This window comes from Gekko japonicus, unplaced genomic scaffold, assembly GCF_001447785.1.
Source record: "Gekko japonicus isolate JY-2015 unplaced genomic scaffold, Gekko_japonicus_V1.1 scaffold532, whole genome shotgun sequence".
Lineage (NCBI taxonomy): Eukaryota > Metazoa > Chordata > Lepidosauria > Squamata > Gekkonidae > Gekko > Gekko japonicus.
This window is the reverse complement of record NW_015164198.1, coordinates 742966-815054: the sequence shown is the minus strand read 5'-3', so window position 1 is coordinate 815054 and position 72089 is coordinate 742966.

Sequence of the window (72089 nt, the reverse complement as noted above, 5' to 3'; positions counted from 1 at the left end):
ATAATATATTAATAGCAAAAGTTGTCAAGTGCCACCTGTTTTTGTCCCTGCTTCTTAAAAGGTAGACAAGGGAAAATGAACCCTGTAGACAATGTTATCACCATGCTCAAAAGTTTTCAGAAGTGAAACTTCTTGTTAGGAATGGAGGCTGCTCTTGATCAGACTCAATTAGGCTTAGCAATTTAATTTTCATTTGAGAACATAGGCTGCTCTCCATTACTTGATGTCAAGCAGCAACCTTGGTTGAAGTTAATTACCTCGGCATCATGACTGGGCCTGCAAACACCTTGCCTATGAATAGCTGACAGTTCCATTATAATGTGGCCCGCCCACAGAGGTGTCAAATTGGAGCTGTTTCTTCATAGTATACTTTTTTTTTTTGGATTACCAAGTTCAGCAACGTGGATGCTTCACTTTTACCTGGCACTCGTTCTAGCTGTATCTGAAGAAGGGAGCAATGACTCACAAAAGCTCACTCCCTGCCACACATTTTGTTAGTCTTTAAGGTGCTACTGGACTGTTACTCTTTTCTACTGCTACAGACAGACTGACATGGCTACCCATCTTGACCTAGCATTCATGTTCTTCATTTTATTTCTCATCACTTGGTTGCTTAAAACATAAATATATATAATGTGTAAATATATATAATGTGGGTATATACAACATTGCAACAGATAGATCTGCTTTTTAGATGGCAAAAAAAATCTCTAAGGCCCCGGGCACACGGGCCGGATATCGCGGGGGGGAGGCGTGGCTAATTGCCCTGGCGCAGTTTGATCCGCGATTACGCGATCAGATGCACTGGCGGCACAGCACGGGTCCTTCCCTTGGTGCCAGAGGGTAAACGAGGAACCGGAGGGGAATGCCGCACGCCAGCGCGATCACACCACGGGCGTCTGGAGGCAGCCCATAGCAAACGTTTACTAGTACCTTGGAGGTACTAGTTTTTAAATGCGCATTGTCGGCGGTATGCCACGGGTGCGCTCCACTTCCCAGATGTTGGGGTGTGACCGTGCCCAGATAATCCACCCACCTTCCGTGCTTCTCCCGTGGCAACTTTGCTGTGTGACCGGGGCCTAAGATGTGAAAAAAAAAACCAGTTTTGGGTATTTTTCACTCATCATGAAGTAAATAGGATATTATGATATGAACATTAAATTATTTGGGCTGGATTGATTAGGTGCCATAATATGCCATACTTGCAGGTCATATATTTCAACCATCCATGAACAAGTTCTAAAACGAATGTGTGTTTTGGGTAGCATTTAGAAACAGGGAATAGATTTTCCAGTTTCTAAAAGAGAAGCTAGCCCAAGTACCCATGGTAATTTCAGTGGAAAAATTCTATTTACACATAAAAGGGATAGTAGAATATTCCCATCATGCCACGGGTGCTGGTACCCCCTTTCCTGATATCTGTTTTAATACGCTACCGTAATAAGGGGCAAATCATATGAAACACTGAGAAATCTGAGTATAGCGCTCCAAAACGTATTTTTAATAAAAATAGTAGGCATGCGGAAACCCTGTTGTGGTCAGGACTGTGACACAGCCCCCCTTCACACCACTCATTTTCCCAACCTGAAAAAGCCCCACATAGGGAGGCCAGGTCTCTTGGCTGGCCCCCCATTCTCTGCCAACACTTAATAGGCTGGGAGGGAAATGAAGGGGGCTCTTTGGCAGCATACCATTGCATGATGTCACTTCCAGGGCAAACCTGGCCATGATGTGATCGCCCCAGGATGACACATTAGCATCCACAGAAAACTCTCTGGTTTAACCATAGTCTTTGGGGTGAATTCTAGAGCATCACCCCAGCACAATGACATCACTTCCTTTTTTGCAGGAAGTGAGATTGCATGTCTATGCTACCTTGTATTTAAAAAAAAAATTCTTCCAAAACTTTAAAAAGTCATTGGTATATTTGAAAACAAACCCGGATATCGCTCTTTACCTCATTGATGTGTCATCTTAACTTAATAGTTTTCCAAACTCATGTTAAAACTCTTTCCTTGGTATTGTAAGGCTCTGTCATGTACTGGGAACTTCAGTTCCTCTGATATTTATTAAGTTTGTGATGAATTCAGCGCCTGCTTTTTAGAGTATGACCCTAATCCATCTGTGCAGAGAGCCTTCTTCGAAAAACAGTAATTGTGCCATTCTGGAGTAATTGAAGGGAAGTTAATCCACCTTTGCTTCCTCTCCTCAAGAAGAGTTTGGCACAATTACTGCTTTCTGAAGAGAGCTCAATATATGGCCTAGTAGTTTGATTGGGTCAGGCAACTGTGAGTGCAGCAGTTGCTTTGGTTCTCGTCTAGGTAGAAATGCGTGCGGAAGCTTGCTTCTGTGTGCTCATGACCTCTAGGTAGTGGTTGCCTTTAAGATATGGCAATAAGTACAATAAGAGGATCACAGTGAACTTGTAATTTTTCTAATTGTCCCAATCAACCTTTCTCAGTCCCTCTTACATCTGACATATATCCACTATATGCTAAAATCATCTGGCTCTTGCTTCTTCTTTTTTAAACAATATGAACTAAATACAAAGCATACAAATCAGCCATCTCTTCTAAAGGTTCTGAACTGAATCTTCTGGGAGAAAGGCAGATGTTGGATGTTTTAGCATTCTTGTTTTGCACATTGATGTAATATGCTTGGTGAGAATATGTGTATACAGACATACAGACATCTAAGCAGTGGAGTGCAAAAGTTATTTAATTATTGACAGGCACAAATTCAGTTGATAGTTGTAGTGGGGAAGCTTGAAACCACCTACAGGTTCAAGAAATATGACAGGAGCTCAATACTAAGCCCCAAATGCTGGTTTATCACCATTATAATAGACTGTTCCTATGTTCTCTCTCTCTCTCTCTCTCTCTCTCTCTCTCTCTCTCTCACACACACACACACACACACACACACACACACACACACACACACCACTAAAAGAAAAGAAATGGCAAACAAGATTAAGGAGCTGAGAGCATAGCAACTGCGCTGGCATCTTAGGCACCACCAATCTTACCCATCAATTTTGGTATGCTGACAAAACCCCCATGTCAACCTTAGGTGGAAGCAGCCAGTCAACACATAGAAATGCTAGGAGACCTCAGTTCCCCCACCCCCTTTTGCACGGTATATTACTTAACTTCTGGTCAGCTGCATGGGAGACGATTGCTGGCGATTGTTAAGGAAGAAGAAGTTGTTGAGCCAATAAGCAGTGGCTATGTATGGAGGAGGGTACATTTACAGCATACTGAGGTAGGTGGATATACTGTCTTGTGTAGTTGCACTATCCTTACATCCCTCTTTAGAGGTGTGAAGGATCCAGTTTGGTGATTATGTCCTAACATGGAGCACCTCTAAGGGTTCTGAGCAGATTAGTTGTAGCTATACCTGAGCAAACTTCAGAGGACAGCGGAAGACAGGAGGGCCTGGCGGGATCTAGTCCATGGGGTCGCGAAGAGTCGGACTCGACTGTGCGACTGAACAACAGCAAAAATACCCTGAAACAATGCTTCTTCCTCTCTGAGACTGTTTGCGCTAAGTGCTTCCTTTTTTAAAAAATTCAAGCTGCCCTTTCTCTAAAGTTGCTGTTATCACCAACATCCCCCATATAGTGTGTGTGCGCGCGCATGCACACACACACGGTACGTGCACTAAAGATGCACAAGATGGCTTTAACTTCTTCCTTATTATTTTGTTATGATCATAGATCAGTAACAACATAATCAGCAGTCAGCAACACATCAAAAATATGCACAAACAGTAAAATAATAAACTTTAATAAACTAAATTCCATGTTATATGCAGAGTTATTTAAAATGATTTAACCAGTTGCTTCCTAATTAAGCAAGCCGAATTAAAAAGAAATGTGGCCACCTTAAAGGTGATTTCGTTGGAGTAATCTGAAAGGAGAAGGGACATAAAACTTGTCAGATCTACCTGGGAAATTGTACAGAATTGGGTTAACATATAAGGAACGGGTGTCCTTATGAAATGAACAATACAATAGCACATGTTTAACTGTTTAATCACATTTGATTGGCAAGGGCAAACATGTTGAGAAGGGGGGGGGTGCATGAATATCTCCCTGCTAGAAGAGCTGAATGTAAGATGTTAAGCGGGCCAAGGTGAAGGCTCTTTAATATTCAAGGAATTTTAAAGAATAACAATATTCTGTTGGGATAATTTTTTTGCTCTGGTTGCCTGCTGCCAGATAGGCTATCAACTTTGAGGGATGTATCCCAAATGCATTGTTTAATTCTTTCTTATGTTACTGGGGTTTTTTAACTCAAAGGTCTTGAACAGTTCGAGATCCAGCCTTCTTATGGGCAATCACTGCAGCTAAATTATTAGCGACTGCTAAGGTAGTTTTCTGATCCTTATCTACAAGGGAAAACTAGATGATCTTTTGAGCTGATAAATTAACATAACCTATTAAGAGGGAGGAGAGTAATTAGTTGTTTATTAGGGGTTTTTTGCTCCCCAAATTCCCGAATGCCACAGAGCTATGGGAGTAAACCCATAAAAATGTAACTTCTCCTTAACAGCTGTCATCCATCCTGAACAGACATTTTCTGTAAGAGTTGGTGAAGTTCATCCATGCCAGTTGAAATTTTGCTTAAGCCAAAAGTATATTGCTAGGAACCAGCTGCGTGCTTCAAGCAGTGGCATCCACAACTCTACTCTGAGAAGGGCATTGGGCATGCAACATGGAATACCAAATGTGGGTCTGAAAAATTTAGACTGAATTGCTTTCAGGGAATGAAAATCGTCATAGAGACATATCTGTGAGCCATACATGAGTTAAGGGGTCACCTTGCCCAGAATGACTTTAATTACACATAGCCTGTGTGAGCCCTCTTTTAGAAAAAAAGAATCTCAAGTAACAGTTTTTTTGGTCTTCTCAGTGACAACTGGCAACTACCCTGGCCATGCTGGCCGGAGATGAGGCATTTCATTTGCCTTACTTCCGGAGCTGGGTGGCTCGCCCTAGATCATTATGGCGAGGGAAGGGTCTTTTGACCCCTAGCCTCGCCATGACGCATTCTGATATCCCTTACAGTTTTGTTGCCGTTACGCTTTGTTGTAGTTAATAAAGTGGCCCGTTAGTACCCAATATTGTTGTCTGTCTCGTTATTCCGGCTAGGGGGGCAATAGGCTATTTACATAACATTACTTTCTCATTGGTCAGCTCCAGAGTCCTGGTGCGCTATTGTTCTTGAGCTCCAAGCTCAGCCAGTCTCTGGTACCCAGTCCTGGAATATTCCAGCCCTAATATATAACATCCCTAGCAGGATGGGAAACTATGCACAAATGGGTGTGGTGCATGCTGCAGCACCCCCTTAATCTAACATTTGCACTGTGCACACAGAACCCATGTTAAAATCTCCCCAAGTCTGGTTCCAAAAAGCGTAGTGGAGGCTGGATTCAGTCGTTTTGCTCCTGTACCAAACAGCTGATGAGTAGGATGTTAGCATTTAAAAGACATGGACACATATGCAGTTCCAGCCTCTCAAATATGGCCTGCATATTTACATTTAGAAAGTGAAGAATCATTCAAGGCAGTTAGTAACATGGAAGAGACAGAATCTAACAGTGACTTCAGTGGACTTAGAACAGGCTGCTTAGGATTGTACATTGTTGTGCTATAGCAATCATTTATTTATGTATTTTATTGGACTTATAGCCCTCCCTCCCCTGCACAGGAGAGCTCAGGGCGGGTAACAACACTGTTAAAATAATACCATAAATTAATTAGTAATCCTTAATTTGATTTTCCTGTATGGTCAAGGAAGCTCAGCAGATGATCCTGCCCTAGGGTTGGGGCTGTGGCTCAGTGGAAGAGAATGTGCTTTGCATGCTGTAGGTCTCATCAACAATCCCTGGTGACAATAAGCAGAACCCGGATACATGTATTTATTATCAAACGGTTAAAAGCATTTAGGGGCCCAATTGTAGTTTCATTACAGAGTAAAAGTGTACAATGTACACAAATAGGAATTTTGCATTATCCATTTGAACCCCTAGCTATGTGTGATTTGTGTGCTTTATCATATAGGACTACATTTTTGATGGCCATCACTTTACCTTGTAGAATGGGGGAACCGTGTGCCCTTCGAATGTAACCCACAATCCACGTAGTTTCATAAGGATAAGATGGTCCTTCACCCTAGACTGATTTCTCCTACCAAAGGGTGTTTCTCCGTTCCACCTTTCTCAGGACATAATATTCCCAGTATTTTTTCCAGGCTCTGCTTCTCAAACAGAACAGACATTGCATGCATGCACTAGAGAATTCCGCTTTCAAAAGGACCAGAAATTTATTTGTATGTCTCTCTGGACCAAATAAGGGATGAGCTGAGCCTTCCCTGACTTTATCTCACTGGGTCATGTCTTCTGGCAGACTGGCAGACTCTATACCTGGTTCCACATACTTTCCCAGTTAAGGCTCGGTCCACCAGGGCACAGGCCTCCTTGGCTGCTCCTTGGCTGCATTTCTTGGCATGGTCTCTCTGGGTGTCATCTGCAGGGCTGCCACCTGGTTGGCTCCGACTTTAGAGAAGCGCTACTCGATCAATGTGGATTCCAGGAATGAAGCAGCTAAGGGAAAAGAGGTGTCACAGCTCCCTTTTTTGCTGATCAGCCCACACTCACCTCCTTGGTAAGTGAGCTTGCTATTCTCCCATGTGGGACTGCTCAGAAGCCATAGAGATGAAGCTTGTTGCACTTACCTGTAACTGTGGTTCAAGTGATCGTGTGTGCAGGCAAACATCCCTCCCTCCTTTCCCTGCTGTGGGCTTCTCGTTCTGAAGAACTATCTTCTCCATGCTGGCAAAGGGAGGACTGAGGGATGGGCACTTTTTCTACCTCCATCATGTGTCACTTTGGGCATAAAACACCAGCACAAGATGGTGGGGGGGAGCACTTCAAGTGCTTGGAAATTTCTAGAAAGCTTAAGATTCTTCATTAACACCTCTGGCCTGTGCATGTCTGTTCCCATTTGTTCCTGTACAGAAGACCACTCAATGAACAACAGTTATATGTAAGTACAGACCTGTTTTAGTAAGTTGACCTTATATATATAATTATATAAGGTCATATAATTATATTAAGGTTATATAATTATATTATATGTGTGTGTGTGTGTGTGTTTTTCCTCCACAGCAAGTATCACCTTTCTATCTGAGCCCCTCCTCACATATGATGACTGATGTTTGTCAGATGGTCTTCATGGGAATTATTTCTGTTTGGCTCGGTATGGCAGATGCTTGCTTTTCCTGTTTCTCAGGAATATAAGCCTTAATGCTTCTGTGAACAACACATTACAATCCCTCCGCAGTCACAGTTTTCACACTTCTTTCCACTCCTGAATATGCAAGCACACACACGTAATTCATTGGAGGGAGAGTGGGGGGGGAAGTATGCATTTTAACTGAACCGAGGTTGCTTGACACATTTTTCACAGGCTTGACAATAACCAAGCAGCTCAAATTATGACATATGAATGTGTTATTACTATAAAGCCTCAATCTGAAAGTTATGACTGAAGCACAAGGCTTCCTAACTGTGTGTGTGGTTTTTTTGTAGTGCAGAATTAGCTGGTGGAATTGGAGGGCTGAACATTTCTCTTGCCCATAGTGTCTTCCCTCTACCCCACCTGTTAAGTAGTGGGTTGCCGCACGGATGAACGACAGACAACGACGTAGTGCATAGCATGCTTTATTGGTACACAACAAAGACAAGAAGTAACGGCCAGCAGGCCAACTATATACACTCCAGGGACACACCCCTGGACCCCATTGGTGGGTTTGAATTTCCCGCCACGGTGCCCATTAGTCTCAGACTCAAGCTCTAGGTGTTCGCTGGCCCCTGGTGGCGGCCAGCATACACAACACCACCCCATCCCTCCATGGATAATGTTTCATTCTGCCTCACCACCCTGCCAATCTCCAAAACTGACAGTGGGCCTTTCTGGGTAATACATATAGATCTGGGGGAAATGTGCAGATTAAAGTCCACCTCCACCTGCTAATTGTCTCCTGTAATTTCCCTCCCCATATTCCCATTATCTCAGCAAACATGGGGTTGAGAGAATGTGTTTGCAGAGATAATGTCTGGTTTGGTCCTAAATATACATCACAAACACAGCTGTGACACAGTGGATTAAAGAGGTCGCAGAAATGGCACTTATTTGTTATTTTATGTTTCAGCATTACTGAGACTGCATAGGATCGGGCTGCATGCCAAAATAACAGTTTAATTTGTGTATAATGCAAATGAACTGTTATTTTGGAATGCAGCCCCATATAATGCAAATTAAACAGTGATTGGCATGTGGCTTGATCCTCTGCAGAACTGGGAATACCTAAACCCATTGAAATCAGTTCTGTATAGGAACCTGACTATTAAAGTTTGTTTTTCCATTGGATTATATGAGACACTGTTCTGCTGTTATACAAACAAAAATAGATGGTGGGTAGCAAAAAGAAAATATATTTAATAACTGAAGTGTCATGAAGGTAGAAATCCATTGAAAAGGTGAGAAAGGAGGAGAAAATACGGAATGGAAGTGCAGAAAGGGTGAATAAGTATTTGAAAGGAGCCACACGGAGAAGAGTTAAGGTAAGGCAAAGTTTTGTAAGACTGTCAAATGTGATTAAATAGGAAAGAGACCAGGATGCTAGAAAGTTCCACAGGAGACTGAGTCTTTCTTTCAGAGAATGTACTCATCAGCCTGCACAATTAGGATTGTATGTACCAGCAGAATAAATTACACAGACAAGATGACTCAAGAAAGAGAGGAAACCAGGCCCTGTATCTCTTCCACCCCGCCCTCTGATTCTTTCGTCTACATATATCAAGAGCACAACCTTACCACCATTAAATACTTTAAGCTCCTATTCACTTCATAGTAAAGTTAAGAAATACTTAACATTTACTGTGAAGAAATCCATTAGATCTGCTTGTACATGTTCCTGGAGCACCTGCACTACCCACATCTTTGAATCGGGGTGGGGCAGTGGGTAAAAGGCTCTCTGCATATGGAATTAATCCACAGAATCCTAATCAAATGTGGAAAGAACTGCAGCCAACTCTGTCCATGGCCCTAATATATGCAGAAGCAAGTTTCTCAGTGCATCAGTAGCTAGATGCAGAATTACAGATGGTCTGCATGGAATTCCTTAGTGTGATCTAACAGTTGAACGTAGATTCCTAAATTCATCTATTTGGTGAAGAAACTGGAAAGCAGTGCCTTCTCTTCTCTCCTTGTCACCAGAGAGCTGATGGCCAAGACTGCTTTTTCAGTGGCATCCTAAGCAGAGTTATACCCTTCTAAACCAGTTGAAGTCAATGGACTTAGGACGGTGTAACTCTGTTTAGGACTGGACTGTTATTCAGCTATGCACCTGCTATAATGTGGGCACACATGAAGTTGCCTTACACTGAGTCAGAACATTAGTCTATTGAGGTTGGTGTTGTCTGCTCTGACTGGCTATGGGTATCAGGAAGAGGAAGTACTTTCATGGCACCTCCTACGTGATTCTCTTGACTGAGATAGAATTTAGGACCTTCCACCAGCAACGCAGATGTTCTACCACCGAACCATAGTCCCACTCCTAATTCTGCATGCTGTTGGATCACAACTGTTGGCTACTTGATAGAGGATTTCCCACACAAACCCAATTATGGTAGGTCTATACACAGTGCCAGATGTTAGCCCAGACACATCATATTGGGCTATTTCTGGACTATGTTATATTAATACAGCTTGATGGAGAGGGCTAATAAAGAGACTGTATAATAAAGAGGTCACATTGAGGGCGCCCAAAGGAAACAATGCCAGCTGAAGATGTTGATCCGCTGACCCATATCGCTTCAGAGGTGCTCCTGTGTGTCTCTCGCTTATCATGTGTACGCAAACACATGTTTTACAGCAAACACAGAAAACTCATTAGTTAGCCCAGACTCCAGGTCTCCAGATGAGAGACTAACCAAAACCTCACCCCTCCGCCAGACGGCAAAGACTTTCCATTCCACATGGGGAATCCTGCCTGGGTCACCGATGAGTCAGCCATTGACCCCGGACTCACCTCTTCCCCCTCCCAGGTACCAACGGTCAAGGTAGCCAATAGAATTGAAATTCACCACGCTAGCCAATCCCAGATCGCAGGGCAGGGCCACCAGGTGTAAGCCGCCTGAGCCCTCCCTCTTGCTCGTCCCAGCAGCCTTAAAACTTAGAGCACAGGGCGACTTAGGTACCCCTTCTCCTATGACCCCTGTCTGTCTGCTTTGTCCCTTATGCCCAGCTTGCTGTACTCAAACCCTTGCCTTGCTTTATGCTCTAGTCTGCAGCTAGAGTGCTACACGTGTCTTCAGCTGGTCTGATTACACGCTCTCTTCCCATTTATATTTTTATCCCCTACCTAATACCTCCCACTGGAAGATTTAGGAGCTGCGTATCGCCTGAGGTAAATATATCCCACCAACGATATCCTGCTAATGCGAAAGTCCTATTCTAAATCTCTCTGTTTTTACTTAGTTCTTGTGTGTATGTATGTAATTGTGTGCATTGAGTAATACTTAGTAAACTAAAGAGAATTTTATTTCTGTCTCTGTCTCTTCATTGGGAACGTATTGTGGCAGCCCACCCTCTGTATAAACTAACCTGAACCCCGATCATAAACTGTTCCAATTGTCTCTCTTAAAGAGCAATTCGGCTAACACAGAGTTGGCACTCCCCTGCTGAAATTCCTAGCCTCCGTAACACTGTTATTCCCCTCCCCCAATTAGATGAAATAGGAAGATTCCACAGTTTAATGCTACATCTATTTTCTAGATTGAGGTCACAGCTGAGCTAAGAAACTTAACGGCCTTAGGTAAGGGTCACCCTAACCAGTTGAGCTATGAAGTTGCAATTTTGAGATCCTTGAAAGGAAGACGGGAATACAGACATTACGCAATGGCGTGACAGGCGGGATCACCCATGGACCACTCTGGGAGGCCGAGGACATGGCAGGTGAGGAAGTACAGGGGTTAAACCAGTGAGCTGGATTTGGCCTGATAGTCACAACATTGGACACATCTGGCTGTTGGCCATGGCAGTAGTCCTTAGTGGAGAGGGTGTGCCATTAGGCTGGTGAGGGCAGCACAGGAGAGGGGGTAAGGGGCCACTCTCCTGGTGTCCAGGGTGAGTGTAATTACTGGAGCAGGATCTAAAGGCAGTTGTGAAGAGGACTCAGGGGGAGATGGAGGCAAAAATGCCAGGCACAGGACAGTGAAGAAGCACAAGGTGGGCGAGGCAGGGAGTGAAGTAACTCCCCTGCACGGAAGCAAATGGACTGCTCTCCTTCTGGCTGCTAAAGTAAATGTTTGGACCTTGCTCTGAGTCTCTGCTGTGTACCTGCAGAATATGGAACCCCGGCCCCTATCCAGCCCCCTGAGGGCACCCATCGTTCCTCCTCCCAGCTCTGGGATGGACACAGGACCTGAGACTGCAAATAGGTTGTCACAAAGACCTTTGCTACCTACTTTTACAAGTAGGAAGGTTTGGATGAGACTGAAATCTAATCTAAGGAATGTTCCATCCTAGCACTATCCTTTGGTTTCAGCTATATCCTAAGCATGTGACAAAAGATCCTTGACTACGGAACCCACAATGAGTGGGAATCATTCCATAGTGTTTGGGCCAATTCACCCAAGTTTTTGTTTGCGTTTATTACACACATGCCTTGTTAGAAAATCCACTTCTGCTCCTTTTGAGTCACTAATTTCAGGACAATTTGCATGGGAGAAAGTGTGATGCCACTGAAGGCAGATTTCATTGTTCAGCTCTTGTGTCTCCCTGATGGATTCTGAATGGTAGGAGGACAAAGCACATTCCTTGTACACAACAGAACGGAATCTATATAAAAGGTGTGTGGAAGAGCCCAGGATACCTTGTTATTCTATTCTTGACAACCAAGTAGGATGTATGCTATCTATCACTGAAAGGCAGCACAAAGGAAGCTATTTATTTCCAAATAAGCCCCACCGTAATTGGAACAGAAACCCAGCTTCACATCAGTGGATATTTCTTAAAAAGAAAAACCAATATTCCAACAGCATGGTGTTCTATTGTAAATAAGATATTTGTACTTATATACACACACATACCAATCTCATCTGCTGGTAAAAGTTCAATTTTATTTTCTTCCTGCATCTGCAAATTAATCTAGCCCATCTGAGTTTTACGGTTTATGGATAGCTGTTTAAGTGGAAAATGCCTTTGATTCCAGAATGACCTCTCTGGATTATGTCAGCCTGCTTGTAAGCACTAGATGAAGTAAGAAACCCTTATAGTTCAGGCCTCAGTTCCCTGGCTGGCTGAAGATTGATTTGTATATGTAGGTTTGATGTTCCTTTTTCCTATTGTTTTCCTATTGTTTTCTCTCCAAAATGAATTAAAAAAAAACTATTGGTATCAACTATTGATGGGCATGAACCACATTTTTGCAGTTCATTTTGGGAAGTTGGTTCGTGAACTGAACCAGTTCATATGGGTTCATGACCCCTGATTTCTGCTCCCCACTGCTTTTAGTGGGGAGCAGAAAGCAGGGTTTAAATAGCTCCTAGCCATTTAAACCACTGCTTTCTGATCTCTGTGGCTGAAGAAGAAGAAGATATTGGATTTATACCCCGCCCTTCACTACCAAGCAGGGGTTTAAATGGGTCTAAGCCTGGGCCTGGCTTTCCTTTAAACAGCTGATCAAGTGGAGCACTTTGGCCTTCTTGGGCAGCTAGCCCTCGTCTTGGAACTGGTTAAGCCTCTGCTTTCTGCTCCCGTGGCTTTTCATGAAGTGCCATGGACTGCATCAAAATTCATGAAAGTTTGTGGCAGTTCTTCAGTTCATGAGCATTGATAAATTAGGGAATCCTAGACAGTAATCCTAGACATCACTGAGTCATAAGCAGCCTAAGATCTGCTGAAGAAGCATGAGACCAGCTGAATACAGATCAAACTTCCATGGAGCACTGGAACATGTTTGCACAAGAGCTGAGATGGAAGTAATGTAGTTCTCTGCCAGCGACTGGAACTGGGTAAACAATCCAGTCCGTAAAGAGAGGAACAGAGCCAAGGAACAGCCATGATTGTAGTAAGGTTTGTCAGCAAGCAATAATTTGGAGAATCAGAATTAGAAAGGACCCAAGCACAAGCCAGCTAATGGGTAGAATCTTGCCAACTATACACGCCTGAGCAAGCAGAAACACAAGAAAGTAATTGCAAGCAGTTCTTGGCTTAAGTCTACTTGACTACTCCCTGTCTTTCATTTCCGCTTCTGCAAGACACAGTGCAAGGTATAATTCAGCAATCCAGTGATCTCCTTTGATCAGATCACCTCCAGGTTGAACTGTATCAAATAATCTTTTGATTTTGTACAGAGTGAGATTGCTAGGACATTTTTTAAAATCATCAACAAATCAGTGCTCGAAATAGCTGCAGTGCAAACAGCAGTGCATTAAGTAAAACTTCTCTTCTACTATCATATGACTATCACATAATGGGATCCAACCCATTATGTTCCAGAAAGAAGCAGTGGGGACCTGCAAGCATCTGTGCCATTGGTGGCCTTCAACCTCAACATTCATCAGGCTAGAGTTGGTGCATATTTACAATTTACTGGCTTGCCTTGATCACAAGTCATCACAGTCTGGTAAAATCAGCTGTATTTCAACCATATGGGCTCCTTCAGTGCATGTGTAGTAGTCTGCATTCATTGGTCAGCAGCATTCAGTGTGTTGGTGCATACGAGAAGCTCACTGGACAACTCACAGTTGGCAGTGTGATCATGTACAAAAGTATTTTCAATACAATTTAGAAAACTCAGTAAGCACTAATATGCTTTTTGGGAATCAGGTGTGCAAAATGGATGAATCTAGAATGCTGAAGAAAGAAGCACTTTCCCCTTCACACATGTACCATGTCAAAGACAATGAAACAAAATATCTCTTGTATACATTGATTTTTTTGCCCCTGTCAGTTGGATTGGGCAGATGGGAGAGGGCAGCAGTATTTATATGCTTACATAAAATATTTGCATGACAATTCAGAACTATCTAAGTCCCAAATTAAAAAAAAATGAGGGTGTGTGCTGCTTCCATTTTGTGATGAAACTGCCATTTTGTGCAAGAGGTTTCATGCACAGTTGTGGTATATAGGCATACCTGTATGAGATGAGTTCAGCCATCGGTCACTTACAATTTGCCTTTCAATCAGCTGCAGAAGAATAGTAAAGACCCAATTTTGGACTAAATGTGATCCATGGGGTTGGATGTACACGAGTATGCACTCATGTATTAAGATGTGGGCCTCAGGAAAAGAAAATTGGCTGGTGCCCTGAGATGGCTTTGAGAATTCCACATGTACAGGAGAATGAGACGGCAAAAAGCTGAGGTGGTAGAACAGACTGTACCATTTCAGACTGCAGGGGAGGTATTACATTTTTTACATTTTTCTGTGATGGGAAACTTAAGATAGCATGCAAAGGGCTCCACTTAGAACCTTTCTTTCTCTCTGATGGGCAGCTTTTTAAAAATTTGTGGGAAATTCTTACATGATGGAACATTTTCTTTCTTTCTTTTTTAAAGTGGTTCTCCCCACCTGCAGTGTGAAGTGGTATAGCTCATTCTACCACATCATTCTGCGGATTGCGTAGACAGGTCTATGTCTTCAGAGAGCCACTGTTTATATTGTGATGTAAGTATATTTCCCCCATATTTTAATTTGAAATCAGTCACACCCCTAAAATCTCTTTGGAGTTAAGCTGCCTGAGTGCAGGATTGTACCCTTTATTTGTAATTTTTTTGCACTTAAATTTGAGTCAGAAGGAAAGGATGTGCCCAGCTGAACACACATGGAGCTGCCTTATACTGAATCAGAACCTTGGTCTATCAAGGTCAGTATTGTCTACTCAGACTGGCAGCAGCTCTCCAGGGTCTCAGGCTGAGGTCTTTCTCATCAACTACTGCTTGGTCCTTCTTAACTGGAGATGCCGGGGATTGAACCTGGGGCCTTCTGCATACCAAGCAGCTGCTTTACCACTGAGCCATGGCCCCTCCCCATGACTGGCTAGGTAGTGAAAATTTTCACTGCACCCAGGCTGGGTGGAATTCTTTTTCTTTCCCCCCAAAGCTTACTCATTCAGGTGACTGTCTGCACTGAATGTTGATTATTAGTATTTATTAATAAGGCATTCTCAAAGCATCTCTGGCTAGATATGCTCTCCTTCATTCCAGTACATGTGATCAAAGTTGCAGCCTTAACGTCTGAAAGATATTAAAAAAAAAAAAAAGATTGTGGAAAAACATAAAAACTATTATGGAACTTTTCGCAGACATTCTATCTGGAAAAGTTCATCTCCTTTGACTGAAGAGAAGCAAATTGAGTTTGAAAATTATCCCTTGATGCTAAACAAGAAGGTGACTGTGAGCCTAAAATATAAACATAATAGAGTCACTGCAGATGACTTTTAAAATGAGCAGGTAGTTCCATTTGCTTGTTTATCTCCTGGGTTGCATTTCCCCTCCCGTTTTGTTGAGCTAAGGACTGGTTCACACAAGCAGTTAACAAAACACATCTTGGCTTCCAAATCGAGAATGCTTTTTTAATTGGTATATGAGGGAAATGTAATATACTGTTTCAGACTTTCTCTCTCAGAATGTAAAGTATAAAGTCATCTACCATAGATTTTTGCATGCTTTGTCAATTAAGAAATAAGTTGACGGTATTCCAACTCAGTCCTTTCAGGTCTGCATGGGGGTCGTGGATGGAGCCTTCACATAAGAGTTACTGACACTGTGAGTGTAGCAAAGATGGTTTATTGAGGTCAGGAAGCCGCATTTGATATTTCCCTGGAAAGAAAGAAAAGCCTAAGCAAGATGACTCAGAAATAACTTGTACCAAGCTATTCTTCTGAGTAAACTTGCTTAGGATAACAGTGCAAATCAATGCATAAAGATTAAGATTAATTGGGGCCTTATTTTTTTTTAAAGCTACCTTTTTTAAGCTGGTGACTACCTTTGGTGGCTACTGGAATGGAGCCTGGCCTTATCCCAGCTAAAGACGTATGGTAGCTGAAAAGTACTGGGTTCGCCGCATGGAGGACTCAGACGACAACATGCGTTTGCACACGTTTATTGTACTTAACACAAGACTAACTAAAACGGCCCTGCAAGGCCAACTATATACACACCCACCCAGCACAGTCCTAGTCCATTGGAGGGTTTGAATTTCCCGCCAAAGTGGCTATTGGTTGGGGCTGGGGGGAACTAGGATCCTATGATCCTATTGTCCAGGGGAGCCAAGCTCCCGTCTTTGCTACGGACCCCTAGTGGCTGTCCGCATACATAACAGTAGTGCTGCCTATAATTTCTGCCATGCTAGTAGCTTTCTGTTAGTTCCTGTTAGTTCTCATTCAGTAAGAACTCAGATCAGCTAGAAATAACATGCAGGGCACTTCTGTATGGTGTGTTTGTGGGTGGGTGCATCTCTGCCTGAAATCCTGTGTTGGCAGCAGGCAACTGAATACTGCATTGTCTGCTCTGACTGCAGATGGATGGCGACTTTCCATGACCCAACCCAGCCTCCTGGCTTGTCACTGTTAGCTTTCTCATTGTAAGTATGGCACACAGCTATGGAGGCATTGTCCAAGTCCAGGTTGATAAAGCCCCTAATGCCAGACATAAAATATTGTCTTTAGGTATTGGTTCCAGAACTCTTGATGAATGAGATCCTTCCATGAAAACAGGAGCACTGTTAGTGTTGTCTTACTAGTGTCTCCCTGTTCTCTCTTTCTTTTAAGAAAAAGGTATCCAAGCATTCAAGCAAGTATCAAAGCATCGGTGTTATGACTGTACAGTTCCTCACTTGTATGATGGATAGAAACACATTGGCAAAGGGCTTAGAACAGTTCTCCGACTCAAGGTCCCCTCTGCCTGCCTGTTTTTTTTGCAAAATTGTTGTTGCTCCCATATTTCACTGCCAGTGAAGAATGGAATCAAATGCAATAATGATTCATTGGTAAGGGTTTTCTTTCTGAGTCTTGACACAATGAATTCACTAACCTCCAAATAGCATTCAGAATCAAATGGCTTTCTCTGACTGCAAAGTTTCAGGCTGACAGCTCACCACCAAGAAATGACAAAAGGCAGAGGGACTTGCCGAATGAGGCCCCTAGAGACCAGATAAGTGTCGGGATAGGAATCAATATGTAAAAAGAGAGAACAAGTCAAAGAGAAGGGGGGGAGGGCCTCATTTGGGATGTGGGTTTTAAAAAACATACTTTCCTTTGTCCCTGAGATTTGGCTGGTAGTTTCAGATGTCCCAGAACACAGTCCTTCTTGTCAAAAGAATACATATATGGAAAACCTATGGCAGGGGTCCCAAAATGTTATGCCAGTGGATGCCATGGCACCCTCACACCTTTTCTGACACCTGCCTCCTACGCCAGCCAATTTGTGGCAGTCATTTTGTTGCTACACCCACCATGCCTTGTCAAAATTCAAAACAAGTTTGGGGACCCCTGGCCTCAGCCTGAAGCCATACAATGTGATTCTTCCCCATAATCTTATGGTATTAGTTTGTGACTTTGGTAATTCGTTATGCTACTTTCTGTGAAGCTTTAAAGCTGTTGGTGCTCCATGGTTGATGCCTTATCTGTATATTATTAATTAACTGACTCTGAATCAGTGTCTGGCTGTGACTGCCACCACAGTAGATTTGTATGCTCGCTTTCCACCAGAGGTCATTTCGGGGGGGGGGATCGCGGGGGATCGCAGTTCCCCCGGGTGAGGTATGTGGGGGCGGGGCACATGACGAAGCCCCGCCCCTTGCGGGGCTTCCTTGCACTCCTGCCGGCTTTGCAGGTCCACCACCGGGCCCCTCATGGGGCTCGGCAGTGGAGCTGCAAGGCCGCCAGCAGCGGCCGGGACCGTTGGGGGCGGGGTGTGTGGCCTTATGACACACTTCCAGTGATGTCAGGGGGTGTGGCATATGCTAATGAGGTATGCTAATGAGTTCCCCTAGCTCTTTTTCTACGAAACGACCCCTGCTTTCCACCCAGTCAGAGTGACAATTCTGAGCAAGTTAGACCCGTGACCTGACTTGGTAATATGTTCATACATTGATGTCTTGTAACTTAGGTTCGATAAATTCTTGGAGGATATTAATTATGGCTATTAATTATGGAAGCCCATTGATTTCAGTAACAGTAACCATAAGTGTGACCACCTTTGGGTCAGCCATGTTGTCACTCTTTTATTTCCTCCTATGATTACATGCTATGCAGTTTGTTAGGGGGGAAAGCATAATGGGACACCGCTGTCATACAGTTTACTTCATTGATCTTGGAGATTGCATCCTTCAGACCAGAGTATGACAGGAACTTCTGAGATAAAGTAAATACACGAGATATAAGAATAACAAGACAGCTATATTTTTTATTTCAATTTATACTTTCTTATGTATCCATTGATGCCATCCAGTCTGTGCCCTGAAGCAATAGAAAAGAGCAAGAGTTTCTAATAGAAAAGAGCAAGAGTCCAGTAGCACCTTAAAGACTAACAAAATTTGTGGCAGGGTATGAGCCTTCATGAGTCACTGCTCACTTCTTCTGATACAGCTAGAATGAAGAAATGAGCAGTGACTCGTGAAAGTTCCTTCCCTGCCACAAATATTGTTAGTCTTTAAGTTGGTACTGGAATCTTGCTCTTTTCTACTGCTACAGACATGGCTACCCATCTTAAATTTCTAAGGTATAGAAAGAACAGAAGAGGTGGAATGATTAAGGTGATTGGGAAAATCTGGGAGAACTGAAGGTAGCCTTTACCTGGAAGTTAGGAGAGCTAGAGGAAGGCCTCTGTCCTTGAACAAAACAAACAAGTGTTCACAGGGACAGCTCAACATATTTTGTTGCATCAAGGCCCTCCTCTCATGCTCCCCTTTGGTCTCTCTAAGGTGGGGTCATTTTGACATTGAACTGGCTCTAACTGTTGGTCTGCTGAATATTCTGGAAAATATTGACGCACACTCTGAAGGAAGATCTGAACTAAGTGGCCAGCTCTAGAGACCCGTAGCTTTCCCATCTTCCTCACATCTTTGTCTTGAAGGAAATATCTCCACTCCATTTTCCCACTCTTATTTGCCTTTGAGTCTGCACTTGGAAATGAACACAGACATTTGACTAAACATGTATAGAACAAGGTTGTATACCCCTGTTTCAGTTCGCTTCAGAACTGACTTTGCTTAAGAATTGGTAATAGTGATCTAGTCAGGTCTGGTCAGTTCCTGGATGAGAGTGATCCTGGGAACTTTATTTCTATGGTACTTTCTGTGGTGGAAATGAGGTAGAAAACATATAATAAATGCATTATTTTGAAATTCAGCTTTGTCTATGAAAATTTAACTTCCTTCATGTTCACCCTTCGGTTCTTCACAAATGAAGAACAGGAACATCAGGAAAAAAATCTGTCTGGGTGCCTATTGAAGACAAGTCAAGGTAAGAAAGGTCATTAAGATTCCAATGGACTGATAACACTTTCCAATCTGGTTCCCTTGTAGAGTTTGTCACTAGCCATGTCTAAAGAAATGCATGGAGGAACAGGTATCACGGGCCCTGCAATTAGTGGACTTAACTGATTTGGGATCCTGAGGTCCATTGCATGCAGAGGTATCCCTGATCTGGGCTGGAATGTGTTCTGATTAGGGATGGGCATGAACTGGCTCATGAACCTAAATTCATGAGGAACTGAGCCCAGTTTGTGGTTCACAAACCAAGGTTCGTGCCATCCCACTGTCATGACCGTCCCATGGCCCTACTAGGTGGCTTTGGGAGGTTCATGCAGTTCATGTTGGCAGACACACTGGTGCCGGCAGCGGGGCTTGGAAAAGGCATTTAAAGAAGCCGCGGTGATGGTGTGACTCAGCAAGTGAACTCAGAAGGTGTTTCAATGCCTTCTGAGTTCACTTGCACATCCCGCTGCAGCTGTGGTGGCATGGCTTGCAAAAGCCATTTAAAAGGAACCCTTTAAATTGCTTTTGCAAGTTTGGACCGCACTCACATGCCATGTGACTTGTAAAAGCCATTTAAAGAGAAAATGTTCCCTTTAAATGGCTTTTACAAGCTGCACCACATCATGAACCATGAACTAGTTTGTTCAATGAGAAGGTTCATCGAGGTTCGTGAGACCCCCACGAACCACAAACCTTCACAAACTTCAATTTTTCCAGTTCGTGCCCATCCCTAGTCCTGATTTAGCTCCAGATTGTTGAACAGTCAAATGTTCAGGGCAATGAATAATAATAAATATAGGTTCGTATGTAGACTGGCCTTGGGCTTCTGTAGACTCTGGCAACGGGTAAAGGGAAAATATTTCATCTCCTGTCATTGGTAACAATCCAGCCAAGCAGTCACAGCTCCAGCTTTTGCTTTTGTTCTCTTGTTTGCTTGGAAACGTTTCAAAAGCATGTCATGGGATGCTGATGCCAATCTGTACCAGGATTTCATCCAGCAGTCTAAATCGGCCTCCGTGGCAGGCTCTGCAGGCGACAGGGTTGGCAGTGTGAGGCCTGGCTTTGGCTCTGCCACTTAATTAACTGTTGATGGACCATCTGGGCTACTCTGTCTTTCTGTATGCCGTTTGCTTCGATTCACCTTGGGGGCTACGTAATGGAGGAGTATTTGCACATTCGTGAATAAGGGCTCTGTCGCTCAGCACAAACGATATAAAAGGAATGACTGTTTGAATATCTTTAACCACGGCTTTTATTTTTGTCCCATTGTAATTCTATTAAAAACTTTACGTTACCGTGAAAGCAAAATGAAGTCTAGCTTTCCCACAAATCTGCTGTCTATGATGCAAGGGATCCATGTCTCTGTATTACATTTCTGAATGTTATACTAATGTACATTGTTGTATGAGTGGCAAGTAACAACAGTTTTGAGGCTGGCACGGCACAGCAGAGGGAGAAAGCTCTTACAGCCTTCTAGTTGGCAAAAAGGAAGCAGGAGTACATGAAGGAGCACTCATAGGTGGGGAAAGAGGAGTGGTATGAGGGAAGGTAAGTTTCCCTGTGGGACATACCCTTTTACCTCCTGCCACCTTCTTTCTAAAGGTGGAATAAATGTCTCCCACCTTGAATAGACAATGTGTTCTCAGATTCTCTTGTCTCTTTCTCCCCCTCTCTGGAGGAGAGGGGACGGAAAGGAACAATCGTAACAATCCCACCACAGGACTTCAATGTGTGAAGGAAGATTTCCCACAAAGGAAAAGAAGCTGTTCTAGTTCTCTAGTTTCAAGTGGGGTTGTTTTCAGAGAGGAACTGCTGTGTCGAGAGAGTCACAAATACATCACTCTTTCCTCAACATTTCTTTGTCATGTGTGCATGCATGCGTACACCATATCACACGCTTGATAAAGATCAAATTCAGAATAATCTGGCATTTTGGTCCTGTTGGTGATACTGCAGGCCTCTGAATGTTCCTAATTGCTGCACCTAAAAGAATCCTGGAACCCATCACAAACAGACCTCTCTTTGTCTTGTTATGTAGCTGGGAAGAGGCAGCCCTCCTCACTGGTGAGCAAGATTTGGCAGAATGAGGAACAATTACATGACTAGATCATGGTGCGGGGGGGTAAGCTGACCCGTAGCTACAGTGGGCATCTTGGGGCTAGGCCCCTCAACTTACTGGTGAGGCCCCACAACTTCCCATCCAGCCCAGGGCCCCCAAGTGGCAGTGGATGTGGGGAAGGAGCCAAATATTCCTGTGCAACTGTTTGACACAAAGGGCTGGCTGCATCACAAACAGTCCTCTCTATTTCCTCCAGAAAATCTATTTCCCCCAGAAAGTACTTGTTACTGGTGGGCTCCCAAGCAATTGGGATCCCTTGTGGGGCTCCTCTGCCCGACTTTCTTGTATGTCTGCCCTCCCCCCCCCACAGCCTCTCAGACTAGCAAGGGCAAAAAGGTAAATTAATTAACTTCAGCGTAAGTTAACTGACTTTAATTAAATTACCTTTAATTCAATTAGCTGATGCCCCCTAAGAAATTTAAATGCACCCCAACTTAAAAATTCCTGGCTATGGGCCTGGGGGTAAGTGATAATGCTGTTGGCTTGACTTGGAATATTGGTGATTTGGGGGAGGGGTCTTTTAATTTGTCAGTCAAAGTTGCAACTGCTGAACATGCTAGACTTCCAGATGAACGTCAGCAAATAAAAATAGACATTAATACTTGTAGCAATTGTTAGGGAAATTTTGGCCTCCCTATCATCAATATATCTAATTCCCAACATGGCCCACCTGTGGATACTTAACTCTAGAGAATGGGGCTGTGGACAGACAAGACAGATCTTTCTACAAACTCCAGGTTTGCAGAAAAAACTGGAATCTTAAAAAGAATACAGTGGGGGGTTAAAACCCCTGAAAATAATATAAAGGAATACTGGTAATTTTAAGAAATGGATGTCCTCAGTGGCCAGTGCTAAGAAACTGCAACACTATTGCCAGAAACTGACTGGAAAACGCAGGGGGCAGTAGTCCAGACCCCTTCCCTGGGCTCTTTTGGCCTTTGAGGAGAGGATGAATTGGTTCCACGCCTGGCAACAACCACCAAGCGACTTGCTACTATGCAGCTTACATGACTCACCCAGTCCTGGTTGCTTACTGTTTTTCAACAGCAGCACCCCCCCTTCCCAAAATCCAGTGTGGTGTAGTGGTTAGAGCCAGGGCAAGACGTGTATGCTCCATTTCTGCATTAGAGATTCCTCCATCTCTGACCCTTCCCTCATATTTGAAACTTCTTACAATCCCTAGCTTGCCAGACTGAATGTCCTGCCGAATGCAGAAGTGAGAGGATACTTTGCTAAAATTCCATTTTCAGAGTGTTTTTGTGGTTGTGTATCTGGTGCATTAGAGACAGTAGACCATCTTTTGCTATTTTGAGATCAATGGACTGTTCCCAGAGCTCTTTGGATTATCTCTATTTTGTCTAAATATCAGCTTGCATTTGAGTTCTTGGTGATATCTCTGTTGTTAGTAGATCTTCATCCAGAAATAACTTGATCTGTTGCAAAATATTTGACAATAGTGATCTCCTTAAAATGCTAAAATGTGTATTTTCTTCCTGACCTTCTGAGTAGTTGTATAGGTCCACTATTATATCTTATCTCCCAATGTCTTTTAGACTTTTTATGAGATATCTACATTTTAGCGTTTTGGTATTTTACCTTGTGTTCTGTTCTATTTTGTTAGGTTATGTCGGCATTGTCTGTTTTGCTCTGCTGTGTGGTATTGGTTTTATGCTTAAGACCTTTGGTCATATGAGCTTAATAATAACAATAGAAAGGTGGTTCGAGTTTCGTTCTAGGACCTGGGAGGCTTAGGTTTGAATCCCCACTCTGCCATGGAAGCTCACTGGGTGACTTTGAGCCAGTCACACATTCTCAGCCTAACGTACCTCACAGGGTTGTTGTGAGGATAAAATGAAGAAGAGGAGAATGATGCAGGCTTCTTTGGGTCCTCTTGTGGAGAAAGGCAAAGTATAAATGAAGTAAATCAATATATATATGAAGATGGGGGGAGATAAAAGGGAGTTTGGTTGGTGGGTGTGAAGCAGGGAAGAGTGAGGTTAGGGGGCTACAAGGTGAAGGGAAATGAAAATTGTGTGGGGAAGAGACATAGGGGAAGGAGGGAAAAGTGGCGATAGGGGGTTGCATGGAGGAAGGAAACAGGAAATTGTATGGGGAAAGGATACGGGGAAAGGGAAGTACCCCCTTCAAATCTTTGCAGGTTTCTACTGTATAACTGAGCCCAGCTCAGCAACCACCATGCAACTGGGCCAAAGGTTTCCTGGAGAGAGACTGCTAAGGGAAAGGAATGAGGGAAAGCTGAAGTTGGGGAAGATAAAGGTATGTGGGCTGGTGAGTGGGGAGGAGAAGAGAAAGCAGAAAAGGGGGAGAGGCTATAGGGACTTCCAGGGAAGGAAAAGAAGAAATAGTGGGGGAGGAAAAAAGAGATGCCCCTGCAAGTCCTTAAGGGTTCCCCACTTGTCCTTTTGTAATTTTTGAACAGTCAGCAGGCATATTAGATATTGCCACGGCTATTTTTGGGCAGGAACACACAGGAATGGAGTTTTGGCTGGCTCCCAAGTTGGCCACGCCCAGCAGGAACTCATTAGCATAATAGGCCACACCCAACAGCAGAAACTCATTAGGATTGGCTACATTAGGGGGGTGTGGCCTAACATGCAAAGGAGTTCCTGCTACAAAAAAGGCCCTGGGTTTTGACAACAAACAAGGTAAACAGAATAAGAAGCAAAAGGTGGGTGTGGCTGGATGATCACACTTCTGGTAACATGGGGTGTGTGGCCTAATATGCTAATGAGCTGTGCTGTCAGGGTTGTGCCCTAATATGCTAATGGGTTTCTGCTGTTGGATGTGGCCTGTTATGCTAATGAGTTCCTGCTGGGCTTTTTCTACAAAAAAAGCCCTGGATATTGCCATCTATAGTTCAGAGCTTTGTGGCTAAAAAACAACTCTACTCCTAATTCACAGCTCTTTCCCCTTAATAGTCCTTTGTTCTGTGCCTTATCTCCTTGACCAAACACAGTAGTTCTTTAGAAGAATGTAAATCTCTATGGGTAATTTTCCTTCATGACCCTTCAAAATAACCCTGTCCTTAGATTTTGCTAATTTATCATTATGCTACATTCAGTCCCATCAACAAGTATACAGATGGGGGGCAGGTTGTTCTGCTGTAGAATTCTGCCAATTTCACACACTTGGAATTTGACCACTAACGTGTTTTTTACCTCTATACATACCTGGAGAGGGAAGCTGTCTCATGCGGCATTAAGAAAGGGGGAACATCCAGCATTCAAAAAACAAAGGCAAAAAAGGGATAAGCATTGGAATGTCACCATTATGATCAGGGTTATTTTGGGGCAGGAACGGAGTTCCGTCTGGCTCCAGAGTTGGCCACGCCCACTACAGCCAAAACCTCTGCATGCATAGCTACAGAGGGGAGGCCTGGAGAGCAAACCCCCCAGTGACTCTGAGGGAGGCAGGCCAGGGGGGACCTGGAAGGATTGGGGAGGCATTTAAATGCCTCCCTGTGCCTTCCCCAGCCTGTCCAAGGGCTGGCTTCCCTGAGCTCCCTGCACCCACGGGGCGCCCAGGCAAGCCAAGGGAAGGAAGTTTAAACTGCCTCCCCTCTCCCCTCCAAGGGCTGGCTTGCCCAGGCTCCCTGCAGCCGCAGGGCGCCCAGACAAGCCAAGGGAAGGCAGTTAAAACTGCCTTGCCTTCTCTTCACGGGGGGGGGGGCTTTCCTGGGCTCCCCGCAGCCACGGGGTGCCCAGGCAAGCCAAGGTAAGGCATGGGTGTGTGGCCTAATATGCTAATGGGTTTGTGCTGTTGGGTGTGGCCTATTATGCTAATGAGTTCCTGCTGGGCTTTTTCCACACACACACCCCGATTATGGTTAAGATGTAGCTTCACTAGTATTTGCCAATTTTGTTCTGTGAATTTCCCGTTATGACTGAACCAAGTAACTTGCTTTGCTACATTCTCAGTTGAGTCTATTTGTAAGGGGCAGGAGCTCATACTTTTGCTACCAGTACATGAGTCTTGAGCATTAGAGATGTTCTTAACATTAGAGGGCTTAGGTGGCCTACTTCAGGCAGTGTATTCTAGAGTTCAGTTAAAGAACAGCAAAGAGTAAATTATATCTGTTGTTGTTTTGCTTTTTCTTAGCTTGGCGATTGTCATTCGGATTTTCTTCATGAGACACCATTGCATCTTGGGAGTCTCATAAATCAGGCCAAATCCACAAAAACAGTGACTTAGAATCAAGGCTGTTTCTAATTGAAGTGCATGGTCGCATGGGGAACTGTTTATGTGAAGTGGCTTCACAAAGAGTTTGGATGATCAGCCGAGCCCAGGAGGTAACTATCTCATGGCTGACATCAGCCAAACCTTGTGGGAAGCTGCTTCATAAATCGATTCCCACAAGATGAAGTGCCTACATAGCTGAATTTTAATTAGCCATCCATATGGATCAATGCTAGTGTGAACCGGGGGGAAAGTCTGGGAAGCTCTGGAAAACTTTGAAATAGTTGATTTTTCCTGGAAAGAATTATGTAACTGTTTGAGCTTATGAATCTTTTGTAAGCTGTAAACTCACAAGGCCTCAAAGCAGTGTCATTCTAATTATATACCTTCAAGGATTCTTTCTGAGTCAACTAATCTGCCCTTTGCAAAGGATTCTGGATAGGTTCTAGGTAGGCTTGCCAGTCCTCCAGTTGGGATGGAGGAATTCCCTGCCCCCAGTTCCTCTCGTCTGTTACTGCTCCAAACTAGTGGCATTAAACTTGTCATTACATCACTGCAGGGAAAACCTGGAAGTGACTGAGGGTAGCTCTAGGAGTTGCTGATGATTCCTAGAACTACCTTGTGTCATTTTGGGGTTTTCTGGGCATAGCCTGGCAACCCTTATTCTAAGAGGCACATGCAGTTCTGGCAGAATAATGACCATGTCTTAGGCCTCATGATCTCCACATATGTACTGGCAGCAGACCCAAGAACCCACCAAGCACTCCGCTGGGACAATGTCTTTCAGGAATCCTTGTCCACCTTTACAACTCATCTCATCAAGGAAAGCTCTGCATAAACATTCCCTGGTCTGAAAATCACTGATGTGCACAATATATTTCTACTTTGACCATACCATTTAGCTATTTGGAAAATGACATATGAAGCATTGTTTTCAGACAGCCACCATTGTTTATAGTAATTCTTTGAAGTAATTTCATTTGCCAGGTGTGTAAAGTAACAATTATACTCTGCACCAGAAAGGAATCTTGTATCACCATAGACGTTTGAGGCCATTTTCTGACCTTTTTTTTTTTTTTTTAGTATTAAACTCTGAAAGAATGTTTGGTGTCGGTCTCATAGAGTAATTGGCTGACTTTCAGATGCTTTATTTTAATGGAAAGTTAACTCACTGAAAAATAAAGGACTCATCTCAGCAGAAAATTCTACTTGAATGAACAAATTCATTTCCAATGCATATTGTATTAGCTTACAACAGAATTCATATACTAAACACTTTCAAAAATATAAATGAAGAAAAGGTTAGGCAATGCAAATTAAGATTAAAATTGAAACTTCCATATTCTCCAGAGCTTAGAAACAGAGCATATTAATAAGAGCATAATTATATTTTAAAACATAGAATTATTGCAACTAAAATAAAAGCGTATAAATGGGATATGTAACAGGGATCCATGGGATACACTTGCAACGCAAAAAATTTTTTAGTATTGTCTCAAAAATGGGTCTTTGCTGACAATCCACCAATGAGCAGCATGGCTTCAGCAGTGCTCATGGTTGCTCAGTGTGCTACCAGGAACTGTGAATGCTCAGTCTTCAGGACCCTTATTGGGGCCAAAGGAAATGGGGTGTGCAAATTAACTTCTATGACTAACAAACAAAATGACCACTTTGGAAAGACATGATAGAAATATTAGGATCCTGGTCAAATCTTTTCTAGTCTGCCAAGCAGTGAATTCTGTGTGCTTCACTCTATGTCTTCCAAAGCAGGCCACCAACTTGAACAAAGCATTCTCTGGGTCTGGATTCCATTGTGGCTGCCACTCATGACCCAAGTCTGGCCACAGCAGCATGTGCATGTGCATGTTAGTATGAGGAACAGAGGAAAGTATTAACATGATTCATTGTTTTCTAATCAGGACAAAGGCACATGTAGCCCTAGCCAGTGCTGTGGCTGATATGTTTGGATCAGGACTTAGCCCTAATCAAGAATGCTCAAATGATATTTATCAAATTGACAGTCATTTTCAACAAAACCATTGTTACTTTTGTCATTCAGTTCTGTTGAATTTGATTTCTCCATAGTAAAATGTAAAAAGGTCAGAATTCATCAATATTTGGACTGGGGATTTCATTGAATGTTAAAGTCAATCAAGGTCAGGAAACATCAGCTAAATGTAGCCAGTGTATAGCTAATGCACTAAATCTGGCATTGACACCCTGGATTTGCTTCACATTTCGAAAGCAGCATGGTTGCATGATCACAAGTAGGGATGATATACAGATTCGAATATCTGGATCCCTTCACATCTTAAAATGGAAAGAAACAAACAAATCAGGAAGTGCAAAGTGTGAAAATATCGGTCATAGTGCTGTCATCTCTTGGAGTGAAGTGTATTTCTATTACCAATTAAGAATATTCACCAAGAATTGGTTCCTCCCAGTTCACTGACACATTTCATCTTGTGCAACAATAAATCTATTAGTCTGTAAGTTGCCACAAAACTCTTGGGTGCTTGCAATGTTGCTTTGGGGTCTTTGTCCAGAGAGATCATTTAGAGTGAAGTGATATTACTTGTCTGCAAAATTTGTGTCACACCCTTATTTTTTTGCAGTCATTGAAAGCCTGCAAAAACTGTGGTTGCCAGCCTCCGGGTGGGGCCCAGAGTTACAACTGATCTCCAAGATTCAGAGGTCAGTTTCCCTGGAGAAAAGAACTGCTTTGGAGGGTATTCTGTAGTAGGGGTGTCAAACATAAGGCCTGGGGGCCGGAACTGGCCTGTGTAGGGCTCTTATCTGGCCCACAAGCAACATGTCTGTATGGAAATATAAGGTAGTCTCCCTTTTATGGTATCCCTTGGGGGGAAGTCTTGTATATAATTAAATACATTTATTGGGGCTTTTGTGGGTTCCCCGGTGAATCAGCTGCTTTTGTTTGTATTTTGAATCTATATATCTAATAGCCAAGTTGCCCCCGGAGTGCGGATCGCTAAATCAGCGCTCCGGGGGCACTTGAGGGGGAGGGGGAGGTTTGTGCACACGTGGGCCAGTCCCCACGTGTGCACAAAAATGCTGAAAGTAGAAAAAATTTTCGGGGGGGATGTTTAAATCCCCCCGAAAGTGCAAGAGCATTCCGTGCACATGCGCACGGAACACTCTGTAGCTGACCTCGCCGCCGCCGCGCCGCCTCCTCCTCGGAGCCAGGCGGGCGGGGGGAGGACCAGCCTCACCGCCGCCAAGCCCGGCAAAGGGGGGGAAGGACCGGCCTCGCCGCCGCCGCCTCCTCCTCGGGGAGATCAAGCGGGGGGGATGGAGGAGATGGAGCTCTTCTCCCCCCCCCCGCGAGTATCGCGGGTCCCTGTCTTGTAAAAAATAATATTGATAATTAGGTTTGTCTGTGTCCTTTATAAAGTTTATATCCCTGGTACCTGTCATTACATTTTATGGCACACATTGTTCAGTCTAACAAAGTGACATTTATGTCAGATCCGGCCCTCATAAGAGATGAGTTCGACACCCCTGTTTGATAGCATTATAACCCACTGAGGTCTCTTGCCTCCCCAAAGCCTGTCCTCCCCAGGTTCCTCCCCCAAGTTTCCAGACATTTCCCAACCAGGATTTGGCAAACACTGTGAACACCTGTTGAACATAATTCAACTTGGTGTGTCGCCAGCTGTGCAGACCTGCAATATTCAAATAAACTTCTAGTTATTGAACAGTTATTGCTTTTTCATGCTGACCTTGACTCTGTCTCTGTTCATCATTGCATTTGCCATGTGCTTATGGTGAACAGAGTGCTTACAAAGTATAGATTTAACTGTATTTCTAAATATGTACAAGTCTTCCTGGCAAGCCATTACTCAAGGAAATTGCATATTTACTGGCATCAAACACAATATATTCAAAGTGAGCATAAATATTATATGAAAGGAGACGGTTACAATGGAATACTTAAAGTGAACTTGGGGAATGTAGTGTTTGGGGTAACAATGAGCATAACTTTTAGTGTGTTAATCTTAACCAAGATGGCAGTGTCTTGGGGGAATTTATAACAGCAGTGTGGGAGCTGCCTTCTTATGCTACCTGGGTAATGGGAGAAGACCCATGGCAAATGGGAAAACCATATGGATAGATACTCCTCACACTAGTTTGAGCTTAACAACTACTGAGTATGGAATGATCCAATACTAACATCATATCTCACCTGACATTTTACAAACATGGGGACATTTTCTCCTTGGCCCTTTTGCAGCCAAATATGAATGCAATTGCATTGTCTGAACAATCAGCCATTAGGTTCATAATCCATGTGACATCATTGTTTTGAAGCTTGTTTCTTGGAATCATTTCAAGCCAAACTGGAATCATTTTGTGTTGTTCACAAACTTGGCCATCTCACTGTTCACCACGGACTCTTGGTCATTTAAATAGCACAAGCCCCCAAAATTAATTGTGAGTGAAGGACTTTGCCAAGGGCTTTTTGGAAGTCTTATTATATTGTGTCTTCTTGATCACTCTGTCTATATGTTATTTTTAACCTCAAAGGACTTGAAAAGTTGCTGATTTTTTCTCGGCTAGGCTTGGTCAGATAGATAGATAGACAGACAGACAGACAGACAGACTTACATCCCACCATTCTACAAGGTTGCCATGTGGGTTACAGCATAAGGATGAGAAATGTCAGACAACAAAAACTAAATCCTAATATTTGCAATAATAAAATGTATAACAGAAATAAACCAACAGGGGAAAAACAGCAATTGGAACTAAGGCAACTCATCAGAAAGTTTATAAACAGCGGTCACAATAATGATAACTGAGCATATTTTGAAAAACTGCACTGAAACCAAAGCTGATCAAACGGCACAATAAAATCCTGGCATTAAAAACTGTTCACTTAGGGGGGAGGGGGTTGCCTTTGCAAAAATTCTTCAGATAATTATAATATTTACTGACTTCCAGCAGACCATCCGTGTAGGGGTCAACTGGGTCTGCAGAGGAAGGGAGTTCCAGAGTTTGGGCGATTCTTTTATTATGGTGCTTACCAACCTTATGTAGCCAGCACATGGAAAAGGCTGAAGATCTCAAGCTTCAGGAGAATCATGTGTCTACATGTGTGTCCCTCTAATACCCTGTTTCAAGGACATCTAGGGTTTTAAAGGCCAACACTGGAACTTTGAACTGGGTCTGGAAAAGAAACCGAATCAGTGTAATTGCTCCAGTATAGGGGAGCTATTGTTCTTTCAATGAATCCTGATGGATATTTTCCATGACAGTTGAAATTTCTGAACCATTTTCAAAGGCCACTTTATTCCTTCAAGAGGTGCTCTTTGTGTCTGGTCTTCAGATGGTTATAGAATCATAGAGTTGAAAGGGACCTCCAGGGTCATCTGGTCCAACCCTGTGCACAATGCAGGAAATTCACAACTACCTCCCCCCACCCCCAGTGACCTCTGCTCCATGCCCAAAAGATGGCAACCCCCCTTCCAGGATCCTTGGCCAAAATGGCCTGGATAAAATTGTTTCCTGACCACAAAGTGGTGATCAGCATTTCCCTGTGTCTCTAAGAAAGGGCCACAAGAACTGAGCACTCCTGCAATCATCCCTGCCCTCCCTCTCAGGAACTGCCTAAATTCACAGAATCAGCATTGCTGTCAGATGGCCATCTAAAACCTCCAAAGAAGGAGAGACTACCACCTCCCAAGGAAGCCTGTTCCACTGAGGAACTGCTCAGTCAGGAAGTTCTTCCTAATGTTTAGCCGAAAACTCTTTTGATTTAATTTCAACCTGTTGGTTCTGGTCCAACCTTCTGGTGTAACAGAAAACAACTCCACACCATCCTCTATATGGCAGCCCTTTAAGTACCTGAAGATGGTTATCACATCACCTCTCAGTTGTCTCGTCTCCAGGCTAAACATACCCAGCTCCTTCAACCTTTACTCATAAGACTTGGTCTCCAAGCTATGCAAGAATCTCTACAGTATGACTCTGAGAGCTACTGGCAGCAGAAGATCTATGTTTTTTATTCGCTTTCTTACATTATTTGCCAGTCTAATACTGATTACATCTTGAATGTGAGCACCCTAGCATGGTGGAATTAAAAAGTTTTAAAATAAATACATGTCAGAGAAACTCAAAAAGCTGCTGTCATGAGCTTGCCTGTAAGTGGGTGGCTCTGCAGTGTGGCTGGCACACACAAATATGAACACATGGAGGCCAGGTGTGATGCCATCTTACCAGTGCCAGGGCGGAAACTGGTTCAGATGGCCCATACTGGCCTTGAAAAGTCCAGAGAGATAGCCAAAGAGGGAAGGAAGTGTGTGGGCAGACCCAGTGTGAAGCTTCTTGGATCACTGGAGCAGGTGGGAAGACTTCCCTTATGCCAGCAAGGAGCCATGTTGGATTCAGGAGCCTGGACTGGAGCGAGAGGCCTGACACTTGCCAAAGAGGGCTGGAATGGCAGGGTGGACCACTGATAGTCCGGTGTGACCAAGGGAAGCCTTCCGCTTGGACTGTGATTTGGCTGGCACCCTGATAATTATTTTCCTCCCGTATAGACTTTAACAGCAAGAGATGAGGATGTCAGAAATAATGTTGATAATGTTGATGCCTGTACACTTCACAATATTCTCTTTAGATAATGGAAAGCTGTATTTACTGATGGGCTGGCTATAGAAGCTTTGAGTTTTGAGGTGCTAACAATGGAGAGAACTCCTTCAGCCAGCTTCATTAAAAAGTTTTATTGAGCTGCTCAGGGAAACAGCAGGAAACAAAGAATACAGCACTGGTCCCCCCCCCCCTAAAATAAATATTACAAACTCATCTCCACACATTTGCAGGAGAAAACAAAAAGAAAGTTAACCTTTGATATAATTTACAAAACTGTGGCACAGCTGGAAACAGCTTTTTAAAAGCCTTTCCAGTAAACAGAAATGCTTTAGAGCAGGGAGAGAGATAAATTTTCTTTTAAAGAAACTGATTAGAACACACAGTATGAAATAAGACATGCAAAAAAATTAAAGACGACATCATGAAACAATAGTGTGCTAAGCCAGTAGGTTGAAGAGGAAATTAAGAGTAAGCACATAAAGTAGATTTTTAGAAGAGGAAAATCAAACCCCATAAATATTAATATTTAGGAATATTGATCTGGAATTAAATGCCTTCCCCCTCGCTGTAGATACTCAAGAGTTCCATTAATTTTCTTCTGGAAGCTATTAAACTATTTATTACATTTATAACTTATACCTTTTTGAGGAAGAAACTTTTTTATCCTCACAACAACCCTGTGAGATAGGATGGGCCAAGAGATGGTGATTGGCCCAGGGTCACTCAGTAATCTCTGCTGAATTTAAACACAGACCCAGCAATGTGCCCACTGAACCACATCAGCTTTCACTTTTGGCCCATTGTATGACATCAAAAGAACGTGAACTTTGAACCAATTTACGTATTAGTTTGAGAATGTTTGATACCATTTTTTAATTTGCGAGAGTTACCCATTTATTTGAGCAACCTATTGAAAGAATTGCGGCATGAGCTGTAAGAGTTACCAACTTTATCTCAATTCCTTTCAAATGGCATCTTCCAAAATCATTGTGAGCAGTGTCAGCTATTTAATATCTGTACGTTTATGTTTCTCCCTCTACAAAAGCCCAACTAAGAATTGTCTGATGTCAGAAAAATGATATTACTGTACTTAGTTCTAAAATATAATGAGGGATCCAGCCAGGTTTTCTGGTGGTGAAAAAGAGAGAAGGTGGTTCCCTTTACCACCCAAAAGGCTGAGAATTATGGGACTTTGGTACATGAAAGCCATGTTGGGACTATAGTGAGAAGAGGAATTGGGAGAGACTGAGTGAAAGAGCTGACGTGAACAGAGAGAGAAGCAGACTGGTAGGAGCTGTGTTGAAAGCACATTGGACTTAAACCCTATGCCTTCTTTCCACTTGTCCATTGCTTAGGTCATCCTCTATTGAGAAGCACTTTCCTTTCACACTAGACAGTCATGGACTCCTTGAAAGATACTGGACTTGCATCAACAGAAGTGCATACCACCAGAAGAATGTGCACTCCATAGTGGAGGACCACATCCACAGTGGACAAGAAGTGGACAATGGAGAAAAAAATCTAAGCCTCAGAATTAGGGATGGGCATGAACCAGGAAAATGTAGTTTCGTTTGTGGTTCATTCCATGCCTGGTTCAAAAACCATGAACTTTTAGGCATCAAATGAACCGATTTGGTTCATGACCCAGTAGAATTCACCCCCCATACTAGAGACACCAAACTCACTGGGGATCTCTGGCTGACTTTCCTCTACCTGCCCCCCAAGTTTGGTGAGATTTGGATTTATGAGATCTGAGTTACGCTGCCCCCCCCCCCAGAGGGTGCCCCTAGGAAAGTGCTTTCTGGGGAAATGACAGGTGCTGGTTCAGGCGATTCATTTTTTCTCTGTTTCTGGGTTTCTCTGCTGCTGTTGTCAGCCCCCCCCCCTTGCCAGCATTCCTTTGTGTTCCCATTTTCTTGCACAGAGCTTGCAAAATCCCCCCCCCCGGATTTCTTGTGACACTGTGCTTTGAGATCAGTCAGTCCTTTTTAAGCTTGCATGGCCACACTGGTACTGGATTCTGCTGGGCATCCTGTACACTGAACTGGTAGTACTGGGCTTGAAAAAAATGTCTCCCCCCTTCAGTTTATACTGCAGGGATTCTGTGGTTTGACATTAGTTCTCGTTTGCTTGCATTGCTGCAGTTACAGGATTCTATGGAACAGCTCAAGAACAAGCTAGTGACATGAAACTCACAGGGAAACTTCTGCCCCCTCCCCCCGCTTTGAAGTGTAATAAACACCTTGATTGAGTGGAGACAGTCTGTCTGGAAATATATCCATTCATGAACTGCAACAAACCTCCATGAACAGCTTCAACATTCATGGAAAGTTCATGCCCATTGACCTGTCACAAACTTGACATTGCAAAGCACGAACTGGCCAAAATTCATCACAAACTTTAGTTTGTGAACCAGTTCATGCCCATCCCTACTCAGGATCTTTCTCTTTCTCTGGGAATATAGTGGAATGTAGCATATCTGTTGCCCTACAGGAGTGCTCAAAGTAGCTTCAATTTTTTTTAAAAAAACACAAATCCTAAAATCATAATATAATAACCTGAGCCTGCTACAGCGGGGAGGGCGGGATAAAAATGTAATAAAATTAAATAAATATAACAAAAAAGAACACCTCTACTGTTGCATGCCTATCTTTCTGTAAGATATTTCAGCCTTGGTGAAATGTTACACAGCTTTGTAGAAATTAGGTTCTGCCAGATGTGGTCTAGATGTTAAGCAAGTTGTTGTAACTCTGGATGGAGAAGGAACCTCTTTATTAACATTTCTTTAAAACCAAGCTCTCTCATGCTCGGTCTTCTGAATGCAATACTGGAGTGAACCTATTTCAAACAACCGTTACCATGCAGAACATTGTCTTCATAAGATACAGTCATAGCCCCAAGTGATCTTGACTTTATGTGCCTGAGAAGTGTTGCCCCATGGTCTTTAAAACCTCTACTGAATGTAGCCTTCTGTTTTCAGCTAATTGCATTCAGGTGTCTGCTGAATTACTGAGCCTCAAATGGACTCATTTGCAACAACAAACATGCAAGGCAACCATTTTCAGTGAGTCGAATTAGGAAAAGAGGTAATGAAAAACTGCCGAAAGATAAGATTCAAATAACTTTTATAACTGTTGTGGTTTTCCATACAAAGCACAGGGAGAAAAGATAATTTTTATTAGGAAAGGCTAAACCAGCAAGGATAAAGGAATAAAATATCCCCTCATGTGCCAAGCAGTCCTGGAGATACTACAAACATGATTACTTTGAGAAAACCTCAGGAGGCCAAGCCTGCTTTTATTTTATGGGAGCTTAATGAAGAAGCACATCTGGGAGAAGCTGCTGCAGATGAGTAAGGGCCCTAGGTCTGCAGATCCGGTCAGCTGGGAAAGCTTCATTTGATTACTTTGCAAATACGAATAGTCTTAAAAAATGAACTTCTAAATCTGCAGAAGTTATCATTGAGGGTATTATCATACAACCATATATAATTTTACATTGCGGGCAAGAAAATCCATCATTCCATTTCTGCTTCTTCCCAGGAGTAGTAGCAAATTTCAAAAGACTTCTGGTTAACCACAAACAAGGGAAAGTTTGAATGTTAACCATGGCTCTGTGAAGTTCGCAGTGTCACTGGGATGGACCCAACACTGAAACTAATTAGATCAGGTATCGGGAGGTGCCTTTGGGAATAGTGTTCCATAGGTGAGGAATCACCATCACAAAGTGTGGGTCTCTGATAATTCCCTGACTCACCTTAGAAGGAGGGGTGATATGGAGAAGGGTCTCAATAACTAATCGGTTGGTGGACAGGTACGTAGTTCCTCTGGCAAAGATTCGTTTCTGCACCTCTTGAAAATCTATCTACAGCTGAATGCCTTTGTGTAGCTGTAGGTGCCAATGGTGCAGTACAATCCTAAAAATGGTTACTCAGAAAAGAGTCCCAAGGAACATAAATGGGCTTACTCTTTATTAAGTTAGCCTGGAATTTCTAATATTGTTTTGGCTTTTCGGATCATTTTTTTTAAAAAAAACTTTATCTTTCTCCCTGTGCTATTTAGTTGCTGCCAACTTTCTTCCTGCTCTATTTAATTGCTGCTCGGTTTAATTGCTGTGTAAGGTATGAGCATCATCTGCAAAGAACCTCAGCAATAGTTTATCTGGGGAGTAGAGGAAGTGTAAAAAAAAATATCTCCCTGACCTAGAAAGCAGAGCACAAACATTTTCTCATAGTGTCTTTATTTGTATTCCATCCTTTCTCCAAATAGTTTATAACAACACTTGTTTGATAGGCTAACCTGAAGAGGAGAGACTGCCTAGTGCTTTCTAGGTAGTCAGTTGAACCCAGATCCCTACAATCCAAATCCAATGATTATCTGGACTGGTTCTCTTACTGCATTGCCATCTATTGTCTGTCTGTGTGTCTCCATTTCACATCATACTATCTCAAGCGGACTGAGAATTCGGGAGAACTTCCAGACCTAATAGGTATGTGACATAAATAGCTCACCTCTCTTGCAATGGTTGAACTACTTAGTTGGAATACTGGCTAAACAGCTGTGGTTCGATACTTCCAACTGTGAATTAGTGTAAGGGATAGTGAGGATATATTGGCAATGAGACCGTGAAAAGCCTAAGGCAGTTTCCATTAGATGGGAAATAACAAGCCACACCACTCCGAGCTGGAATCTCTCATCTTATTATCCCTGTTCTTCCAAAGGCTCCTAAAATGTTAGCTGCCTGTAATGTCATTATATGTGTCTTTGCCAGTTTATCTTTCCTCTTTATGTGTGTGTTTTTGGATAACTGCATGCCTTATAAACAAGAGTCTTGCTGTTAGAGATCTTTGTAGTAGCTGCTACATATCTATGGGGAAACTAGCTTGTATTCCTAGGGAAAAGCAGCCTGCACTGAAGCACTCTGAAGTCTTCCATCTATGTTTTCTAAATCAGGGCAGGATTTAAATTGGAGAATTTCCCCTGCTATTTTACTGTGGTGTGATTCTAGGGGAGGATTAGGGTCCAGTGGTATCAGATGTTTTCTGCAGACTCCTGCCTCCACCGAGCATATGTTTTAAATAAAAATTAGCTTAGGTCTCATGATACTGCTTGGTTTAAATGGGGAGAAAAAACCCCAACGATCTCTAAGTCTGTTGTAATAGTTATCCTATCCACATTTTTATCTACAAGCAATAAAAGTAAAACTTAATTTAAGCTATAACAATTAGATGTGGGTTTCTGATTTTTATCTCTTGGTTATACATTCAATCGTTGATTTAAATGATACAAATTGCTTTAGATTTTGGAGAGGGGCTTGTATGTGGTGAAGGGTCACTCGAGAGGAAATGGAAGCCTCATCAGTTTCTGTGAAATCTGCTTCTTTCCCTCTTCCTAGTGTGATGTATTTTGGGGAAAGGGGCCAAGAATGGTCTCGGGTCTGCTTCTTAATTATACATAGCCAGCAACACTGGCTGTATGAAATTAGGTAGAACAATTCAGTTTTTTTCAGTTCACATGGTCAATGCAGGGCATTTGGGCTAAGTCTGACACATGATTGATTATTTACTTGATTTTTGTCCTGCTCCATTTGTAAGGTGCTGAATGTTCACTCAGATGTTTTAAATGTCATACAAGCCTCCCACCCCAAGAAATGGAAATATCCATAAATCTGCATTAAACTTCCTCCGTATGGCCTGCGGTGGTGAATCTAAGAGCAACTTACAATTATTAGGATGTTATTGATGGGAGGGAGAGTGCCACCTCCTGATACACCTTGATTTTCTGGCAAGGTTCTCCGTCCGTGCAGTAGACATATAGGTGCCCAATTACACTGGAGTCTCACGGTGCCATTCGAAGCAGAATTGTACTCTTCTAATTCCACTGAAGAGTGTAATCCTGTCTAGGATGGCTCTATCAGTCACATGACTGTTTCATCCATGGAACCCAGTGTCATCTGCTCCATGATGAATGATTTCCATGTGGTATTTAGAAAGGTTGGTAGGTGGAATGGAATAGTATAGCCCAATCTTGTCAGATCTTAGAAGCTAAGTAGTGTCAGTACTTGGATGGGAGACCACCAAGGAAGACTTTGCAGAAGCAGGCAATGGCAAGACACCTCTGCTTAATCAATTACTTGCATTGAAAATGTTATGGAGTTGACTTGATGGCACTGTACACAAGCATAGAGAGGTCATATTATGTCTGTACCAAATGGCAGAATTGTCTGTTTCCTGTGCAGTGGCAATTTCCCTTATTGTTAAAAACATAAAAAGAGCCCTGCAGGATCAGCAGTGGTCTATCAAGTCCAGAATCCTGTTTCACACAGAGTCCAACTCATAGCCTTGGATGGCCAATAAACAGGGCATAGAGGCCAAGGCCCTTCCCTGATGTAGCTTCAGTACATGGCTTCCAAGGTTTACTGCCTCTGAATATGGATGTGACCTTTATTCACCATGGCTAGTAGCCATTAATGGACCTTTCCTCCATGAATCTTACTCATTTGCTACATCTGTCTAATTTGTTTAATGAACCTGTGTGATTTGCTGTTGAATGTGATTACTAGGGTCCATAAATACCATTCTCATTGCATCTTTTGAATATGTGAAAATTAAAAGGAGGAAGTGCACCAACAAGCTCAACAACTTTTGTTTACCATTCACCTTTGTTACCTTTCCCTCACCACCCCTTTCCCTCTCTTCATTGTTTTCCCATTGTGAAAACATGTAAACTTCTTAGGGCAGAAACCTTCTTAACAGTAAACAACTAAGGCCAGTTTGGTATAGTGGTTGAGAGCGGCAGACTCTAATCTGGGAGAACCGGGTTTGATTCCCCACTCCTCCACATGCACCGAGCTGGGTGACCTTGTGTCAGTCACAGTTCTTTCAGAGCTGTTCTCTCAAGAGCAGTTCTCTCAGAGCTCTCTCAGCCCCACCTACCTCACAGGGTGTCTGTTGTGGGGAGAGGAGGGGAAGGTGATTGTAAGATTCTTTCAGAGCTGTTCTCTCAAGAGCAGTCCTTGGAAGAGGTGTCTCAGCCCCACCTACCCCACAGGGAGAGGAAGGGAAGGAGATTGTGAGCTGCTCTGAGACTCTGTTATGGGGAGAGGAAGGGAAGGAGATTGCGAGCTGCTCTGAGACTCTGAATGAAGGGTGGGGTATAAATCCAACTCTTCTTCTTCTTCAATAAAAAGTGGGGCAAATCATGGAGGGGAGAAATAAAGATCCTGCATTTATACCCACAGGCTGATATGTTCTTGGCGTTCATATAGAGATTGCATTTTATTGAGAAATTCTTGTGAAAGGAATTACAGTTGGCAGTGATTCAAGGAAATTGCACATAGCATCAAGAACTGCTTGCGGGGGAGGGCGGGATATAAATCTCAATAAATAAATAAACAAACTGCCAGTTTTGCTTCTGCTGTTCACTTAAAAATGATGGACTGGTGATTCTTATATGGACTCATGCTTTGTTTGAGCTCAGTGGCTTTGGCTAAAAGACACCAGCGCCTTCACATTCTTGCTTGCCTCCCTGAGTTCAAGAACCACAATCCATCAAGAAGTTATACGGTGCTCTTGTGGAGCTCTGGATGGAACTCTGTTTAGGAACTGCAGGTTCAAGTGGGTAGCCATGTTGGTCTGAAGCTACAGAACAAAGTTTGAGTGCAGTGGCACCTTTAATGCCAACAAAGTTTAATTCTGGATATAAGCTCTCATGTGCATGCACACTTCTTCAGATAAATGTGTGCATGCACAAGCTTCTACCCAGAATTAAACTGTGTTGGTCTTAAAGGTGCCACTGCACTCAAACTTTGTAGGAATTGCACTGTACCAAGACATTTATGCCATTGAGATCACAGTGGAACAAAAGGTATGGCAGCCATTGTGACCAGAACTAAGGAGGGCAGCTTACCTGTGTGTGCAGATGAGTGGAAACTAGGACAGCTCTTCTATAAGGTATGCAGAACTTTAGTTCTGGGGCAGATGCATCAGATTTGTTTCTTTTTCTCTTCTTTAGCAGGAGACAACTGTTGAAATATTCCTATGGGTTCACTGACAAATGTGATTCTTTTTGCTTTAAATCTGGTCAGAGCTCAAAATAGTCATGGAGAAGGCAAAGTAGTGGATGGGGCACAGGAAAGGATAGGGTGCTTTTCCCCTCCTAAAATTGTTAATTTCTTTATTTCCACAGACAGTTGGGAAACCAGATCATTGCACTGGCACAGGGCCTTGTTTAAAAATGATGATATCCACTTTTACAATGTCTAACTACTGAAAATAGTTTGTGCTTCATTGGCAGCCCTAAAATGTCCATAAGTACTATCGCTCCTGGGCACTACTGCATTCTCCAGTGTGCCTAACTTCCCTTGCTACCACATTGATACCTCATTGCACCTTATTGATAAAATACTGAAAGACACAGAAGATCTGGAGGAATCAAGAAATTGACAAATCTCAGGACTTTGATTGGCTTATGCCATTGTGGCTCGGGCCACTGGGTTTGCAGATGTAGTCAGGGGAACTCTTCCTGAAGTGAGAATGATCTCATTGTATTAGGTCAAACTAGTCTATCCTAGGGTAGCAATGGCCCCTGCCACACGGGGGGGGGGGAGCATGGCCAAAGTGCGGCTTTTTAGAGCCGCACCAAAAGAGACACGTGGCGGCGGGATCAGATAGATCCCCTGAGCCACCGCGCAGTTCCTCCCCGGCACGATCAGATGCCCGGGGGGGGGGGGAAGCCACTGAAGGGAGAGTGAGGCAGCCGGCTGCGTATGTGTGCGCATGCGCAGTTTGGCTGGGAGCCTCAATTGCTCCAGCAGATGGGCGCGCTGGCGATCTCACGGCTGCACTTGCTGCGGCGTTTCGGTAAGTCCTTCTCTTTTGCAGGTTCTTTTGTTAAGCACATTTTCGGCCTGAAGGGCTGGATCGGGGATGCATGCGTGCCGCTTCCCAGATGTTGCGGTGCTATCGCGTCCATTTGCTGCGCCCCCAATCCGGCCCTCTTCCAGCCCTAAACCTCCCGTGTGACCGGGGCCAATGTTGCCCAAAGAGGTTGTGATGGACTACATTTAAATTCCTGTTTTTCTGATGCAGCAAAATCAGAGAAGGGAGGTGAATAGTTAACTCTGCTCTAGAATGTTGAACTTGAGTGACAGGATGCTCCTTTTCTTTGATTGGCCAGTGCCAACTGAGGGAAATATAAAATCAGCTGTGTCCTGAGGGGAGAGTGAGTTCATTTTGAGTTCCGCAGCAGTTACTGTTCAGTAAAGTAAAAGCTCAGCTAAAGGAGGGGATATCTGAAGAATCTGACTAAAAGGTCTGTCAGACAGGTTCACCTTTTGAATAAAGGGAGAGACTCCTGGTCTTTGCTGTGTTCAACATAACCTGAGAAAAGATTTCAGCTAAGAATTCAGAGTCTAGTGTCAGCTAAAGTTGAAGTATGTTTTCACACAGATGCCAAGAACTTGGGGTTTGAGATTTTGGCAAAGAGTGACCCGGGTAGCAGGCTGAAGTTCCAAATCAGGCCAAAAGGAACTGGATTATGTTTTCAGGGAAGAAATATACGTCCTGTCCAGTTACACAGGGAATTGGCACTGAGGCAGTCCCTGGTCTGTGGTGAAAGGAAATGGCTATAGACTACTCTGGGGAAAGAAGACACTTTGGGTGCATTCAGACGGGGCGTTTCAGCCGGCATAAACTGTACCGGTTGGAACCGGTGCAGTTTATGCCGGCTGAATTGCGATCACACTTACCTCCTGTCTGCGGAGCCCATCGCTGTATGCCCATTCATTTTTTTTTTTTTTTGGTAAACAAATTTTTATTTTCTCAGGAATACAACATATAAAACATTTCATTCTATCAATTGTCTACCCCATTCCCAGTTCCTCCCCTCCCTCCAATGGCTTCCCACAATGCTTCCACCCCTGCTCCAAATTACTTCATATCATCAACAATATCAGTTTTTCATCATTACAATCTAAAGATAACATCGTTTGACTTAATATTGATCTAAACATATTAAGTTTTGTTTCACATCCCAGTTCTTTTCCAGATAAATTTTAAAATCATTCCATTCTCCAAAAAACTCATCGTCTTCTTTGTTATTCAGTTTTTTTGTAATCTTATCCATTTGTGCCATGAACAGAACTTTTTGTATCCATTCTTCAACCTCTGGTACCTTTTCTGTCTTCCAAAACTGAGCATAAATCATTCTCGCTGTCACTATCAGGTACCAGAGTAAAGTTTTTTTAGTCGTATTGACTTCTTCCATTTTGAGTCCCAAAAGCAGAATTTCCGGTGCTTTTTTAAAAGAACATTTCAGTATTTTTTGCATTTCATTGTGGACTTTTGTCCAAAAGTCTACAGCTTTCTCACAAGTCCACCACATATGATAAAATGAGCCCTCATGCCTCTTACATTTCCAGCATTTGTTTGACATATTTTGATTCATATTTGCAATCTTCTTAGGTGTCATGTACCACCTATACATCATCTTATAACAATTTTCTTTAACATTAGTACATGTCGAGATCTTAATAGAGTTTTTCCACAAATATTCCCAAGTTTCCATATCTACTTCCTTATTCATATTAATAGCCCATTTTAACATTTGTTCTTTAACAGTTTCATCTTCAGTATACCATTTTAACAACACCTTATACATTTTAGAAATATTTTTTCCTCCTCCACTCTCCCATACCTTTTCAATTTCATTTTTTTCCTCTCTAAAACCATAGTTTTTTTTGTCAGATCTAAAAAGATCATAAATCTGCATATATTTCAACCACTCATATTCATATTCAATTTCATTCTGCTTTTTCATTACCCACTCTGTTCCCTCTTTTTTAATTAAATCTCTATATGGCAACCAGTCTCTACCTCGCTGTCTTGAGTAAGATATCAACACTTCTACTGGTACAATCCACAATGGTCTTAAGTCACTCTGGTACTTCTTATATCTTGTCCATACCATATACAAAGCTTTTCTCACCAAGTGAAGTTTAAAAAAACTGTCCATTTTTATCTTGTCATACCATAAATATGCATGCCAGCCAAATCTACAATCATGCCCTTCCAACCCCAACAATCTGTCATTTTCAAGCTTCACCCATTGATCCATCCATGTTAGACAAACCGCTTCATAATATAGTCTAAGATTTGGCATTTGTAGACCTCCTCTTTCTTTGGCATCACAAAGTATTTTCATTTTGATCCTTGGTTTCTTGCCTGCCCAAACAAATTTTGACAACTCTTGTTGCCACTTGGCCAACAAATCCGTTTTATGCAGAATTGGTATTGTTTGGAACAGGAACATCAAACGTGGTAGGACATTCATTTTTATAACTGATATTCTTCCCATCAGTGATAAGTTCATTTTATCCCATTTCTTAAAATCTTGAGTCAGCTTAGTCCATAATTTCTCATAATTATTCTTATATAGGTCTATATTTTTTGCCGTTAATTCAATTCCAAGGTATTTTGTTTTTTTAACTACTTCACATTGTACCAGTTCTTGTAGTTCCACTTGTTTTTGTTTGATCATGTTTTTACATATAAGTTTTGTTTTATTCTTATTTACGTAAAAGCCGGCCAATTCTCCAAACTCCTTTATTTTTTGAAAAAGCAATGTCAATTTTTCTGTTGGGTTCTCCACTATAAACATTACATCGTCTGCAAATGCTCGATATTTGTATTGGTGTCCTTTATGTGTCAAGCCCTTTATTTCTTGATCGTACTGTATTTTTTGTAAAAGTATTTCCAATACCCAGATAAATAATAACGGTGATAACGGACAACCTTGCCTTGTTCCTTTCTGTACTTTGAAGTTATCTGTCAGTTCTTTATTCACATTTATTTTATAAAATAAAATAAAATAAAATAAAATAAAAAAAAAATAGCTGTATGCCCATTCACATGCAGCGGGTGTTGGGGTTTTGTGTTATTTTTAAACTCTGTTTGAGCATGCGCATAGGCAGCCACCCACAGAATGGCGATCTTTGCATATGCGCAAAAAACTCCATCTTACATTTAAACTTTAAAGGTAAGGACTTACCTTTAAAGTTTAAAGACCAAACTGGCCTCCCTGAAGTCCCAGACTCCTCCTAAACGTTAAACTAAGGACCTTTTCTTTTTAAAAAAACAAACGCCAGGGTGAAGCTTCGCCCAAGCGCATATCGCCGACCTTTAAAAAAAATGGTGGGCGAAAATCGGAAGCTTCAGGCTTCCGAACGGAAGTGGCTCTGCAACGTTGGAGAGCGATCAGACGGGGGTAAAGCAGTTACAACTGGTGCACTCAGGATACCACCACTTGGGGACCTAGTGGCAGAATACAAGGGTATAAAGCTCTTTGCAACGGTTAGGGACAGAAGGCAGATGTTCACCGTGTGAACGCCGGTAAGTACACCGATTCCAACCGGCACCTATTCCATTGCAAGTGCCCCGTCTGAATGCACCCTTGTGATTTCAGAAAGGGGGAAAGAATTTGATACACTAAAAGACTGACCTCTCCAGAAAACTTGAATGGTTATCAGGGAATTATATGCAGAAACATTGTAACTGAAACTTAAAATACCCAGTCAACCATCTCTCACTGAAAAGAACCAAGAATTTGTGAAAATAAGCTGCTAAAACACCATCTTATCTATCAACTGAAAAATATACTGTTTTACCAACTATGTTTACCTCAGCCTTTCCAATTCCTGACCATCCATATCATCCCTGCCTATTAATTTATTATTGTTATTATTATTCACTCACAGTCTCCAGTGCCATTTCAAGTGATCTAAAAAGAGGGCTTCTGTTTTCTCCTGACAAGTTCCTGGGCTGGGCAGAAGCCAAATTAGAGTCTGTCAAAGGGTGGGACATTCCAATTTATAAAGCCACAAATACTATCATGCTACAAAGGGGGGCTAGCTCAGTACCTGAAGGGAACTAAGAATTTTGGTGGGGAAAATCTGCCTCACAGTGAAGAAGAAGCAGGGATCCGTCATAGAGGTGTTCTTAGAAAGCATGCAATTGTGCTTTAGCACAATATTGTTTGCTCCTCAAATATGCTAATATTAACAGTGGAAACCTATTGAAGGCAAGGCCAAATATGAGAAATAATCAACATTTAAATAGGCTGTTAACACTTTCTAAATCCATTGTCCCTTGTAGAGGCTGGTGCTGGCTGTATCTAAATTAATGCATGGAGGTACAGGCATTGTATATCCTGGAACTTGTAGACCAAAGTAGTCTACAGTGCCAAGGGCCATTGCACATTGCGTAGTTTATCCAGGTTAGGATGTGTCCTGATTAAAGTTATAGGGAATGAGGTTTCTTTTTCTGAAATTCACTTTTTAAAAGATTCTCTCTAAAAAAAAATAGAAGAATTTCTCTTGAATTCTCTTCTTAGTCTTTTGTTATGTATCTATGCATTCTTCTGAAACTTCAGCCCATGTTTTTTTTTCCTGGATCTTACACACCACAGGGGCCTGTGATCATCTGCAGAATGAAATTCTGAAATTTTGTAAACCCTCCCTTCCTGTCCCTTCTCTTTTGAACAAACTGGAATTGATTTGAAACAGACTCCAAATCTCTAAAAAGAGGGAAAGAAACAAATTATTGGATTTCAGGGAGAAATTGAGTAAAGATGAATTAATAGAATTTCTCTTAACAATGCAAGTCCTGATTTAGCCCCAAGCTGTTGCTCAGCCGAAGAGGCAATAGATGAATAATAAATATGGGGTCAGCTGTCACCTGGCCTGAGCTCATATAGACACTGGCAACAACAAAGGAAATACGTTCCATATCCTGTCATTGGCAACAATTAACCAAAGCAAGCACAGCTCCAATTTTTGCTTTTGTGCCACTAGGGAAACCCATATGTTCCCTGCAATTCCCATGGTTTTTGCCAATGGGCCAAATAGTCCCTCCTGATGTTCTTTCAGGTTGAGAAAAATGGTCGGGGGGGGGGCTAAATACTCTGCTCCATGTATATCACAGTCTCAATCTGATTGGGTGTTGTATGCATGGAAACAGGGGAGATCATAATACATGTCTGGCTCTTACACGGGATGGAGATCCCTGACCAAGCCTGGATACTCCATAATGTGTAGATCGGCTGATGGTATGCTCTCCGTGAACATGAACGCTCCATATTCAGATAAACTCATAACCATTATCGTATTTTTATGATCCTATGGCAATCCATTGTAGACGTTCATTTTGCGTTTGCATGTGGAAATACTGACTTTTGTTTGTTTTGAACCTACTACCATCAATTTCACAGGCTGACTCCAAGTCCTGGCATTTCTAAACCAATTGTAATCTTATCAACCTATATCAAATGTTCCTTTAGTTGCCATTCTGATGTTATACAGGAGGCATGATTGGTGCTGAGAAGGCAAACTGTGTGGATGTCGATGCATAAGTGAAACTGTTAGTATGAAATAACTCCCATGGAGTCAGAATGATTTCAACTGTGCCAGCAACCCTGCCCTCCCCTTTTGCATCAACTAACATGATCAACATCTCCCTGCTCCATGTAGGTCCTGGAGTTTCCTTTCTCAGGGACTGTTGCCTGCATCTCTAGTATTTTTTTTCCCCAACAACCAGACTACTTGTATGGAAAATTCAGGTATAAGCACTACCAAAAACCAAATGATGAATCAGCTTCTATGAGTAAGTAAACATTATAGTATCTTTGTGTGTTGTGGATCAGTACCTAGCTGCATGTTGTTCTGTGTGCTGTTTGATTTCTGGTTGCCTATAGAAGGAACATCAGCTAGTTTTCTAAGGCTGAACAGATAACCACCCAGGAACTTCTTAAAGACTTAGCACATGGTGGTTTTAATCATACAAGGAAGTAGTTATCTTCAGAGTCAGACCATGTGACAAGCTCAGTGTTTCCACATTTCTCACTTCTTGGGGTTCTTAGTGGGCTCTGATGTGTGTTCATGTGGGAATACTAAACCTGCTGTGTTGTCCCCAGACCCTTACAGTGCAATCCTAAGAGCACTTTCCTGGGAGTAAGCTTCATTGAATAGACCTTAGTAGAATTCAGAGTAGACCTGTTTAGGATTGCTCTCTTAATGTTGTTGTCACTGAATTTTGCCTACAGAGAAATTTGAGAATCCTCCTTCACCTCTACACAAATTTCAAGGCATGTTAAAATGATTTCAGGTAAATTCTGCAGTCACCTGGTTTCATCCCTGAATTTAATTTGTATTGCCTTTTTTATTCACTCTTATGGAGCTTCAATTATATAATAAGCTTTTTCCTGGGTAATTGCCTTTTGTGTTTTTTCTTTAAAGAAGAAACTTGTATTAAGTAACTGAATCTACTTGGGGCCATTCTTGTTCACACATTTTAGTTTGGGTATGAAAGCTGAGATGCTGCAAATTTATAGTGAGTGTGTTTAGTAGCAGAACACACCTTATTTGACAGCCATGATCGCCTGTGAGCGATCCCACACAGCTCTGTCTACCCAGCCTTGGTGCTCCTGGGGAGCTGCCTGGACCACTTCAGCGCTGCTGCTGCTGCTGCTGCTGCTCTTGCAAGTGCAGCTGCTGTTGCAGCATGACCCCAGGGTGGAGGCCACTGGTTTCTCCTGGGATCTTATGTTCCCAAACTGTGGTACATCCATGCCTGTCTCCCCCCCCCTTCTCTTCCTTGCCTCTTTTTGGAAGCTCCAGAATCAACACCCTTGGAGGAAAGTAGGGGGGGGGGTTGAAAGTGAGCCTGAAAAAAACAAACCCTAGCTGGCAGGTCTCCTCTGTCCACATGTCCCCCAGCCCCAGCCTTGCGTACAGAACATGGCAATTGGGAGGGGGGAGCCAAATCTACTCCCTCGTTCACATGTGCAATTCATGATTTTTTTGGGGGAGGGGCTGCCCCCCACACACAAAAATATGCCCCACAAGCAAAAAAAAAATCCTAGCTACAGGCCTGGCCGCTCTTAACCACTACACCACACTGGGAGGGAGGCACCAGACCATGCCTCCCATCTCATTAAGCTGTGGTAAAATATGCATGCCCAAAATAACAGATACCATAAACACCAAATGGTAAGACTTTTTATTATTATTAAGGCTGTTTACTTATAGTTGCTGGTGAACTTTTTTGCTCTCCATTTATATCATTGGTTGCTGTATGGACCACAATGACAACAGGTTGGTGGGGGAGGGGGGATTGTGTGCCTGCTATGGGGATCCATGAGAATATGCATGTGTGAAATGCTATTGATTACCTTGTATTGCACTTCACTGTTTGAATACTTGAGAAGAATAACCTGCTAAACAGGCTCAAACTGATTATGAACAGCAAACTGACTGTCGGACAGTCAGCTCCCTGTTTGTGACCAGCAAACAGATGTTGAACCAAGCCAGTGGGTGTGTGAGCATCTCTCAAAATTGTGATTTCAGGAGGGGATCAGAATAATTTCCTTGTCTGTGTGTGAGGCAGAAACTACAATTCCTGGTAGGCAGAGCGAGAATACACATGCACAGATGTATGCAGATCCAGCAGATTTGGCAGAAAATGCTGAGGGATGCTGCCAGTTGGGATACAGACACAGCTCAGTAGTGTTGTAATCTGTGAAATGATTTTTTTTTGTAATAATATGGTCAAAAGCAGAAAGGGAGGCAGCTGTGGTGGCAGACATGGATGCTAGGGTGAGCATCTGAGACACAGCAATATTTACAAGGTTACCAACTCCGAGTCAGGGAATTCTTGGAGATTTGGGGGGTGGAGCCAGGGGAGGGGAGAAATCTCAGCTGTGTATAGTACCAAACAGTTCACCCTCCATAACGTCTCTAGGGGAACTGATCTCTGTAGTCTGGAGATCATTTGTAATTCCTAGAGATCTCTTGGTCCCCCTGGAGATTGGCAACCCTAGCAATCTATGATCATGCATGCACACTAATCTTTCTCTCAAGTCAAGCATGTTCATACTGGGGAGGTCACAAATTTCATGTTGGATAGTTGGACGTACTGTGTTCAAATGAGCCAATCACTTGGTCTGATCAATTGGCAGCAAAGAACTTGAATGTTTGCCAAACAAGTTTATATCAGTTTTTTTTTCCTCTCCAAACAGCATATGTACCTAGGGCTACAGCTATTATTAACAAAAGGCTACTTCTGTAAACACTGAAGGGTAGGATTTTTTAAACACAGATTTTATTTGTACTAATTTATATTCTTATGGAATAATTTAACTATATATGTCTGCATTTACACAGTGAACCACCACTTTTCCTGCTATGTTTTTGGAAGGCTTTTTTTTAAAAAAAAATAGTAAGTATTATTGTGCTACTATAAATTAATATTCTAACAACATGTTGCCATGATCATTAATGTTTCCAGGTTTTGTTTAAATAAAAAAAAATCTCTGTCTCCTCCACTGCAGAACCATAAAGGGAAATGTGTTACTCTACCTTTACCCTTATAACTCTGTGGTAGAAGAGGATAGAGACTTACTTTTTTTAAAAAAATGAAAGTTGAGTCTGCAGAAGTCATTGCAATACATCATCTGAAGGTAGTTTGCAATAGCCAGGTCCTTTTCAGTGGTGGCTCCTATCTGGTGGAACGAGCTCCTGGAGGAGATCAGGGCCCTGCGGGACCTTTTTCAGTTCCGCAGGGCCTGTAAGATGGAGCTCTTCCACCAGGCATTTGAGTAGGAGCCGCCACTGCCACTACCACCACTGCTCCAATATAGAGCGATACCGCTGGAGGGCCGGGTACCATCTATCTATGGCCCTCGCCCTCCCCTCTGTTATGCAAGATGGTGGGAGTTTTTATCCTTGCATCCTGATGGAATTGAATTTTTTACTGTTTTTATCTATTTTATATACTGTATGCACTTGTGCCTTGTGTAAGCTGCCCTGACCCCGTTCGCGGGAAGGTTGGGGTATAAATACAATGAAATAAATACATAAATAAATAGCACAGCACAGGGGTCCCCAACCTTTTGAGCCTTTGGGCACCCTTGAAATTCTGACACAGTGTGGTAGATGCTGCCACAAAACAGCTGCCTCAGGAAGCAGAGGCAGCTGCAAAATGGTTGCCACAGCTTGCCTTCAGGCACACAGTGAAGATCCCAATGTTGTTGTGGCAGTGGCTGCCAAAGCAAGGTTTTTAAAAACCTGTACAGCCAATCAAATCTCCCGTGGCCAATCAGAAGCTTGCTGGACAAAAGCCCCATCTAGCCTCCCCCATTTTCTAAAACACATGGCAGGCTCCAGGAAAGGTATTACGAGGGCCGTGGCTGCAGGAATAGCCAATTGCACGGTACTGCACTGTGAAGAAGGAATACAACGAAGTACCCCAGGGGTGTCAAATTCATTTGTTATGAGGGCTGGATCTGACACAAATATTACTTTGTTGGGCCCGGCCGTGTGTGCCATGAAATGTAACACTAGGTACCAGAAATATGAACTTTATAAAGGACACAGGCAAAACCAATTAACAGTATTATTTTTTACTCAAAAAAAAAAAAAAAAAAAAGCAATTGATTCCTAGCAGTGAAAGCAAATGATTTATTGGGGAACCCACAAAAGCCCCAATAAATGTATTTAATCATATGCAAGACTAGGTTTTTTCCCTAGGGATACCATAGAAGGGGGAGTACCTTACATTTCCATACATACCAGTTGCTTCTGGGCCAGGTAAGAGCCCTAGACAGGCTGGTTCTGGCCCCCGGGCCTTATGTTTGACACCCCTGAAGTAGCATGTCAAAAAGCCACGACAAATCAACAAACACTCAAATAATGTGTCAAACATTCATCTGTGAGGATTGCAGCTTGTTAACAGGCTATGACCAGAACTGGCAGTGATCAACCATCTTTGGCATCAGTATTTATATATTTTGTTTATACTCCGCCTTTCTGCCCAATGGGGACACAAAGCAATTATCCTTTATTTTAACCTTACAACAACCCTGTGAGAATAGGTTAGACAGAGTGTGTGACTGGCCCAAGGTCACCCAGTGACCTTACATGGCAGAGTGGGGATTCGAACCTGGGTCTCCCAGATCGTAGTCCGACACTCTACCACACTGGCTCTCTTACCCTGTTCATTAACTTCTTTTTCCTTCACTGCATGTCCCTATCTATCTGGGAACCATGCAGTGAACACAATGGCACTGTCACACTGTGAAACAATCAGGTTTAATTATATCATGTTACCACTGGGCTGAGTGCAATCTGTAGTTAGGGTAATGCTTTCTGCGCTGGTCTCGTGGGTGATCCTGACCAGCTAGGAGCAGGAGGACAAAGAAAACCTATTCAGTGCAAAGCCGTAAGGAGGCAATCAGGGTTTGTTTTCCTTTTGCAGCAATGCATGATGGTACCACTTGCTGCTGATGAACGTTCACAAAGATCTCCATTCCTTCTTGGCTCAGCCCTAATCTACATAAGTGACGGTGTTTTTTTCAGAATGTGCCAGCTTTGCAGTGTGTATAATACAATGCCTTTCTGTTCACATGGAGTTATGCCACCTTTAGCGATGGATGCATGGCATCAGTCATTGCTGCCAAGAAGTAAACATTAGAAACACAGTGTCTGTCATTCTGGAACCTTTAAATGTCATCTGTGTTCACAAATTATTTTAAATGCAGCTTGGTAAATATTTTATACTCACGCCTTAGTTTGCTTTGCTGTGTCTGTATCCTGGTGCACAATGAAGCCTAAAGAATGAACAAGGCCCTGCAAGGAGAGATTAGCGATGTGATCAGAAAACTGAAGGGAGGGGGGCTGAGGAGAAGCAAACAAGGCAAGGAAAAATGGGAAAGGCCAGGGTAGCTCAATGTCTGTGGTGAGATATTAAAATATTAGAGTTTCTTCAGGGAAGCAGACATAATGAACTGATTAACGGGAGCACAGGCATCACACTCAACAAATAGGTAGAACACCCAGAGATCAATTATTTTAATGTTACAGCTCAATTATTTTCCTTAAGGGAAGCTAAAATACACAATGGTCTAAGCCAAAAAGCTGGAAGTGCAGTCCATCTTATTTATGGATTACTGTCAAAACTCACTGGTGGAGACAAATGATTTATGACATCTCATAAGTCACGTCACATGGAAATAAATTCCATATTCTAGCATAAAACGATGTCCTTTACCAGATGATGGTGGAATGAGTATGGAAGTTTGATGTACAGAAACCACTGGGGAACAGTTGAGAGGAGTCAGGACAGCCTCAAGTTGGCTTGAACTGTAGAGAGTCAAAGGCTACGGCCAAGCATGCTGTTAAGTGCGCTTAAACCCAGTGCTTAGGCCTTCTTAGCTGTTGCACTAGATCCACATTGTACTTTCTTTCCTTTCTATATTCACTGCAACCAGTGAACAAAAATAAATAAATGGCTGTACTTTCCCCAAGAAATTTGTTTCCAGAAAAGAGCAAATTTGAATAGGTGTGAAATGGTCTTTTGAAGACAGTGTGTATATGCTGGTGCCTAGAAAGCTCAATTTATATTTGAGCAACACAGTCAAGAGTCAAGTGTCACCAAAATTCATCCTCATCTTGCTCACTACATGAATGTGTCTGGTTTGCAATGGTCAGATGTACAAACTGGGTTTTATTTCCCTGGGTGTTCTGCTCTGGCTATGAACAAAAGCTTTTGGGCTGACTGCACTGCTTTGCAGGTACATACGCAAAAGTTGCTTAATGTTTATGAAACTCTTCCTGATTATTGTAATGCTGTGTGACCTATAACACCAGGAACCCTACTTTCAAAACTTTAAGCAACTCTCCTTGAAACACTTATTGGTCCCTGTGGACTATGCGACCAGAATTCCCAACCAAACAGCCTTGTGTGCCCATTTCTTTCTTGAATGTATATTGTCAATGAACCTCTCATGAAACCTTTTATTTGGTAGCTGTCTCCTTTGTTTTGGTTATTTTTTACTCTTTAGTTGCTCCCCTGTCCAGCTCTGAAGCCCTCTCTCAAGAGGGCCAGATGAATATTACAGTTCCTGGGGGACAATATGATAAGGAAGATGTGTTCAGCTCTATCAGTATGCAATACATGTGCCAAAATTATGAGCCAGAAGATAACTATCAGGTAGGGATGCCAGCCTCTAGGTGAGACTTGGGGATCCCCTGGGGTCACAGCTCATCTCCAGACTACAGATATCAGTTCCCCTGGAGAAAATGGCTGCTTTGGAGGGTGGACTCTATGACATTGTACTCCTTTGATGTCCCTGTTCTCTGCAGGCTCCACTCGCAAATCTGCAGGACTTTCCCAACCTGGAATTAACAACCCTACCCTTTGGAAGGGCAGGCCTGAGGGCCGGCTCGAGGTGTTTCTGCGCCCTAGGCAAGGCTGCCTTATGGCACAGATGCCAACCTCTAGGCGAATGCCTAGTTCGCCTAGTGGGTGAGCCGGCCCTGGCAGGCCTGTAACTAGAGGGGGTAATGGATCCACAGAAATACGTCAGTCTCCCCCTCTCAAATTACCAGCTTCCATTTAAAAAAAAAAAAGGCTCCCAGACCATTCTCTAACCTAGATAGAGGGGGAAATGTCCCAGCAGTTCTTCGTCCCATTCCCTCAGACAGAATGCAAGGCAGCTCTGAAGTTCCTGTCCTGAGTCAGTCATTGACTCATCGCCCATGTTTCCTGACCTCTCCTCCCTTGTCCTTTTCCTTCGTTCTCATTTGTTTCTTCTTCACTTTTAATGTCAGCATTGACACGTGAGAGCAGAGGGCAAAAAAATCTAAATTAGATTGGAACTACTTTTGGACTGCTCCATCTGTTCAGGGGAACAAGAGAAAGGAGAAACAAGGGGAGGAAAATGAGTGCCCAGTCTCAATCGGTCCTCGATCTGTTTTTAATCATTAATTCTGAGCCTCCTTGCTGAAACTTGGCTGTTTGGGATAATGTATGCCACTGAGCATAGGCAGGGTGTCTTTAACTCGCCAGTGAATAATGACGGGCAAGCTCCTGTCCTCACTTAGCCTCCAAACTGGTGAAAGGACTGAAACGGCATAATGCTTTGACAGGCCGAAGCTCCAGAGCCGACACAAAAAAGAACTTCATTGCAGAGGGCGAAAGGGGGGATAATATCAAGGCAGCTGTAAACCAAATTGCTTCTCCCTACAGAAACAAGAGATCTTTGTGGGGATGGATTAATCCTTGGATTATTATCCAAGGATAATAATGCTTCCTCTGAATGGCAAGATTGCAAACAGGTGAGCCAAGTACTATGGGTATGAACAGAGTGCATTTCCTTCCCCACACAGTATTTTCTTTTTTAAGAACCATTTCTGTGAGTATTTTGTGTGTGTGTTTGTATGTGCTTGCAAGCCTGGAAGTCATGGTGACTTAGGGCTGCCAAGTCGCCCCGGGGAACCCTGCCCCAGCGTGCGCGTCACCAGGAAGTGACGCTATGACGCCGGGTACGCTGGGGGTCGTGTATGGTCGTGGCCCCGCCCCCAGCCTGCCCGGCGTCACAACGTCACTTCCTAGTCACGTGCATGCGGCGTGCGCGCCGGGAGCCGCCTGGGAGTCCCCCACGGGGAAGGTAAGTGCCACTTGGCAACCCTATGGTGACTTCTGGCGACTCCTAGTGGGGGTGGGATGTTTCAGAGAGGTGGCTTAATAACCTGCCTCTGGTCCCGGCCCTGGTATTCCTTGGAGGTCTCCCTTCAAAGTACTTGCCAGGGTTGGACCTGCTTAGCTTCCAAGATCTGATGAGATCGGGCTTGCCTGGTCAGGGCCCCAGGTCAGGGCCCCACATGGTAACAACACACATCGACCTGCATGGTTATTAGGGAACAAAGTTTGTTGCAAGCAAGCATAACTCTGAAATCTCCCGTTTTAGTACCTAAAGCTCCTTTAGAAATAGCCACCTCACTAGCCCACACCTTTCCCAGAATGTTTTTGAATCCTGCTTCAAGTCTTATGTCTTGCACTGTCTTGTGAGAAGAATATAGAAGACACATGAGTGAAATTGACAAAGGGTTTATGAGCAAATCAGTTTTAGCTGGATCGTTAATAGGATGCCATGCTACAGCTACATGAGTTTCACAAAACCCCTAAACATATTTTTGTATTTTAGGTGTTTGTTTTTTAATTTGTACTCTTTGCATCTTAGCAGCACTACACTGCTATACAGTGCTAACCCAAAATAATTTAAAATTTAAAGATATCCCTGGCAAAACATAACCAAAAAAAAAAACACGTCAAAAAAGGATGCAGCGTTTCTCCGAATAAGGTACCACATTGATCCCTGGTCCTGGCATCCTCCTCCTTCTCTTTTGCCATTATCTGAAAACATGAGCTCTTAAAAGATTCCCAATTTGTGAAGCAATTCAGGGTTTCACATTTCCTTTTCTACATTATTGCCAACCTTGCAACAGTTCAGAGGCTTGTCAGAACATGATCTTATGTGTTTTTACTTGGAGGCAAGTCCCACTTGGTTCTGCTGAGCTGACTCTATCTATCTATCTATCTATCTATCTATCTATCTATCTATCTATCTATCTATCTATCTATCTATCTATCTATGCCTTATTTGATATTCTTCTTCTGATGTTATTGCCCCTAATAATTTCGCCACAGAGTAACAGGATCATTTGTCTCTGATAATAACCACGTCACCTTTACCCTTGTCCTATCAGGTGAGCTGACTCTAAGGTAAGTCTGCATAGGATTGTAGCCTTAGTTAACCTATGATGTCATAGGTTGAAATATTATTACCGCACTAATGATGTGATTTTATATCTGCGAAGTGCAGGAATTGTTTAGTCAGTCATTTTTCCCTTACAACATTCCTGTGAGGTAGGTTAAGCTGGCTGTTACCTGGATGGCCTGGCTAGCCCAATGTTGCCCAATGTTGTCAGATGTCAGAAACAAAGTAGGGTCAGCCCACCAAGGGAATCTTGAGTTGCTATGTGGAGACAGGCAGTGGCAAACCACCTCTTTTTTGTCTTTTCCCAAAAAAACCCTATTGGGTCACCATACGTCGGCTGCGACTTGATGGCCCTTTCCACCACCAAGTTAAGCTGAAAGTGACCCAGAGTTAACCAGTGAGCTCCATGGCTGAGAATAAGTTGAAGCTTAAACATTTTAACCACTGTGCTACATTGGTAATAAAATGTAGGATCTACATGAGCACTTCAGCCCCTGGCACCTGAAAGCTCAAGTGGTTAAGACGCTAAACTGCAGGAGGTGGAAGGTCAGTAGTTCAGCAGTTTGAGACCCAAGTGTGCCACATGACGGAGTGAGCTCCCGTCTCTAGTTCCAGCTCCTGCCAACCTAGCAGTTCGAAAGGAAGAAATTGCAAGTAGATAAATAGGTACCACTTCGGTGGGAAGGTAGCAGCGTTCCGTGCGCCTTGGTGTTTAGTAATGCCGGCCACATGACCACGGAAACGTCTTCGGACAGCGCAATGGAGATGAGCACCGCAACCCTAGAGTCATACTCGACTGGCTTTCGAGCAAGGGAAACCTTTACCTTTACCTTAATCAGATAAATACAAAAAACACAAGAAGAGTCCTGCTGGATCAGACCAGTGGTCCATCTGGCGTAGCATCCTGTTTCACCTAGTGGCCAACCATTTCCACTGGAAAGCCAACAAACTGTAGGCCAAGGTCCTTCCCTGCATTGGGAGACACTTCTAAGCAAATGGAATGTATATTTAGGATTTTACCATTTCAAATTGACTAGTGGTAGCTCCCCTTTTCAGCCCCTTCGCCAATAATATTTCTGGCTACAGGCCTAGAGATATTTGCCTGTCAGGCTGGATTAAGATGCAGAAGGCCATAAACTATGTCTAGTTTAAGAGGCCCAGGCTAGCCCAGTCTTGTCACATCTAGAAGCTTAGCAGGGGGAGCTCTGGTTAATATTTGGATAGGAGACCACCAAAGAAGTCAAGGGTTGCTATGCAGAGGAAGGGAATGGCAAACCAGCATGGTGTAGCGATTAAGAGTGGTAGACTGTAATCTGGAAAATGGTGATCGATTCCCCACTTCTCCATGCAAAGCCTGCTGGGTGACCTTGGGCCACTCACAGTTCTCTCAGAACTCTCTCAGCCCCAGGGTGGCCAGGTCCTTAATGCGTTCTGGCAGGGGGTTTCTCCTCTTTCTTTCGAGACTTCTTGAAGGGGACACTCTAGAGTTTGGGGGAAAAAATGATAGAGCATCCCCCAGCAACATGCCCTGTGTGACGACATCACCTCCGGGTGGCATCATTGTGCCGGGCATGTTGGCATGGATGGGGTTGCTTGGGGGGGGGGCTCCCCTGCCAGCCAGTGGGGCCCCAGAAGTGGGAAAAACCCCACCCCATTGGGGGGATGGCAACCCTACTCATCCCCCACCTACCTCACAAGGTGCCTGTTGTGGGAAGAGGGAGGGAAGGTGATCATAAACCACTTTGAGGCTCCTTCGGGTAGAGAAAAGTGGGGTAAAAAAACACCACCTCCTCCTCCTCCTTCCCATCTCTAAATGTTTCTACCTTGAATACCTTCCAGGGATTACCATAAGTAGGCTGTGGGTTGATGGCACCTAACACATGCATGTAGCATTATTCCCCCCCCCCCGGGTCTAAATCTTGAAATTTAGGTTGTTGGGATTTTTGTTTCTATTTAAAGGCAGCTCATAATCTGAGGCTCCAAAATGCAGTTTATTTAGCTAGTGTATAAATCCAGTTCTGCTCGCCAGTATATAAACCAGCAAAACTTCAGTTCTGTGGGCGATGATGGATTAATCAACAACAAATCTTGTCAGATGGATGTTTTGTGCTCATGGATCTGCTGAAGGAACCATGATGTACTATATTTGGAGCTTTAATAAAGCGTTTGATAGTGCCAGATGAAATTAATTCAAACCAGCCCATAGATTAATACTGTCACTTTGAATAAAAGTTGCTGAAAGGTTGGAAATAGAGTGGCAGTATATTGCACTGAATTTGATGGGGCATAGCACCTGATGATGGATTTCACAAATAAAATCAGATATGATTGGAAAACATGAGGAATGCTTTTCAAAAAGAAATATGAAATAGACTTTCTGTGCTATTTGATTTCCTTTGTGTACTGTAGGAGTTAAGACTCGGGGCTGAGAAGTCCCTGTCTAAAATTGTACTTCAGTCCTAAACTCACTCAAGTGCTGGGAATGTGGGTTTATGAAGGAAGTCCCGCTGTGCTCAATCCAGTTTACTCCCACAGGTAAGTATTATGGCTTGGCAATTTATTGTAGGCTGCTTGCCACAGCCACTTGTTTGCAACATGGCTTTATGCCTAGAATGTGGCCAAAATCTTATCATTACAAGGGCGTGGTTAACGACCTGCAAGTTCTGGCTTCGATTACATTATAGATCTGATCCCTCTAGTTACTGCTTCCAACTTTTGACTGAATCTAACTATTCCCCTTGGCTAGTCATTACTGAAAATAAATCAAGAACATTGAACATCTCTTTCGAATCCTTACTCCCACTTCCAGAATTGGAGGCAATGCTAACAATAAGGGACAGTCTATTTGAGGCAGAGCTATTTGAACTGTAAGGTTTCCCTTCCACGAAAGCCAGTCGAATCTGATTTTTGGGATGTGGTGCTCATCTCTGTTTCCAAGCCGAGGAGCCAGCGCTGTCCAAAGAAATTTCCATGGTCATGAGGCTGGCATGAATAGATGCCAAGGCGCACGGAATGCTGTTACCTTCCCACCGAAGTGGTACCTATTTATCTACTTGCAATTTCTTGCTTTCGAACTACTAGGTTGGCAGGAGCTGGGACCAGAGACGGGAGCTCACGCCGTCATGCGGCACTCGGGTCTCAAACTGCTGAATTACTGACCTTCCAGTCTGCAGTTCAGCATCTTAACCGCTTGAGCCACCGCAGCCCCTATTTGAGCTGTACAACGCAGCTAATAAGACATGCTCTCCCCTAAGTCATGGGATATTGCCCGTTGTAGGTCATCCTGCTAGCTATCTTTGCCAACTTCAGACCCCAGCTTTATGCAGAACCTTTTCACTCGCCAGGTTCAATGCTCTCCCTTCAGTGATCTTAACTGGGAGGTTTAATAGTATCCCTTTTGTTAATAGACTAGTCCCTGTGCAAGCGGGTCAATTGAAATGGTGTCTCATGTGTTACTGGAATGTCATTACTATGCCAATATTCAGCACTGTATTTTATCGTCACTACTTGGTGGTATCATAGAGCTTCCTGACTCACACAAACTGCTATATCTACTAAACAGCAATGATGAAAATATAACCAACTCTGTGGCAAAGTTCTTTCAGGCTGCTCTTTTTATACGTAAATAAATAATAGTAAACTATTGTAATGCAAAACTTGTATTTGGGAGATATGAAATTTAGTCTTATTTCACATGGATTTTAGACTGTTCTAGAATGGTTTTTCTGGTTGGTATATGTTCCTGTTTTATCTATTTTTTCCTAATGTTAATGCCAATAAAGGCAACTGAACTGAACTGAAATAATAAGACTCACAGGGGATATGTGACAAGATCAGACATTAACATCATGGCTTTTCTACCCTTCTGACTTTTTAAATGTTGTACCATCTAGATGTATGGTATGGAGCTGCGGTGGCTCAAGTGGTTAAGACACTGAACTGCAGGCTGTGGAAGGTTGGTAGTTCAGCAGTTCGAGACCCGAGTGTGCCGCATGACGGAGTGAGCTCCCGTCTCTAGTTCCAGCTCCTGCCAACCTAGCAGTTAGAAACCAAGAAATTGCAAGTAGATAAATAGGTACCACTTCAGTGGGAAGGTAACAGCGTCCTGTGCGCCTTGGTGTTTAATCATGCCGGCCACATGACCACGGAAATGTCTTCAGACAGCGCTGGCTCTTCGGCTTTAAAACGGAGATGAGCACCGCAACCCTAGAGTCGGATTTGACTGGCTTTTACCTTTACTTTACCATCTAGCTGGATTAAGAGTTCTGGTCTGTACAGAACCTTGCACAATGTTTGGTTGGTCCTTCTAAAAGGTATTACATCCATTTCGTCCTTGGTTTTGGATGATAATATGAACTTTCTTAGGGCCAAATGTGCCCTGGGAGCTCTGTGATTAGGATCTCTGGTATTCCTCCCTACAAAGCACCCTCAGGGACCAGTGGGGCCATGGTGCTGAGAAAGTGTCATTCCCTGACACAAATTGCCCTGGAGTTCTAGAGAGGTATGTGGCTGGATAGGCCTTTTTCAGACCCCTACACAAGGCAGGAAATCTGAAGCTAGAGTTTCCCCAAGAGATGGTATGCCACCTGATGTAAAACATACAGATACTTAAGTGGTGTCTTGTATGTTTTCCCCACGGGTAAGGTAGCAGTCAGGAAAGGGGAGAAAATGGAAGTTCAAGAAAATGGCTTGAGGGAAACAACTCTGGTGACATGATTCTGGCTATCAGATCCTCTTCACATGGCTGTCTTTGAAAAAAATTATAGATTTTATTCACAGGTCTTCGTTCACCGGTTTTTGAGGCCACATCTAATTTGGTCCTTAAACATACATTGAAGAATTAGTGAAATGTGTTAAGGATGTCCATTGTATAGCTAAACACATGGCCCTTTCCACGTGTACCAAAGACCCATGCTGCACATCTGCTCATGGCATCCATGTTGCAGTTTGGCCTTTCTTGGTTTATTTAAAGCTCTTTGAATATTGTCCCCCCCAAAAAACCCTGCTACATAAACATTATTATTGGGGAGGGAGATACTGTTTATGCCAAAGTGGAAATTAATATAACTGGGAAAGCAAAGTCTAGACTGAATTGGTCAATGAAAATGATGTTCTGAGAGAGTAATAAAAATTCCTGGAGAAAATGGTCTGTTTTGGGCCATTGTGTATAAAGGAAAAAATGTAAAAATGCTGGGTTGCAGAAGTGTCAAGTCATGGAGCTGGTGGCTTCTTACCATCTCGGCTGCACTCTTTAATTAAAAGCAGGGCAAGCTCTGAGCCAGAGAAACAGTGATACTTTGGAAAGCATTCAAAACCAAATTATTCGGAGCTACAAAGATTCACTTGCGAGTTGTTGCTTAAAACAAATTACATATAATTAATTTGTAATCTTCTCAAAGACGGGGCTATTCCTATCTGCGAGGCCTTGAAACATGCAAGAGCCAAGGATGGGCAAAGTTAATTAGAGTGGCATGTGACACACAAATCAGCATTTGGCAGTGACAGTCAGAAAGTGACACATTGGCAGAATTAGTGGGGAAATGTCTGGCAACTCGATCTGATAGTTACTACTCTGTATCAGTTGCCAAATAAAATGGCAGATCTCTGAGATGACCAGACTACCTTGTGAGCTGTATACAAATAACAGGAAAACAGAAAAGGATTAGAAATAAGTATAAGCCAAAGAGAATATAATCAAGAGGTATCCATTGCCATTCTCCCTATTCAGGCAGGTAGGAGCAGAGGCAGTCTGGGTATCAAACGTGTCTATTTGGGAAACAGTGAGTGGCATTCTGGCCAGAGGCCAGAATAAACTGGGAACCATCATGCTATTTGGGAAAGAAAGGTAATAGCAACAGGGACCAAGCAGGTGGATTTGTGTGTGAGCAGCCCTGGATTAATCACTAAGCAAAATAGGCACATGGGTAGGACACCAAGGGAAGGGGGGGCACCACAAAGGGGTGTTTTTTTCTTATATTGCTTACTGCTGGCCCCGGTAACACGGCAAAGTTGCCGCAGGAGAGGCACGGGAGTCCCACGGATTTTCGGGCCGTGATCACACCCCAACATCTGGGAAGCGCAGTGCTCCCGTGGTGAACCCGTGGCTCCCCGCCGAAGGTGTGGATTAAAAAACTAGTACTTACGAGGTACTAGTTTCCGGAAACCGCGGGCCAAGGGCGGGCGTCTGATCGCGTTTCCGGTGGACTTACGTGGCATCCGGCGCCCATCTCCGCAGGTTGCGGAACAGTGTTCAACAGTGCATGTGCACAAAGAGCAATTGCTAGTGCGATCGCGTGGCATGGCTTCTGTGCCACGCTGCAGGATACCTGTATGGTTGGCATCTCCCCCCTAACCACGGGACCTCAACCGGGACATGTGCTCGGGTGGCCGCGCGTTAGTTTCCTCCGGGGCAATTAGCCACGCCTCCCCTCCGCGATATCCGGCCCATGTGACCGGGGCCACTATCTCTTCCTTATAATAATTGAATAGCAACGTTCTATTTCGCAACGTTCTAAATTTGGCCCCTTTAGTGTTAGGCCGGAAGAACTGCCACTCAGAAGACACTGGCTGGGTTGACTGGCTGCTTTGTGCAGTCCCGCCCAGCGTTCCAAGGTCATTTGCATGTGGAAGCTGATTGGACTTCACTCCATTCCACACCTCAAACTCACCCCCCCCCCGGCAAGGAAGTTGGAATTTTCAGTTGCATAACATACCTCATAGGGGAGAGGAGAATGATGTCAGCTGCCCTTTCCCTAGGCAGAGGCTGTGGGGTGTGTGTGTAAAACTTAAGACAGACAGTCAGATTAAGGTTGGCTGATGGAAAGGACATAGGGTTGCCAACTCCAGGTTGGAAACTTCCAGGATATTTTAGGGATGAAGCCTGTTGAGGGTGGGGTCTGAGGAGGAGGAGGAGGAAGAGGGGGACCTCAGACAGATACAATGCCATACTGCCCACAGTCCAAACAAGCTGTTGCCAGTCTCCAGGTGACAGCTGGAGAGATCTTAAAGCTTTGGTGCTAATTCAAAGTGCTGCAATTTATCAACAGAGTAGTGTTTTGGAAAATCTTTAGGAATTGTTTGGTGCATTTACGATGGGGCTCCTGGGGAACTATTGCTGCCAATCTTGGCCCAGCAACCATCAAAACATTCTCTTCAACCCCCTGCTTTGCAGCTTACTTTCCCTAAGGGTTGCCAAACTCCAGGGATTGGGGGGGCAAGGCGGGCGACGGAAGGCCGATGCCTCCGTTGCCCGGCCCTCTACAGAATCCACCCCCCAAACCTCCAGGTATTTCCCTCCTTAGAGCTGGCAACCCTACATTCCCCTCAGTGCCTGTTGGTAGGCAACTAAGCTTGGTCCTGTCACCTACTTTGGCCTTTGGGAGAAACCACATTGGGGCCAATCCTGATAGGGTTGCCAACTCCAGATGGGAAATTCCTGGAGACTTGAGGGATGGAGCCTGAAGAGGGTGAGGTTTGAGGAGGGGTGGGACCTCAGACAGGTACACTGCCATAGACTCCACCCTCCAAACCAGTCAGTCTCACATAGGGAACCATTGTTGCCAATCTCCAGGTGAGGGCTGGAGAGCACTCAGTATTACAACTGTTCTGCAGAAGGGAGGGCAGAAGTCAGCTGAAGTCAAAGGGGCAGATAATGGTAGGTTGGTGGCTAGCTGGGAAGGAGATGGGGTTGCCAACTACATGCTGACAAATTCCTGGGGATTTGAGGGGTGGAGCCTGGAGAGGGTGGGGTTTGCAGAGGGGTGGGACCTCAGACAGGTAGAATGCCATAGACTCCACCCTCCAAACCAGCCATTTTGTCCTGGGTAACAATTGTTGCCAATCTCCAGGTGAGGGCTACAGATTACTCACAATTACAACTGCTCTTCAGGTAGCAGAGATCAGTTCCTCTGGAGAAAACAGTGGACTCTGTCATTATACCCTGCTGAGATCACCACAGCAAATTGACACTGTTTGTCCAAAGCCAGAGCACTGCCCCAGAGCCTCTTTCTAGATCTCGTTGTATTGCTTTCACAATGGGCTTTACTGCTAGTTTAGTTAAATAAATTTAAAAGAAGTTCATATTTAATATAGTTGTGGAGTCAGGCCTGGGGGATGGCCTGGAAGAAAACTGAGTTTTTTAATCTCTTATTTCACCTTCAGCACTTACTGAGTCTTAGGGTGTGATCACACTATCAGTTTGGCCCAACATAGCCACCCCTCCTGTCTGGATCAAATGGGTGTGATCAAATGTGCACATCTGGCTCCCATGCCCCACTCATCCCAACCTCATGCTAAAATGACTCCCACATGGATTAAATAGCCACTGGCAAATTCTGGAGGCTACCTCAGCAAGGTGCTTTTATGGCAGGTTTCTAGGTGCCTTATCACCCAGGTGTGCCATGGAAACGCATGAGTGGTGTGATCATTCCACTCCATTTCCAGCATGTTCTTCCCCCCCAACCCCACTGCAATGTGCGCATCAGCACCCCCATACAACACAGCCAGGAGTGCATGTGCACTTGTCTGCTTCTGCACACACACAGCAGGACTTAGTGGGGAAAAACCCAACCCAGTTGCGGGTCCATGTTTGTGGCATGTTAGTGATGGGAACAACCAACCCTAGGTCTGTGGCACTATGATGCTGACTTAGTGGGTGCTATGTGATCAACGCAAAGCATCCCAAACTCAAGCGTCTTATTTAGAGCTGATATACTGCCATGGCAAACTGCTCATGTGACCACACGCTTAATGTCTTGTCAGTTCAGCAGTGGTAGGGCTGAGGGGTACCATTGTTGGGTTGTGCTTAGGGCATCACTTGGCCTTAATCCGGCCCTGTGTGTGAGGAAATGTAATGGAGATTCTGGTAGGTTTGTTAGCAAGGGAGGTTACCTAGCATGGAAAGCCAATGTGAACTTAACCTTTAAGCAGCAGAAATGTAACTGCCTAAGCCTCCATCACATCATCCTTGGAACTACGAACACAAATGGCATATATCTCATTGAGTTACATTTGGATTGTATGTAGTTCAGTGGAAATTTTGGATACATGTCCTCACCTTTAAGTCTCCTCCTTCAGACGAAACCATGTGGATTGTTAAACACACACACAATGCTTTCACATTGATCCTCAACAGAAAACAAGACATTATTACATGATGCCCTGTCTTACCAGAATTCACCAGAAGAGCAGACACAACCTTTGGCTCACTACTGTAACTTGAGTAAAAACAAATTCCATGAGAGATTCTGTGTGTGGCTATGTTGTAAGGTATAAAGCATTAGCCTGAATATTACATTTTGCTCTCTTTCCAGAAATAAATGACAATTATGTCAACATTTAACTACCAAAAAACCCCAGAAAGAAAACCCAGAAGCAACTGGGCAGAAGGAAATTTTAAAGTCAGTATAAATATGATACAGCAAGAAGAGCTGAACACCTGAAAACTGGATCACCAATGCTATATATATATATATAATTAACATTCTGGACAGCTGACATTAACTGAGATTTAAAATCGTCAGCAACATTGTGGCTCACTATGTAGTCTCATGAGATCTCAGTGGCTCACTTTTAAAGAAGCAGACATTCCTTCCACAATTTTAGGATTTTCTAACCCCCCAAACCTGGAACTTCTTCCAGACTTGTAACCCCCCTGTCTGTATCTGGTGCCATTATGTGGACTTTTTTGTACTATACACTATAGAATCGACTGTGAAATTTATGTACTATAAACAGCTTGTACCCACGTTGTGCCTTTTGAAGTCTGCTAAGCGATCTATGTTGGGCTTGGGTTGAAATATGTGTTTTTTCTCCATTTTCTCCACTATTTGTTTTCATTTGTCTGTTTGTTTTAACATCCACTATGATGAGGAGTTCTGAAGAGACTGAAAACAATGTTTAATATGTGTTGTTGGTCCTAATACAAGGGCCTATCATGCACACACATCTTACTGCAGATTTTTCAAGCAGTCAAGCCTTTAAGTTTGACTTCAGATTCTGTGCCTGCCTTATGCACCGTTCTTTTCCCTCCATTCTGCAGCTACAATTAAAAAAAAAACCCACACTTTCTCTAAATTGAGGTAGAACATAACTTGGGACGTGTGAGGGGTGGCATCCAAAGTTGTTTTTGAAATTACGTAATTGCCCTATTGCAGCTGCACAGTAGCATCCAGCAAGCACCTTCTATTTAAATCCTCATGGTTCAGGTTTTGCGCATGCACTTTAGCATTAGTTTGTTGAATGAAAGGGAAGAATAAGGAACACAGGGAAAGGGGGAAACCCTCCTGTTGAAATTGACCAGACTTTTTTCTGCAAGTGACAAGCAGCTGTGAAGCCCCATTTTCCATACTGCCAAGTACTAGGGGATTCTCTGATGTGTTATCAACCACTGTGAAAAGTGGGAAAGAGTCACATGATCTCATAATATATGTGTGTGTACAGAATGCACAGTAGAATCCACTGACACTGGCATTGCAACCTGTGATCACTGGCAATATATTTGTGTGTGTGTGCTCAGTTCTTAAATTCAGTGATTCACAGAAGGTCCATGTGGCTCAGCCGTCATTTTAATGTTAGGCTTCCAGAGACTCTTTGTTCACTAAAGCATTAAAGGGAAAAATGTTTTCTTGGTGGGTAAACTTGGAAAGAGTTAAGCAAGAGTGTGGAGGTCATCTCAATCAAGTTACTGCTGCACAAGCAAATCCTAAATAAATGCTTCACTTTAGGATGGACATCAGTGGAACCTGATCCTAGACATGCCTACTCAAAAATAAGTCCCATTGAGTTCTGTGGGGCTTACTCCCAGGTAAGTATCCCTGCGATTTCAGCCTGTAAGTTTTTGTTTGCAATTCTGCTCCTTTTGAACTTCCCCCTGTCATTTTAATTTTTTTTTTAAAGTGGCATAAGGCTAGCGTTAGTCTCATATTGCTAGATTCATGCCATTTGCCAAAAAAATTAAAATTTTTAAAATGAGGGGGAAATAGAGCTAGTACACCAAGGAAGGGGGGAGGATGGTGGAAGGTGCAGAGTGGGAGAACAACCCCAACTTCCAGTCTGCAGCCGAGAGGAAAGTGCTGTGTTGCTTTTCAGCGCCGTTTTATCTGTATTTTGTTTGCGAGTACTTACTTGTTTATTGTTTGCTCATTGTTCATTTATTGTTTATGAGATTGGGAATACTGTGTTGGCTCCTTGGGAGCTTGGTGCTTGGCTTCTGCTGCTTGTTAGTAAACGGCAGCATTTAGCTCTCAGAGTTTTCTTAGAGCTCTGTCTGTTTTTGGTTGTTTTTATTAGAGTGAGGAACAACCCCAATGCAGGCAGTACAGTGGCCTTCGAGGAGCCAGAAAAGGGTGGGGGAAGCTGAGGCAATCTGTACATTTTTGAATTACCTTCAGCTGGGAAGCAAAGAAAGGGAAAAAACAGACAAAAGCACTCTCAGAAAACCCAGGAAAACAGCGAATGGAAAGTGAACTGAGTGCTGAAGGGAGAAAAATAAGTGAAAAAGAAGACCTGGCAGAGATGCATGGTAAAAGCAAGGGAAAATGTCGATGCATAACAGACCAAGATCTTGCATGAATTGTGCTTTTGGTCATTTTGTATAGTTGAACAAAGCTGCATGGTAATTCAAATTGTGGGGTGCTATGAGGAAAAAAGATGAGTGTTGGCACAATACTTTCTGGTGTGTTACAAGTAGCTGTGGACCTGCTACTGAGATTGGTAAGAAAGAGCTAAGTAAACCAAGGCCCCGGTTACACGGGCCGGATATTGCGGGGGGGGGGAGGTGTGGCTGCCCCAGAGTGAACTACCGTGTAGCCGTGGGATCACACATCCCGCTGACAACCGGTGGTGGTGGTGGGGAGCCCGGGGAGGTGCCGATCAGACGGCGCGGCAAAGAAGCGGCGCCGCTGTGGCAAACGGGTTTTTTTTTTTAACCCAAGTATGCGCTTGCGCCGTTGGGTGCTTGTGCGCATCCTGTGGAGACTTTAAAAAAAACAACCTTCTTTGCGACGGGACATGGGCGGGCGCTGGATGCCATGGGATTCCACCGGAAACATGATCAGGCACCCGCCCTTGCCCCACGGTTTCCGGAAACTAGTAAGAACATAAGAACATAAGAGATGCCAGTGTTGGATCAGGCCAAAGGCCCATGCAGTCCAACACTCTGTATCACACAGTGGCCAGAACTACCAGTGCCATCAGGAGGTCCACCAGTGGGGCCAGGACATTAGAAGCCCTCCCACTGTTGACCCCCCCCCAAGCACCAAGATGACAGAGCATCACTTGCCTTAGAGTCCCTATCTATACCTTGTGGCTAATAGCCACTGATGGACTTCTGCTCCATATGCTTATCTAATTCCCTTTTGAAGCCGTCAATCCTTGTAGCCGCCACCACTTCCTGTGGGCAGTAAATTCCAAGTGTTAATCACTCTTTGGGTGAAATAGTATTTCCTTTTATCCGTTCTAACCCGACCGCTCAGCAATTTCATGGTACTAGTACCGCCGAGGTACTAGTTTTTTGCCGCGCGTCTTTGGCGGGAAGCCTCAGTTGAGCAACGGGAGCGCTACACTTCCCAGATGTGCCGGTGAGATCGCACCTGGAAACTCCACCTGTCTTCCGTCTCTCTAGAGTGGCTAATGTTCCGCGTGACCACAGCCAGAGTAGTGCATTCTGAATGCCAAGTGAAGAAGGATTTTAAAAAAGGCATCTCAAGCTAATTTATACTGGGGGAAAAAGATTCAAGTCCAACTAGGAGATCTGGCTTAAGTGTAGCTTCAGAGTCCAAATCTCTGCTCTTTCTTCTTCACATGTGCACACTAATATTTTCCAAGTCCAAGCTTATAAGTAGCTACTTACCTGGTTACTTGTAGAGGCTGAGAATGAGCTCCAGGTGGCCAGTAAGATAAATCTAAATTAAAAGTCAGTTGCCTTTTCAGCGAATGATAAAAAGCCTCAAAGGATGTGGTGGTTCAGATTTTCTTCTTGGGAGGCACATCAGGGATCCCCAATACTTATAAAAAAACAACTGGATTATTTGAACTCACAGGCAGAGTACAATAACTTCTAAGGAAAGGTCTGGATAGTCTAGGTCCACTGAATTAACCTTGCTTTTTAAGACTTTAAGTAGTGTTGTTTTGTTTAATTGGACGAATGTATTTGGAAAGTTTTTAAATGCCATTACCGTTTCTGTTATCGCCACTTTCATGGAAACCATTTTCGGGAAATATATCTTTATATAAATATATTCGGTGCTTTACTTAGCATGATGGTGTAGATCTTAATAATAGAGGGGGAAAGTGATGACATAATTTCAAATTATTTATTAATAACAAGACCACTTGAAGCATTTTGTATACATTATTCATAAAAAGCTGCAGAACAAAGTATAGGATAATGGCTTTTCACTGTTTTGCAAATAGTGGTAAATGTGTTTAAAAAGCTTTGACCAAGCGAAAGGCTCCCCTGCCCTCCGGTGTGCTGAGTACATACAATCGTTCGGTCTTCAAGTGATTTACTGGGGAAATTATCTAGTAGCTTATGTCTGACTTTTAAAAAAGAATCTATTAAATTTTAGTGCAGCATTGCCTGGTGTTCAGGTTAACTGGTTTTCCCAGTCCAGTTACCTAAAATAGTTATGCCCTGAGGTACAGGCTTTACTTGATTCTTCACTGACTGTTGAATTTGTGAACTGAGACTGTTAAAAAAAAAACAGGTTGGATTCCATAGAATAACTGTTCCTGTGCAAAAGTTCTTGGTCAAATGGAAACACAAGGAAGTCATTGCAAGTAGCCCTTGCTCTAGCTCAGTGTGACTGTATCCTACACCAGCATGGTGTAGTGGTTAAGAGTAGCAGACTCTAATCTGGCAAACAGGATTCAATTTCCCACTCTCCCACATGAAGCCTGATGGGTCACCTGGGCCAGTAACGTTCTCTCAGAACTCTCTCAGCCCTACCTACCTCACGAGGTGCCTGTTGGTGGGGAGGGGAAGGAAATGCAATTGTAAGCCACTTTGAGACTCCTCAAGGTAGAGAAAACTGGGGTATAAAAACCTCCTTCTCCTCCTCTTCTTCTTCATCTTGTCTCTCTGCTTGTACAAGACATATTTCTGCAACCTTCTCCTGGAAAATGACCTTCTTTGATCAGATCATATAGCACATCTAAATTGAGCTGTAATGACTACATGAAATAGCCCTTTGCCCTTTGATTTTTATTCAGCACAACAATGATCGGAAATGGAAAAGCAGCATTTGATCGTATGAGAATAGATCTATGTTAAATAAAACTTCTCTTCTGTCATTGTACGGCAGCATCCAGTCCTGTGTGTTTTGACATTTGCTCTGTTGTATCAATGATGGTACTGTGATACCTTCTGCTCCCAGTATGATCTTCAACATGGTCCTGATTAATGGTCCCTTGCTTGATTGTAATAATTCTCAAATTACTCTGAAATATATATATGTGTGTGTGTATATATATAGGTGTTATCACTTTCCCAGTATTGTCATCACAAGTGTGTCAGGATCCATGGACTCCTTACCAACTCTTCACTGACCCCTGATGGCAATGTGATGAGTAGGGATGAGCATGAACTGTACCATGAAGCAAAGTTCCTCACAAATTTTGCCCTGTTCATGGTTCTTGAACCGAATTTCATGATGGGTCTACTGTCATGAACTTCCACATACTTTTAAAATAGTTTGTGGCAGTTCATGGCGATTCATGGATAGATCCTTTGTTTTGCCGATCTTTGTTGCTGGTGTTCCCTATTTGTGTGATTCTTTTACTTTATTTTTATGGCATTTGTGCATTATGCACCAACTCATACGAGAATGTGTGTCAGTTTCAGTGGCAATAGTTTTATCCGATTTTGATAGCAGGGACAAGTGCAGTCCCAGTCAGGAATGAGGATTTTTGTGTCAGAATAGCATGCCCATAAAATCTAGTAGCATCTTTAAAGCCCACCTGATCATTTGTGATGACTGTGCATATTTCTTTAAAAAATGTTTCCCCCCTTTCTTTTTCATTCTTTTTGCCTAGTTTTCTTCTCAGGAAAGAAGACAACTAAGTAGCCACCAATGTTAGTATCTTTATCTTTCCCAAGACATCTGCCCAAGTCCCTCAATGATTCTCTGTGCTAAACATTTCACCACAGTCTTGTTTTCATGAAGATCTGTACTCAAACATATGAATGAAAACAGAAAGAAATCAGTTCATTCTTCATGTTGCTTCCTAGTGAGATCAGTCACAGGCTAGGAAGATTCCATTAAATCTTCAAAGGGACCCTTCCAGGCAAATCCTTTGGTTAAGGCAAGTTTAAACATGTATTAGTTATGCATTTGTTCCGAGTTTCCTCTGTAGTGTTTCATCAAGTCTGAGGGCCTTTACAGTGGATTTCCTGCAAACTGTATTCAATATACATGACTATACACAGTGATATTTTTTTCTGCAGGGGAAATGGAACAGAATAACATGTGCTTGAAGATGGACACCTCAAAGCAATAGCAGTTTAACACGTGTCTTCCACAGCCTAACATACATGCTGGACCAGAACTGACAATCTTATTTTTGTTTACATAATTCTATGTCTTGGGATAAAGAAAAGGCAAATGAGAAAACAGGGATACCCCTGGAATTACAGCTTATCTCCACACTACAGAGATCAGTTCCCCTGGGGAAAATGGATGCTTTCAAGGGTTGACTCTGTGGCATTGTCCGTTGAGGTCCCTGTCCTCCCCAGGCTCCATCCCCAAATCTCAAAGAGTTTCCCATCCTGGATCTGGCAGCCCTATTAGGAAACCTGGTTTTACCAGATAATGAATTTCCTTTCACCTATTGAATGAATAAACAAACCAGAAATTGGTTATGATCCCTATCTATATAGGCTTAATGCACCACATTTTTTTTGTCCTATCTCCCATCATAACCTTAATTCCACTCTACGAGCAGAGGTTTGCATCATCTTTTGAACTTAAAAATATCCACATAATGAAAAAGTTTACAAACA